Source organism: Lampris incognitus, chromosome 16 (assembly GCF_029633865.1).
Source record: "Lampris incognitus isolate fLamInc1 chromosome 16, fLamInc1.hap2, whole genome shotgun sequence".
Classification (NCBI taxonomy): domain Eukaryota; kingdom Metazoa; phylum Chordata; class Actinopteri; order Lampriformes; family Lampridae; genus Lampris; species Lampris incognitus.
Window position 1 is genome coordinate 40,352,872 of NC_079226.1, and position 72,089 is coordinate 40,424,960.

At 47.1% G+C, this 72,089-nt stretch overlaps 1 protein-coding gene and 1 long non-coding RNA gene across 2 annotated transcripts; both read right to left on the bottom strand.

The window, feature by feature from the left end:
• Positions 1–19,063: 19,063 nt before the first annotated feature.
• On the bottom strand, positions 19,064–58,366 carry LOC130125943 (NLR family CARD domain-containing protein 3-like). The gene is made up of 7 exons (XM_056295307.1): positions 58,325–58,366; positions 57,934–58,138; positions 52,858–54,661; positions 50,835–51,008; positions 25,499–25,672; positions 25,280–25,326; positions 19,064–20,220 (listed from the first exon to the last, which is right to left on the bottom strand). The coding sequence occupies exons 1-7, from the start codon at positions 58,325–58,327 to the stop codon at positions 19,694–19,696; spliced, it is 2,934 nt and encodes a 977-aa protein (XP_056151282.1). The 5' UTR covers positions 58,328–58,366; the 3' UTR covers positions 19,064–19,693.
• A 5,119-nt stretch (positions 58,367–63,485) lies between these two features.
• Positions 63,486–68,890, bottom strand: LOC130125953 (uncharacterized). Its single transcript, XR_008811703.1, has 4 exons — positions 68,748–68,890; positions 64,189–64,253; positions 63,710–63,812; positions 63,486–63,602 (listed from the first exon to the last, which is right to left on the bottom strand). It is a non-coding gene; the product is annotated as an uncharacterized LOC130125953 (long non-coding RNA).
• Positions 68,891–72,089: the final 3,199 nt, after the last annotated feature.

Here is a 72,089-nt window from a genome sequence, read left to right on the forward strand (position 1 = left end):
ATCGATACAATCCAGAACTTAATTCAGGAACACATCTCCACTGACATCCAGAAAGCTGGAATGTTTTCTGTCCAGCTGGGTACTATGCAGGACATAATCACGCAAGAGCAATGCTCAGTCGTTTTGAGGTATGTGACTGACGTTGTCAATCAGAGGCTTGTTGCAGTGGTCCGGTGCAGCGCATCCACTGAACAGTCCTTTGTCCAGTTGCTAACAGGGGTCCTTGAGCATTTGAAACTGGACACAAGCCTGTGCATTGGGAATGCCACAGATGGGGCTTCAAACATGCAGGGGCTGTACAAAGGCTTCTCTGCACTGCTGGCATCGCAGTCCCCCAACCATGTGCATGTATGGTGCTGTGCACATGTCCTCAATTTGGTGCTGTCTGATACCACTCAAATAGTGATTGAGAGTGGATCGCTGTTTGATCTCCTCAGTGACACAGCAGTGTTCATCAGGGAGTCGTATCAGAGAGTTAACCTGTGGGAGAAGGAGAGCCATGACAAGAGGCACAGGCACATCGCTCCAACTGGAGAGACACGTTGGTGGGCCAAGCACGACGCCCTGAAGAAAATATCTGGATCATTTGGACAGCCTCGAGACGGTCTGTACATTGATGTGCTGTCCGCGCTCACAGCCATACAGGAACAGAAGACAGTGAAAGGAAATGTACGCACCAAAGCCAGAGGATACAAAGAGGGCCTACTCACGTATGAGACCATACTGACACTACAGTTATTCCTCAGGATATCTGAGCATACATCTCCACTGTCAAAATACCTGCAGACAGGCGGGATGGACATCCTCTCCGCCCATAGGATGGTCATGTCAACAGAAGATGACCTCAAACGGATGGCGAGAGATTTCCAGGCTCTCAAGGATGCTGCTGATGACTTTGTTAAATGGGCAAATGTAAGAATCGAGAAGCAGGATGAGGAGACAGACATCGAAGTGGAGGCTGCACTACCACAGAAAAGATTAAAGAAGAAGAAAGCCATTCCGGGTGAGATGGCTCAGGATGAGATATTGGTCGATGCAAAGAGAGCCTACGAGGTAGGTAAAGGTCCATAACCAATTTCTTGGGACAGCTATTGAGGCCATCCACCAAAGATTTCTGACACATGGCACTCTTTATGCAGATTTGTAATTTCTGGATCCCAGAAACTTCCCCCTGATCCAACCCAGTGCTCTCCCTAAATCTGCGCTTGCAGACCTCAGCAATTGCCTGGTTAAATTTGACAGCAGGGCAACGGTTGACAACCTGCAGTCGGAACTGAAAAGCTTAGCAGGCCAGTGGGACAAGCTGAAAGAATCACCACTGGATGCATATGTGACAAGGACAGTGGAGGATGGACCCGATGGAAAGGAAGAGGACATGGAAATCGTCAACAAAAGCTGTGCCTCCTGCAAAGAGTGCCCACTGTGCTGCGATCAAATTCTCCAGAGATTCAGCGTGCTCACAGATGCATATCACCGGCTTGGACTTGCGTACAAGTTCTTGCTGTCACTTTCAATAACCCGGGTGGCCTGCGAACGATCATTTTCAACTATAAAATACATAAAAAGCAGACTGAGGAGCAGCCTGTCTGCCAGCAAATTGGAGGTCTTCATGTTGATGGCCACTGAAAAGGACGTCCTCGTGGCTTTGGACACAGACGCTGTAACTGAGGTGCAGAGAAGAGTGAGCTACTGAGGAAACTGCTGTTATCGTTAGGGGCGATGAAATTATTGATATTACAAAATTATTCATAATAATGTAGCAGCTTTTTAGACTGAAGATAATATCATCATGTGACTCATTATACCGCCCTCTCTCCCTCTCTCTTTCCCTCCCAGGATTTCCACACAGATCCATTGCTGTTGAGGGGGTTCAGAGGGCCATGCAGCCTTTTCCACTAAGTAAATATACAATACATGCAACTATCGTTCTACGTTATTCTAGATTAAAGATGCCAGTACTGTGATAATTTAACTCAATGACTTATCATTCTCACCCTTCTCTCTCTGTCTCCCCTTCTTGTTCTATTAAAGGTGGCCTTTTTTGAGGAGATCTTTGCTGTCTGTTGGTGTGGAATTCACAGGCAGCATTTGACTTGTATACTTTATACATACTTGTATACTTAAATTTATTAAATAATTTGAAATGATACCTTGACTTCTAGCAGAGCTTTTTCTTTGACAGTTACTTGTACTTCTAATTGAGTATGGAGATTGTATACTCCACGGCCACCTCTGATCACCAGGGAGTCAGTGAGGAGCGAGTGATTACACCGGTCCACTTGCACTGGTCCACTTGTCCACAGTACATACTACTCAGCTTTGTAGTGGTTTGTGGGAATAATACAGCAGGTACGCGTATTTAAGGGGACCGTAAGGACAGTGTCCTGGTGTGTGGTGTCCGACCGATTGTGGTGGGCCGCTCTGGGCCAGTTATGCCAGGGCCAATTTTTTGTCCCAGTCCAGCCCTGGCCCCATTGCCAATCATTCAATTGTATACCTTCATGCTTGTGCCTAGTTCAGATTAAAAAACATTTTAATTGCACGTCATCTCGGGCTAGAGGTTGTCCTCCAGGGGGAACTTTGAAACAGTAGTGGAAGTTTCTTGGAACAAGTGATTCATATCGTTTGTCCAGGTGGCTATTAGTACTTTTCGATTTTCCGTGTCAACTGGACGTGTTGCGTGATGTTTGCAACACCCTTTATGTGATGAGCACCACACTGAGTCCATCCGCTGGCGGCGGTGCTTGTTGGACTGATGCGACAGTGGAGGCCGTCATTCCACTCACCTATCGCCAATAGGTAATAGGCGAGTGGAATGACGGCCTCCATCGGGGGCGTGTCCAGTATTTTCAGGTGTTATATTACTGTTTACTAGCAATCCTGCAGTTAAAGTCCATACTAACTGCTATTGGGACTCCTCTTGCTTTCATGGTATAGTAAAATCCTGTACTTTCCTGTTTCTATTACCAATACCATCCTTCGACTTAGAAATACAAAGATGAGTATGTCATAGGTTTTTAATTCTGCATAGACTGTGTCTGATTCTGCATTTCACCAATACTTACGGTATTTCAATGAATTTTATTACAAAAATCATGATGGTTTGTTCTACTTAATGATAATTGGTTTTCAAGTATATCATTGATCCAAAACATATTTCAGCTTACCTACAAGTCAGGCTCAAGAGTTGGAGATAGACGAAACACGTGTACGACTACAAGATCACTCATTGAGACTGGTATTAATGTTGGCGAGGTCACAGAAAATAGAATGCGCTTTGACCGCTACAAACACTATATGACCTTCTGACTCTTGACTTGTCACTACATATTTGTACTTTAAATCAAACAGAAATAAACATTAGGTTTTGTAGACACGATTTTATATATGATCTTTACGAATTCATACATTTACATACATACATTAATATTTCTGATTTTGACTTTGAATTTTTGTGCATTCTTGGCTCGATTTAGCTCCATATAAGCCTCATACACGCTAAGTTAAAGTTAAAAATGTGATTTTAAATGACTAGAACACAGTACACACTACTACCAAAAAAAGTGGTATTTTACCAAAAACCCAATGAACTGGTTGGCCCTCTGAATGGGGCAGTCACTATCCTATTTCTCTCTACTGCTTTTGTTTCATGTATGATTAAAACTCTCATCTGTGAAAAAAAAGGCTGATATAAAGTGTAAGACTGGGGCATGCCCCCGTCGCTTGCTGTTGACCTGATCGTGAAAAACCTCATCATAAATTACAGTTTCTCGTTATTCTTCAAGTCTATAGAGTATATGTCTGTGAATGTTCTCATTCATCCAGGTCGTGGTTCTCCAAAGGAGTTGAATCAAGTGCAACTGGACTTGGTATATATCTGTGAAGACGTTTCGCCTCTCATCCAAGAGGCTTCCTCAGTTCGTGCCTTTCTGACTAGACCAAGCCAGTTGCACTTGATCTATAAAGTATAAGTACATTCAAGTCTACAAGTATGTAACCAGGTTAAAATTAATGTTTTTATTTTATTTTGTTTGAGTATGAAATATCACCAAATCCTGTCTGTGTGCTGTTATTTGTGTTTACTACATTTTATTTTATGTCATTATTTACTTTTATGTATGTTTTACAACGACCGTCATATACGTGTACTGTCGCTTTAAGAGAGAGGTCTTGTGGGTACACGGAAGAGGGAACGCGGGAGAGGCCATTTTGTTTTGTGGGAGGAGGCTCAAGCAGTAATCGAGCCGAGCCACGCGTGTTTCTTACCGTAGGACAGTTTTTTTTTTGCTGGTTGAGGAGAACGTAACTTTGAGTATCCCTGTAAGAAGATACTGCAAGCTGTGGGATAAAATACTTGTTTATCCTTTCTTACATCGGAGTCCCGTGGACGGTTTCTCCTTCTAACGCACACGAGTGAAGTCCGGGTAGTGGTTGAACTTCGACCCCCACGTCCGTAAGAAACACCGCTCCCGCTGGAGGACTGGACGTTTGTCGAAGAGTTTGAAACCAAAATAAATGGCAAGGTGGGCCAAATAGAGTCCTGTGTGTCCCCCCCTCCTTCTTTGATCATGATGATGATGATGATGATGAGAAACTGAGGGCCCCCACAACACCTGGGACCCCACCGAAAATAGAACACAACGCAGAGCTAATGATGAGAGTGACGGGCGTGCAGCAGGCTGACCAGCATAGAACAGCATAGGACTGCCCCCGTTACATTGGTGCCGTGACCCTCCTGGATCCTGAGAGCGACATCAGTTGCTCGCCGCGGGAGGCTGCTGTCGTCATCAAGCCCCAGACGTCCTCAGGTATTTCTATAGACTGTACGCTCATGTTACAGTGGACTGGAGTTGAGCTGTGTGGACACTGGACAGTCATAGCTGTGGTTACCATGGATTGGGCTTGTGAACAGGACATTTGTATATATTGAAGGAAGAAAAACACACGAGAAAAAAAAGGAAAAAAAGGTTAATGTTGATGTGATTGAAGGACTCGTGTGAATCTATTGATCTAAACTACTGGATATGTGCATATGTGATTGATCTATTGGTGAATTTGTTGATTGTGTGTGATTGTTTCAATCTCTTAGTGATTTCTAGATTCAATTATTTAAATGAATTGAGCTTTTCACTTTTCTATTTTATTTTTTATTTTATCTGTGTTAGAGGTAGGAACATGGCAGAGGGTGGTTCGTACGTAGGTGGGGGTAACATTGCTGATCAGGATCTTTTGGATCACCAGTGTGCTATGGAGAGGGGGTACCAGTTAGATGTAGGTGGGGGTTTACGGCTAGGTGTAGGTAGGAGTTTCGGGCAGCTCTTAGAGGGCGGGGAACCAGACACCAGAGCACCAGGACCTAGAGACCCGACCACAATTGGCACTCCTCAGTTCACCTCCACACGCTACGTAGAACGGGCCAGGCCAGGTATCAGCGAAGGGGCCGTGCTAGGTAACAGCGAGCAGCCAGTGGGTGAGTTAGCCACGCTCATTACTCAGTTAGCAGAGAAGATAGGAGAGTCAATCACTGCTAAGCTGCAGGAAAAACAAATGCTTAGAAACACACACACAGACAGTGCTAGGTCTGCTGAACAGCGTTTGGAGACAGCTCCTAGTGTTAGAGTAGTAATGCAGACAGACGCTAGGGAGCCTCCTATTTTCAGGGGCGATAGCTCTGATAAGTTTACAGTTCATGAGTGGGAGAGCCTTATGACTTTGTATTTGAGGAAGCGAGCCATTCCAGTTAGTGAGCAGTCACATGAGATTCTAGCTAAGCTTATGGGGAATTCAGGGGGTGTGGTGAGGATAAAGCTGCGCAACACATCTGTCGACCACATAGCGAACCCCCACATTATTTTTGATGTACTGAAGCAACACTTTAGTGACCTCACATACTCGAGCATGCCCCTGGCGGACTTTTACAGTACGCTGCCCAAGCCAGGTGAGGACGCTATGGAGTATTGGATTAGGCTTAATAAAACAGTGGAGGTGGCTGACGAATGCTTGAAGTGGCAGGGCCGTAGTATTGAAGAGCCAAGCCACGAGGTAAGCATGATGTTTATCAAACACTGTCCAGATCAGTCTCTTGCCAATGTTTTTAAGTTCAAGTCCGCAGGGAAATGGTCTGCTAGCGAGATCCAGGAGAGGCTTGATGAGCACATGCTGGAGAGGAAGTCCCGTGTTGCTGCAGGTGGACAACGTGAAGCAGGCGCGGTAGAGCGTAGGTTCCATTCACAGGTTCATGTCCCTGTAGTCAACATGGCTCCCGACTTGAACACGACCGTGCCGGTGGTGCCATCTCCCGTCCCGGCTCATGCGTCATCTCCTATACCATTTTGTGCAGGGTCTCCTACACCGTCTCCCGCACCGTCTCCCGCACCTGTCTCTGGCGGTGATGACTATATGAGGAGTTTGGTGAGCTTGCTAGACCGTTTGGTCACAATGCAGACTCAGGTTCCAGTTAGCGCTGCAGTCCGGACACCGACGCTGACTCAACCGCCAGCTAACGCCGCAGGGCGGGTGCCAGACGCACCACAGAGGTTGTGCAGGGTTTGTAAGTCTCCGGATCACTCCACATTTTCCCACTGCAGCCGGGAGAACCGATGTATAAACTGTTTGTCTCCTGGTCATTGGAAGAGGGACTGTCCTCACCCTCAGCCGCCCAACCAGCTCCGTTCTCAGCCTGGTGGAAGAGCTGGTCATCAGTCTCGTCCGTTAAACTACTAAACCCACACCTAGAGAGGGATGGTGTGGGTAATGTAGATGTATCCCTCACTGATGTCTCCGACCTGGCTCACTTGTATGAAGACAAGTGTGCCAAAGCACCTCAGGGTTCGCGTATGGTCATTCAGGCGACACAGAGGATTCAGGCTTTCAGTGACTTGTTCTATGCTCCTGTTCTTGTCAACCAGAGTGTGCAGCTTAATGGCATGTTGGATACTGGCTCTATGTCATGCAGTATCAGTGAAAATGCAGTAGAGAAGCTCCGCTCTGGGGGTGTTTTACCTGAGAAGCAGCAGCCTGAAGAGAACATTGTGTTGATTGGCTGCGGTGGTCTGGAGACTAGGCCTGATGGTTTTTATGACCTCAACATGCAGCTTTATGGTGTTTCCTTTGTCATACCCACTCTGGTCGTGCCCGGTCAGCATGATGATCTGATAGTCGGCACAAACGTCATTAAACATGTGGCCCATGTACTCAAGAGTGGTACTGAGTACTGGGACATCGCGTCCAGACAGGAACATCCGTCTAGTCCTGACGTTGAACAGTTCTTGTCCATGTTCACGAATGTAGAGCGCTGGAGGGGTGGTGCAGTTCCTGAGAAGATAGGTACTGTTAAGCTCACCCAGGCCGTGACACTCTTACCGAGGCACGAGCACTTAGTCTGGGGCAGACTTCCTGCTAAGGTGCCTATGTCAGCTGGAAGCACTGTTGTTGTGGAGCCGACAGACTCCAAGGCCATGCCACGCAGTGTCCTCGTAGGTCGACTTGTCACACCGCTCTGGGGTGATAGGTGGGTACCCATGACTGTTGTCAATCCATCTGACAAAGCCATCACACTGAAAAGGAACTGCAAGTTGGCTGATGTGTTTCCATGCTTGGCGATTGAGGACTTTAATGTTTTCCGGGGACTGCAATCAGTTGCAGGGAGGCATGAGTCCAACGCCACAGATAGTGCCTGTCCCCCTGTCCAGCCGGCTAGGAGTTTGTCAGAGCTCGGACTCAGTGACATTGACCTCAGCTCCTGTCAGGTTAGTGAGGCATGCAAGTCCCAGCTCACTCAGCTGCTCACCGAGTACCATGACATCTTCTCCAGGGACTCTCTGGACTGTGGCGAGGTCACAGGATACACACATCGCATCCATCTGGTGGATGAGCGCCCCTTTTGCTTGCCCTACAGGAGGGTTCCCCCAGCCCACTATCAGAAGTTGAGACAGGTTCTCACTGATATGGAGGAGAAAGGGATTATCCGGAAGTCCTCGAGCGCATACGCTTCACCGCTGGTTATGGTATGGAAGAAGGATGGCGGGCTTCGGATCTGCACTGATTTCAGATGGCTGAATGCTCGGACCTTGAAAGACGCTCATCCCTTGCCACACCAGTCGGACTGTCTTGCCGCGCTGGGTGGTAACTGCCTCTTTAGTACGATGGACCTCACCTCTGGCTTCTTCAACATCCCAATGCATGAAGATGACAAGAAGTACACTGCTTTCACGACTCCCCTTGGGTTGCATGAATACAATCGCATGCCACAGGGCCTTTGTAATAGCCCTGCAGCCTTCATGAGAATGATGATTGGGATCTTTGGGGATCTGAACTTCACGAAGCTTTTGTGCTATCTTGATGATCTTCTTGTCTTCGCGCCGTCAGAGGTTGAGGCTCTGTCGAGGCTCCGCACTGTGTTTCAGAGGTTGAGGGAGAACAACTTGAAACTGGCTCCGAAGAAGTGTCATCTGCTGCAGAAGCGGGTGCGGTTTTTGGGCCACGTGGTTGATGGCGGAGGTGTGTCTGTCGATCCCTCCAAAGTAGAGGTCATCTCCAACATGACAGTGCAGGATCTCATGGAAGGTGATGGGTGCACGCCTTCTGTTCGTAGGATCAAATCTTTCCTTGGTATGGTATTTTACTACCAGCATTTCCTCCCGAACTGCTCCTCCGTGGCTAAGCCCCTGTTCGCCCTTACAGCTGGACAAAAGAGGAGGGGGAGGTCAGCTAAGGATAAGAAGCCCCATGGCAGCTTCCGTAAGCTTACCTCCGCAGACTGGACGGTGGAATGTGGGGAAGCATTTGATCTGTTGAAGACGATGTTACTGGAGTGTGTGGTGCTTGCCCATCCAGACTTTGAGGTGCCTTTCATTTTGTCGGTCGATGCGTCTTTGGACGGACTCGGCGCGGTGCTGTCTCAAGTGCCCCGAGGAGAGTCCAAGGCCAGACCTGTTGGTTTTGCAAGCAAGTCCCTCAGTGCCTCACAGCAGAAGTATCCAGCTCATAGACTGGAGTTCATGGCACTGAAGTGGAGTGTTTGTGAAAAGTTCAGCCACTGGCTGAAGGGTCAAAGCTTCACCGTTTGGACAGATAATAATCCGCTGACTTATCTCCTAACGAAGCCGAAGCTTGACGCGTGTGAGATCCGCTGGGTGTCTAAGTTGGCGTCTTACACTTTCGATCTCAAACACCTGCCAGGGAAGAAAAACGTGGTGGCGGATGCCTTGAGTCGCGACCCTTTTTCCAAGCCCGTCAGTCAGAGGCTACTTAGGGAGCCCTACCCGGCCCTTGTTCAGGAAGCCGACGGGGTTGAGGGGGACTCTGTGCAGGATGTTTTCAGACTCAGTTGCCAGTCCCAAACAGTGAGTAGTGCGCGATCTGGGTTTGCTTGTGATGCAGCTGAGGTCAGGGCTTTTTGTCAAGCCAAATGTGACTGGCCTGATGCATCAGTATTCACAGCACTCAGTTTGGTCCAGCACGTTCAGCATCTGTCGGGTGGTCAGGATACACTGCCAATGTTATCCACCGAGGAGCTCAGGTTGAGTCAGGAGCAGGACCCCTGCATCTCCAAGGTGTTGCCCTTTGTCGCTGTTCGGAAGCGGCCATCGAGACGTGAGAGGCATGGTGCTGACCAGAAGGTCCTCAGGCTGCTGAAACAGTGGGAGAAGTTGGAAGTCAATGATGGTGTCTTGTACCGGGTGACAAAGGACCCAGTGTCCAAGCAGAGGAGGTCTCAGTATGTTTTACCTCTGAGTCTGAAAGACAAGGCACTGTCTGGCATCCACGATCACGCTGGTCATCAGGGCCAGGACCGTACTCTCTCTCTTGCAAGGCAGCGTTTTTATTGGCCTGACATGGAGAGGGATATCAGAGCATATGTCAGATGCTGTCGGAGATGTGTGTTTGGGAAGACCCCAGAGCCAGCTGCTTGCGCGCCCCTGGAGAGCATTAAAACCTCCGCACCGATGCAGCTTGTGTGTATGGATTTCTGGTCCGCTGAGGACAGTAAGCAGCGGTTGGTCGATGTCCTAGTGGTTACTGACCACTTCACTAAGCTTGCTCACGCGTTCCCCTGCGCCAATCAGACAGCGAAGCAGGTCGCCAAGAAACTCTGGGATCATGTATTCTGTGTTTACGGGTTTCCGGAGAGAATACATTCTGACCAGGGCACAAACTTTGAGAGCAACCTGATTGCAGAGCTTCTCAGGTTGGCGGGTGTAGCGAAGTCCCACACGACGGCCTACCATCCTATGGGTAATGGCGGGACAGAGCGGTTTAATCGCACGATGGGGAATATGCTCCGTTCCCTTCCGCTTCAGCAGAAGCAACAGTGGCCTCAGCAGATCCATTCTCTCACGCTCGCGTACAATGCCACTGTTCACGAGACCACGGGTTACGCGCCTTTCTTCCTGATGTATGGGCGTGTCCCAAGACTGCCGGTGGATGTTATGTTCAGAAGCACTCCACGGCTGAGCAGCAGCATCAGGCGCGACAGTACAACAGACATGCCAAGGGCACTGTCCTGTCTCTCGGGGATCGTGTTTTGGTTGCGAACCAGAGTGAGCGAGGGAAGAGAAAGTTGGCTGACAAATGGGAGAACGGAGTGTACACGGTTGTCGGTGTCAACCCCAATATCCACGTCTACAAGATTCAGGATGCAGAGGGGCACACCAGGGTGGTGCACAGGAACCGTTTGTTGGAGGTCAACTTCTTGCCCCTTCCTGAGTTAGATCAGGGTGAGGAGTCCAGTACAACCAGTCAGTTGTTTGACTGCGCAGAGTCCGATGAGGAGGACAGTGCAGATGTCCTGACGGTCTCAGGGGATGCAGTGGGGCTAGCAGTCTCATCACTTGGAGACTCGCCTAGATCTGAGTGGGCAGAAGCGGAAGAGTTCATTCCGTCTAGTCTGGTAGTCAGTCCTGTGGGGGCCACTGCTCAGTCTCCACCCAACACACACGCACCACACAACACACATGCACCACACATAGAGGCATCACACTCACTCGATGTAGGTGTTATATCTCACACTGATTCGCACACAGAAGCACCACACTCACTCGATACAGATGTTGCAGCTCGCACTGTCTCACGCACACAAGTAGAGAGCGATGGTCGGGTTAGGACACGCACAGGGAGGGTGGTGAGGTCAGTGAACAGGTTAATAGAATCTATGGCTCAGATGCCATTTCTACGGAGTGTGAGGGTTTGAACTTTGATTGAGGTTGGAGTCATTCAAACTAGTTTAATGTGAGTTATTAGGTGTCTATCAGACAGGGTTGTTTTGGGCCAAGTGCATGGTGTGGCGTATCAGGCGTCACATTGATCTAGGGGAATACTGAGACTTGATCAACCTCATTATTTTCTGAACCTCGTAACCGAGGTAGCTCCTAAGTTGACTGGAGGACTAGGTCCTTCTTTTCACTTGTGCCAGTAGTCAGTGATGGGCTTTTCCTTTCCTCTTTCTCTTTTTATCCTGCTGTCAGGATGTTGGTGAATTTCAGGAGGGGTGAATGTAACCAGGTTAAAATTAATGTTTTTATTTTATTTTGTTTGAGTATGAAATATCACCAAATCCTGTCTGTGTGCTGTTATTTGTGTTTACTACATTTTATTTTATGTCATTATTTACTTTTATGTATGTTTTACAACGACCGTCATATACGTGTACTGTCGCTTTAAGAGAGAGGTCTTGTGGGTACACGGAAGAGGGAACGCGGGAGAGGCCATTTTTGTTTTGTGGGAGGAGTCTCAAGCAGCGATCGAGCCGAGCCACGCGTGTTTCTTACCGTAGGACAGTTTTGCTGGTTGAGGAGAACGTAACTTTGAGTATCCCTGTAAGAAGATACTGCAAGCTGTGGGATAAAATACTTGTTTATCCTTTCTTACATCGGAGTCCCGTGGACGGTTTCTCCTTCTAACGCACACGAGTGAAGTCCGGGTAGTGGTTGAACTTCGACCCCCACGTCCGTAAGAAACACCGCTCCCGCTGGAGGACTGGACGTTTGTCGAAGGGTTTGAAACCAAAATAAATGGCAAGGTGGGCCAAATAGAGTCCTGTGTGTCCCCCCCCCCTCCTTCTTTGATCATGATGATGATGATGATGATGAGAAACTGAGGGCCCCCACAACACCTGGGACCCCACCGAAAATAGAACACAACGCAGAGCTAATGATGAGAGTGACGGGCGTGCAGCAGGCTGACCAGCATAGAACAGCATAGGGCTGCCCCCGTTACAAGTACATTAATTCATGCATTTGAAGTTGTTCAATAATTTAGTTAAAATAAAATTCTGGCCGTGACAGACGCCAGCAGCTTCCTGTATCAGTGTCTTATTATAATTTATATGGCATTCATACTTAGTCGTATAATGGCTTAAAGTGTGCCATTCAGCCACCTGCCTAATTTGAAGACATATCACTGCAGCCTTGACACTTTGGTGCAAGGATATGGATATTATGTAATACAAGGCACGTCTGATTGACGACTTCCAGTCAGTAGCTGATTACTATGATGTTGCGATGCACATTACTGTACTACTGTGTGCTGTTCCCGGACCTACACCTTCTGTAGCCTCAGTGTGTGGAATTTACAAGTTGAAACTCCATATAGACAATGCAACCGCTGTCGATCAACACATCGAATTTTATTTTTTCAGATGAACTGCGACTGCAGTGAATCAGCATCCTCACACCATTTGAAATTCGCTAAAGACTCGACGACAACATAAGCTAACACGTGGTTCAAACTTCAGAGTTGGTTCTGAGCAGTCACGCATGACGTCATACGCTTCCGCAGGGCTTCACGAATGGACGTTGACATTTGAGTCTGACGACCCACATGCAGACAGGTTTTCATTCACAATGGGGACTGTCCCGGCTAGGAGACGCTGCTGTTCTTTTTTATTTTTTACTTTGTTTATTATTTTTTACATGAAAATACAAGTGCGCCACCAGTGCATTACAAAATGTTTTTATCCAAACAGGTATAAATATGTATGTATATGTACATATACGATAAACTTCTCTATTATCAAAATAGTGTAAAAAAGTGACAATCAAAAATGTTATACACAAAAACAGCATTACTGCCTCAGAAAATAAACGGAAAATAACAAAAAAAGGAAAAAACAAAATATTAAGACAAAAACAAAAACGCAGACAAAAGAGAGAGGAGGGAGAAAAAGAAGAGAGAAAAAAACAAAACAAAACATCAGTCAGTAAACAGTGGTGTCCCCACTAGACTATACCGTAACGCGCACGGACAAGCAGACACGCCGGCCCCCGACCAACGGGCCGGACCCCCCAGCCGACCGGCCAACGCTGCCGCCCGCGGAGCGGGAGACACGGGCCAGCGCCCTGACTAAAGGGCCCGACCCACCAGCCAAGGACCAACGCGCCCACCCACCCACACACGCCACAATACATTGGTATAACAGCAGTTAAACTGCACGCTGCCCAGCATCAGTAGCACTGTAAACCATAAACACGTTTATCAGTCCGGGATAAACGGGAAACTTATGTGATTAATAAATTGAAAAAATGGACCCCATAATTTCTGGAATTTACCAGCAGAACCACTCAGTGAAGTCGAAGTTTTTCTAATTTAAGAAAATAGAGAACGTCTCGAGCCCAGTGAAAATAAGAAGGTGATGCCTGTGACTTCCATTTAATTACTATTAGTCTCCTTGCCAAAAAAGTGGTAAAAGCGAGGTCTTTTTTAATCGCAGAGAGTTGGTAACATAGGAAAGACTCCAAACAACGCACCAAAAGCGTCAGGCTCAACTTTTTCCCCACTTATTACAGAAATTATATTAAAAACTTCTGTCCAATATTTATGCAAAGATGGGCAAAGCCAGAACATATGTAAAAGATCTGCAGGTGAATGCTGGCATGTGTTACATGCAGGGGACACCCCATCATAGAACTTTGACAAACGGGCATTAGTATAATAGGTGCGATGAACCAATTTACACTGAATAAGGCTGTGCCTCGCGCAAATAGAGGATTTATGAACTCGTTTTAAAATCTCCGCCCAAATTTCCTCTGATATTGCCTCCCCCAAATCCTTCTCCCATAACATCTTAATGGAATTTAAGGAGTCAGGGCGTAAAAGATAAATTTGGTTATAAATATATGAGATCGAGCCTTTTAAGGTCGGGATTGGTGTCAGGAAACTATCTAGAACAGAATCATTAGGTAGGTGGGGAAACATGGGAAACATGTTATGAGCAAAGCTCCGGACCTGCAGATATCTGAAAAAATGTTGCTTAGGAAGTGAAAATTTGTCTGACAATTGCTGAAAAGAGGCAAAAACATTATCAATACACAAGTCTTTAAAGGTGTGGATGCCAAGCCTTTCCCGCCTTAAAAAAACACTATCCATCAGGGAAGGAGGGGAAACATGATTGGCGGCTAGTGGAGCATAGGTAGAAAAAGTCTGTAGGCCAAAGAAGCGCTTAAACTGAACCCAGATTCTAAGAGATGTTTTAACAATTACATTCATAGTATATGGAGATGTGGAGGGATGGCTAGGGGAGTGTAGCAAAGCTTTTAACGACGCAGGTTTAGCCGAATTGGATTCTATGATAAGCCATTCTGGAGGGGGTTGAGAGGCCTCAAGTTGAAGCCAGGATTTAAAAATTCTTATATTGGAAGCCCAATAATAAAATCTATAGTTAGGCAGTGCCATGCCACCGAGCAGTTTAGGCCTTTGTAGATATTGCTTACACATTCTAGGAACTTTCTTATTCCATACAAACTCGAGGATCATGCTGTCCACTTTGTGGAAAAACGTCTGAGGGAGGAAAAGAGGTATATATTGAAATAGATAGGAAAAGCGTGGGAGAATATTCATTTTGACCGTATTGACTCGTGCAACCAAAGAGAGATTAAGAACGGACCAGTGATCCAAATCCCCTTTAATTCGGGTCAGCAAAGGGGCAAAATTTGCTTTATAAAGATCCTCCATTTTTTGCGTGACTTTAACTCCCAAATATGTGAAACTGTTGGGCAATCTTAAAGGGTAGAGTGTATGCAAGGGATAATCGTTAGCGGCGGTATTAATAGGACATATTTCACTTTTGCTCAAATTCAGTTTGTATCCCGATATCAGGCTAAACGATTGAAGAGTGGCGAGTATAGCAGGGACAGAGGTGGGCAAGCCAGAAACGTATAAAAGGAGATCATCAGCGTAAAGCGAGACTTTCAGTTCCATGCCATTTCTTACTATGCCTGTAATATGGGGATTGGATTGAAGCGCTACTGAAAGGGGTTGAATGGCAATAGCCCTGTCTTGTAGAGCGGAAAAGACGAAAGTAGTCAGAGTTAATATTATTCGTCCTGATTGAAGCATGTGGAGAAGAATAGAGTAACCGAATCTATGAAATAAAGTTTTTTCCAAAGCGAAATTTCTCTAAAGTGAATTAAAGATAAATCCTGTTTGATCTTGAGAAATTATAGGAGGGAGAACAGATTCAAGGCGTAGTGCTAGTAATTTGGATAACAATTTAAAGTCAGCATTCAGTAAACTTATTGGGCGATAAGAGCAGCAAGCTAAGGGATCTTTGTCTTTTTTCAAGAGAGAAATAGAGGCTTCATTAAGAGTTTGAGGAAGACGTCCAGCGACAAGTGATTCGTTAAACATATCTAATAGTAAAGGGGCCAGCTTGTGCCAAAACTTCTTATAAAATTCAGACAGAAACCCATCTGGGCCTGGGCACTTCCCATTTTGCAGAGATGTAGCAGTTGCGTGAAGTTCTGAAATAGTAATTGAATTCTCTAATACTTTCACGTCTGATAGACTAATAGAGGGAATATCATAATTAGGAGGAGATGGACCTTGATCAGAAGAGTAAAGGGATACATAAAATTCCTTAAAAATATTATTCATTTCTAAAGGGTCAGTAGTTTTACCTGCATCTGTTTGGATCTGAGAAATGTGACGCGATGTAGCCATTTGCCACAACTGGTGTGATAGTAGCTTGCTGGCCTTATCACCATGTTCATAGAACCGGGATCTCGACTGGAGCAAGAGCTCAGTAGTGCAATGAGTCATGAGGGCATCGTACTCAGCTTGTAAGGAGACGTTCCTTGTAAATATCTGGGGACTGGGAGGAAGCATACAAGTTATCAAGTTGAGAAATACTCTTTGCCAGCCTAGATAATTTTTCCTCTCTAACTTTTCTCTCATGTCTTGAATAAGAAATTATTTCCCCCCTAATATATGCCTTTAATGTCTCCCACAGCAAAGAAGCAGACACATCAGGTGTTTTGTTTACACTCACAAAAAAGTCAATCTGTTGTGAAACAAAGTTAACAACATTCTCATTCGATAGTAAGCGTGTATTAAGACGCCATGGTGAGTGCGTGTTGATTATGTTTTTAAAAAAAATGTTCACTGAGATTGGAGCATGGTCAGATATAACAATAGCATTGTATTTACAGTCTGACACCGATGAAAGTAGTCTATTATCAACCAAGAAAAAGTCAATACGGGTGAAAGTGTGATGCACATGGGAGAAGAAAGAATATTCGCTTTTAGAAGGGTTGAAAAAGCGCCAGGCATCAGAAACTGCAAACTCTTCCATGAAAGACTGGATTACTTTGGCAGATTTCGAAGGTGAGCAAACCTTAGAGAAGGAGCGGTCCAACTGAGGATTGAGCCAGCAATTAAAGTCACCTCCTAAAATCAAACAGTGTGAGGACATATCAGGGAGAGTTGAGAAGAGATGTTTAAAAAAGGCCTCGTCGTCATAATTTGGAGCATATACATTTGCCAAAATCAAGTGAGTGTTATGAATTTGGCCAGTAACAATAACGAATCTACCATCTGGATCAGAAATAACAGATGAATAAATAAATGGAACAGATTTGTGCAGCAGAATGGCAACCCCCCGTGATTTGCCCTGGAATGTAGAATGGTATATCTGACCCACCCATCCCCTTTTCAATCTGGCATGATCAGAAGCTTTAAGATGGGTTTCTTGTAAAAAGATCACCTGAGCACCAAGAGTGTGAAGATGATGCAACACCTTGCTACGTTTTATGGGGTTATTGAGTCCTTTACAGTTAAAACTAACGAATTTAATGCCCCCCCATATGAAGGCACTTTTAAATTAGTATGAGACATGACTAAGCATATACAGTGCTATAAACAAGGGCAGCGTGACAGTAGTAGAGCATAACACTGAAAACAAATGCCTGACTGATGGGGAAAAAAGAAAAAAGAGGACCAAGAACAAAAACGAAAAACAAAACCGAAGCAAAACCAAAAGCCCTTCCACCCACCCACTGGCAGAAGCATCCCCCCAAACGGGATGCGCGCAACTTGACCCTGAAAAACACACAAACTATCACGCCTCCTAGTAGCTCTGATAAAAACCCACCAAACACTACTCGGCGTCCACTAAGAAAATGTGAAATTTTAAGGAAACAATAAAAATATACTATAATAAACAGGCTTATAGCCTAATAATGTAAATATGTATGGTCTAAGCAGCTACATGTAACTAGTCCACCCTAGAAAAAGTAGACAAGCAGCATGAATGTGCAGCATCAAACAAGCTTAACATGAACGTGACTCCTGTTGTTAAAACTTCGAAGTTGAGGTATTCATGCATAATTAAACAGCAACCGTGTATTCAAGTTTTAACTGTAAACAACTTAAGATTTAACGAAAAAAAAGCAGCGAAAAGTGAACAGAAAACAGTGGTAACATCAGTCTCTAGCATGGACTGGTCTCTAACCGTAGGCAATGTAACGTCCCTGAAGCAAGGCACTATGGGAAATGTAGTCTTATCACCTGGCAGTAGCGGCTAACCAACTAGCCAGTTAGCATGTCAGCTAAACTGCATCAGGATCGACAACTTTTTTAATGTTTTTCTCAACAAAATCTGATGCCAAAGCAGGGTCATCAGACCTGTGAGTTTGTCCGCTGGGTAAGGTAATGCCAAGCGTTGCCGGGTAGAGAAGACCAAACTTGATGTTAGGGCAAGAGTGGAGCTCCTTCTTTACTTTGGCAGAGGCGGCCCGTTTCTTGGCCACCGCTGGAGCGAAATCCGGGAAAATCGAGATCCTCCCGCCATTGTAGGAGAGAGGAGAGGCTTCCCCGGCACGTCGCAGAATCTGGTTCCGAACTTGAAACAGGTTAACCCGAATAACAAGCGGACGTGGAGGTTCACTATCTTTGGGCCTTGCAAGGAGGGTACGATGGGCCCGATCCAGTGCAGGTTTGTCATCAAGTCCCAATAGGTCTTGCAAGAGTTGGGCAGTAAACTCGGTGGGTCGCTGGCCTTCCAGACCCTCAGGCAGGCCCACCAGGCGTACATTATTCCATCTTGACCGCCCCTCCAGGTCCTCGCATTTCCTGGAGAGAGAGTCGACCAGGGTGCTAAGCGTGCTAACATTAGCTTGAAGGTCGGCTAGCCTGCTATCGTGGTCGTTAGCCGAGCGCTCGAGGTCAGTTAGTCTCAGTCTGAGAGGCCAGTCTAGCTTCGATTGACTCCAGAGCCGCCGTAATCTCTCTTTTGACAGGACCCGAGACGATGGAGTCAAATTTACTGATGACATCAGAGCGCATTTCGTCCATCATCTGCCTCATATTCATTAGCAGGGCTTCATTAGCATCTAGCTGCTGCTGGAGTTCTGGCTCAGGAGAAAGCCGAGGCTTGTTGCCGCGACCTGATTTGGGAGCGTCGGATTTCCCTCTATTTGCCATCATAGATCGTCCTCAGTCCAAAAAAAAAAATCACTTAAAGCAAGTAGCTGCAAAAGTAAAGCTCGAAAAGCTACAAAAGTGTAAAATAGTGCAAAAAAGTATAAATTAAGTCACATTTCGGCGGAGCACCTGCAAAACACGTTCTACATCAAACCTGCTCAGCAGCGCCCCCGGCTGCTGTTCGTTTTAAGTTGAAACCAAATATGAGTGATCAGGTCAACAGCAAGCGACGGGGGCATGCCCCAGTCTTACACTTTTATATCACTCCTCTTTTCCATAGATGAGAGCTTTAACCATACATGAAACAAAAGCAGTGGAGAGAAATAGGATAGTGTCGGCCCCATTCAGAGGGCCAACCGCTTCATTGGGTTTTTGGTAAAATAACTGACAGTCAGCTGAAAAACACGTGCAACACAGTACAGACATGATGCAACGTGATGTAAAACGTTCAGAAGGACAAATGATGGAGCAGATCGAACACTAGCTGATGACAGGAGAACATCCACACACTGGCCATGAAAGACAAAGACTCGCTCTGAACAAACTGTGTGAAACTCACTAGAACAACATCACCTTCATGTTCTCATCTTCACACCTCCTCCTCTGCACCAGCAGGAATGAAAGTAGATGTTTATGGTGCAGCGGTGAGAGTAATAACATGCCAAATGAAAAGCATTACCAGCTATCTATTATGATGAAGCTCCTTTAGACAAACAACACGACTCTACTCTATTCTACTTTATTCTATTGTAAGAATCATGTAAAAAGCTGCAGGATTAAAAGTGACTTGTATAACTTTAATAACTTGGTTCTACCTGCTGAAAAACTCCCTGATCTCATTTCCCACATAACACAAACACCTCGGACCCAACTACACCTGTGTGTGTGTGTGTGTGTGTGTGTGTGTGTACAGAGTGATCTATCATGTCAGCAGGTGTGTTTGGGCAGGAGTGTGAGTGTTCCTCCAGGACACAGGAGGCGTCTCTACCTCCTCTATCTAACACATACACACTGAGGAGCCAGGTGACCAAAACCCAAACCCAACATGGAGAGGGTCAGTGAATGTGGAGGTGAAGGTGTGGAGGTGTGTCAGAGTGTCAGAGGAGACTCTGTAGAAGGACAGAGTTCCAGCAGACCGGTCCAGATACACTCCTACTCTGCCAGAGGAGGAGGGGGAGATCTTTGTCTCTGTTTCTCTACCATTATGACAGGCAGCATATCTATCACAATTACGGGCCAGACTCCAGGACTTTTCATTATATCCAAGCCAACAGGCTCTACCTCTTCCTCTCCTTGGGATTCCTCTGTAAGTCACTCCTATATGAACAAGTCCTTCCCACTGTACCTCCATGTAACAGCGGTCAGTCAGACTCTCTCTACTTAGAACCTGTGTCCAGAAGTCAAATCTGTCTGGATGATCAGGATACGACTGCTCCTTCTTCACCAGTGTCACCTTTCTGTTGTCCTCAGACAGAAGGAGGCGTCTGTGTGCTGTGTTTGGGTCCAGTGTGAGTTCACAGGCATCTGATGGAGACAACAAGACACAATACTGCAGCGGGTGTTGATCTAATATTCTTCTTCTGTTTGGTTTGTGTTGATTTAGTCACAGGTTGGAGCTCATCTATCAATATGTTCATGAATGTGTAGGTGTCCTCGTGTACTGTATTTGTTTTGCCACATGTTCTGCACGTGCATCTTGTTTAAAACGCAGCTTCTACGTCACGTGATAAGAGCTCTATAAGACAACTGGACATGTCTATTTTAACTGAACAGTTTGACATTAACACATTACTTTAACTGTTTACACAAATAATCAAAGCACTCTTTGTTATTGTATTCCTGCTGAGTGTTTGTGTGTACACGCATCATAATAAATAATGTCACTCATAATAAATAATAAACATAATAAATAATGTGAATCATAATAATAATGATAATAATCAGAATAAATAATGACTCATAATAAATAATAATCATAATAAAAATGTGACTCATAATAAATAATAATCATAATATTGTGACTCATAATAAATAATATGAATCAATAATGTGAATCATAATAAATACTCATAATAAATAATGTGAATCATAATAAATAATGTGAATCATAACAAATAATGTGAAATATAATAAATCATTCATCCATCCATTATCTTGACCGCTTATCCTGCTCTCAGGTTCGCGGGACTCTGGAGGCTATCCCAGCAGCCATTGGGCAGCAGGCAGGGAGACACCCTGGACAGGCCGCCAGGCCATCACAGGGCGGAGACACACACACACACACACACACACACACACACACACACACACACACACACACACACACACACACACACACACACACACACACACACACTCCAAGGGACAGTTTAGTACGGCCAAGTCACCTGACCTACATGCAAACTCCACACAGGACGACCCGGGACCACCCCCAAGGTTGGACTACCCCAGGGCTTGAACCCAGGACCTTCTTGCTGTGAGGTGACCGCGCTAACCACTGCACCACCGTGCCGCCATAATACTAAATACTGTGAATCATAATAAATAATGTGAATTATAATAAATAACATGAATTATAATAATGTGAATCATAATAAATAATGTGAATCATAATAAATATGAATTATAATAATGTGAATCATAATAAATACGAATCATAATAAATAATGTGAATCATAATAATGTGAATCATAATAAATAATATGTATTATAATAAATAATATGAATTATAATAAATAATGTGAATCATAATAAATAATATGAATCATAATAAATAATGTGTTTAGCGAGAGCGTAGATTAAAATATCTTCTCTGACAAATACCCAGACTGGTTATAAAAACATTGTGTACAGTCAGTACAATGTACTGGTTGTGACTGGAAGTGGTGCAGAACATCTTCTCTTGTCTTCAGAGACCAGATTGTCTCAAGTGTACTTGAGTTCCTAAAAGGACAACTTAGGACTTACTCTAACCTCAATATTTGCAAAAGTAATTAAAAAAACAGCATCAACAGCCCTGTGATGACCTGGCGGCCTGTCTAGGATGTCTCCCAGCCTGCCGCCCAATGGCTGCTGGGATAGGCTCCAGAGTCCCGCGACACAGAGCAGGATAAGCGGATCGGATAATGGATGGATGGATGTATTTATTTGTCACATCCCTGCCTGGTCAGCCCCTCCCTCGTCAGGCCGCTCCCACTGCCTTACCTAGCTCATCTGGTCATCGACCTCACCTGGAGCTCTCCAGAGCTCACACCTGACCTGCATCTCCAATCAGGCCAATCAACCCATCTCGGCCAGGATAAGAAGCCGCTCGGCTCTCCAGACGATGCCAGATCGTCCTACCCCTACAAGTGTTTTGACCTTCCTGCCATTGCCTGGACCACGCCTGTACACTTACCACGACCCTGCCAAGACCACCGCCTGTACACTTACCACGACCCTGCCATGCCCACCGCCTGTACAAGAGCCTTGTCCCTACCTAAACCCGGCAGACAATAAACGTGCCTCTTCGCCCCCCACCCCCCTCCATCCTGTGTCTCGTTCTGATTTTGGGTCCTACACCTGGTATCCCTGACAGAACGATCTGGCCAACATGGACCCAGCGGACGTTGAGGCATTACATGCTGCCAAGCCCTCTCTGCCAAGCGTGGGAACCCTCACCACTCGAGCGGCCCTAACAAACCAAGGCCTACAGGGCCTAACCCAGCAATTCATGCAGTTTCATGGCTCAACTAAACCCACTACTACAGCAAAACCCGGCACAGCCCCCTGCCCAGGCCACAGTCCGAGCCCCAGACCCTAGTCATGCCCCTGTACAGCCCAGGCGAGAACCTAGCATCCCCAACCCCAGCGGCCCTCTCGCCACAGCGGTGCTGTCGGCGTTGTCTTTCTGCCCGTCCACCGGAGAGGCCCTGCGTCCTGGTCAGCTCCCGATTGGTCCTAGCCATCGTGCCGCCTGCCTGGGATCCCTGGCCCCATTCGTTTTTCCCGCGGCTGCCACACCGCCTCCGAGGTCTGAATCCCCCACGGCTGCCACACCGCCTTCGAGGTCTGTATCCGAGGTCTGTATCCCCCGCGGCTGCCACACCGCCTTTGAGGTCTGAATCCCCTGCGGCTGCCACACCGCCTTCGAGGTCTGTATCCCCCGCGGCTGCCACGCCACCCCCTAGGTCTGTATCCCCCGCGACGATCCCGCTGCCTCCGAGGTCTGTATCTCCCGCGGCTGCCGCGCCGCCCCCTAGGTCTGTATCCCCCGCGGCCGCCACGCCACCTCCGAGGTCTGTCTCCCCCACGGCCATCCCGCTGCCACCTCCAAAGTATGGTTGCCCCGCGGCCGTCCCACCGCCTGCAAGCTCAGTCCGCCGGAGCAGGACACAGACGAACCGGCACCAATACTCCCTTCTGCATGCCTGGTGGGCACGCTCACCTGGGAGGTTGGATTGGTGAGGGACGCCCAGAGGACTCAACCCAACCCAGGTAACGGGCCTTCTAACCGTCTCTTTGTGCCTGACCAGGTCCGTACCCAGGTTCTCCAGTGGGCTCACACCTCTCAGTTCGCCTGGCACCCTGGAAACAACCGTACCCTGCCTAAGCGCCGGTTCTGGTGGCTCACCTTCTCTTCAGACACCCACAACTACGTCCAGGCCTGCACGGTGTGCGCTCAAAGCAAGTCTTCTCACCTACCCGCCTCTGATCTCCTATGAGCCCTGCCTGTTCCTAGCCGACCTTGGAGCCTCATCCTGGACCCGTCCCTCATCCGGGACTTCCATCACATCCGTTCTGGTCGGTCGCCAGGAAGTGGCCGTAGAGTGGGGTGGGGTGGGGGGGTTCCTGTCACGTCCCTGCCTCGTCAGCCCCTCCCTCATCAGGCCGCTCCCATTGCCTTACCTAGCTCATCTGGTTCATCGATCTCACCTGAATCTCACACCTGACCTGCATCTCCAATCAGGCCGATCAACCCGTCTCGGCCAGGATAAGAAAACGCTCTGCTCTCCAGACGATGCCAGATCGTCACATCACTTCAAGTGTTTTGACCTCCCTGCCGTTGCCTGGCCCACGCCTGTACGAGTACCATGACCCTTACAAGATCACCGCCTGTACGAGAACCACGAAAATGGTGGATTGCTCCCTCCGGGTTGGGGATGAGTTATTGCCTCAAGTGAAGGAGTTCAAGTATCTCGGGGTCTTGTCCACGAATGAGGGTAGGATGGAGCGGGAGATTGACAGGTGGATTGGTGCAGCATCAGCAGTAATGCGGAAGTTGTACCGGACCGTTGTGGTGAAGAAGGAGCTGAGCCGGAAGTCAAAGCTCTCAATTTACCAGTTAGTCTTCGTTCCAACCCTCACCTATGGCCATGAGCTTTGGGTAGTGACTGAAAGGGTGAGATCGCGGATACAAGCGGCTGAAATAAGTTTCGTCCGTAGGGTGTCTGGGCTCAGCCTTAGAGATAGGGTGAAGAGCTCGGACATCCGGAGGGAGCTTAGAGTAGAGCCGCTACTCCTTTGCGTCGAAAGGAGCCAGCTGAGGTGGTTCGGGCATATGATTAGGATGCCTCCTGGGCGCCTTCTTTTGGAGGTTTACCGGGCACGGCCAACTGGGAGGAGACCCTGGGGTAGACCCTGAGCTCGCCGCAGGGACTACATGTCCAATCTGGCCTGGGAACGCCTTGGGATCTCCCAGAAGGATATGGAGGGCGTTGCTGGGGAGAGGGACGTCTGGAGTGCCCTACTTAGCTAGCTGCCACCACCGCGACCCGACCCCGGAGAAGTGGCTGATGATGGATGAATGAATGAATATTAGCCCTAACAGAATTGTACTATTAGTCTTAATAGAGACTCAATAGAGTCTTAATAGACTTTAACAGCGGGGCTCTGGTGAATCAGAATCAACTCAAAAGTCTTTCGTCATTCTCAGGGGAAAAAAATCAAAAATGCGTCCTGTCCCTCAAAAGACGCTCTTGTCAAATCCTCTACAACACAAGGTGGGCCCATTTAACACGGGGACTTTACAGTATTGTGTCCCATTAAATCTTCTTTTCAGTAATTAAATTAATATTACACAGGAAACAATCACAGGAAGCGTTTCCAGTCGTCTGTTAATCATTCTAAACATTTTATCTCACTTCAGTATTGTTTGCTAACATGTTTTCCCAAGTCTTTTGTTCATCTTTCTTCATATGTCCATATAAGAGGACAGAGTCTGTTCAAATAAGACTATTTCATGAATAGAAGTGAAGGTTTCTGCATAAGGGTTGCGCTGTGGAGGCTCCACACATCTTAGGTGTGGTCTCAGGTCTTCATACATTTCTGTCAGATGTGTGAAGAAGGTGATAAATCCACTTGTCATTTAGAACCTCAGCATGAAGGAACCACACACACATTAGTGTTGAAGTTCCTTGATAATGAGACCTAATGACTGTTAATCTCTCAGCTGTGTGATGAAGACCCATCATGTCAACCTTCATCTTCCTCCCCAGCAGGGTGTGAATGAATGGATGTCCCACACTGTTGTGTGGACCCACTCTCCATCTAAACATCTGAATGTGATCTGCTTTGTTCTCATGAAAAACTAAACACAACTTACACTTCCTCAGACCCGGCTCCAACCTGCACCCTCCAGCATGGTCCAGCCTGGGGGTGGAGGAGAGACATAGTCACACCAGCACATCCTCCATCTAATAAACCTCCACCCAGTATCATCCTGTCCTCTGTTACAGAAGAACCAGTCTGATCCAGCATCAGAGTAGGAGGAGACATCCTTGTAGAAGACATGATGAGTGAGGGTCATCCAGCCGGTCCATACCTGAGAGAGTCCAGTCTCCAGTGTGGATCCTCCAGTCCAGCAGAGAGCAGCTCCCCTCCTGAGTCTCCTGGCTGGTTGAAGCTCAGGTCCAGCTCTCTCAGATGGGATGGGTTGAAGCTCAGAGCTGAGATCAGAGAAGAAACACCTTCCTCTGTGACCAGACAGCCCGACAACCTGAACACACACACACACACACACACACACACACACACACACACACACACACACACACACACACACGCGCGCGCGCGCACACACACACACACACACACACACACACACACACACACACACACACACACACACACACACATTAATGATGGATTGCATTTATACAGCACTTTATCTGGACAGCCAAAGCGCTTCACATTGAAGGGGGAAACTCACCTCAACCACCACCAATGTGTAGCACCACCTGGGTGGTGCACGGCAGCCATTTTGCACCAGAACGCTCACCACACATCAGCTTGTGTGTGGTGTTCCCCACCTGGCTCTCTCCATCTCTCCCTCTCAACCAAGATTTGGCGCGGTCTCAATCGCGTCGCCCGACAGGAAGTTGGATAAAGGGATGTTGCCAAGCAACAACTACAACACTACACCCTTGTGGTGGGACTCACCACAGCCCCACCACACCATATTACCACGACACTCTACACTCACCATACAATAGTCATTTGATTTGGCTTTTTCTCCCTTTTTCTCCCCAGTTGCACTTGGCTAATTACCCCACTCTCCCGAGCTGTCCCGGTCTCTGCTCCACCCCCTCTGCTGATCCGGGAGGGCTGCAGACTACCACATGCCTCCTCCCATACACGTGGAGTCACCAGCCGCTTCTTTTCACCTGACAGTGAGGAGTTTCACCAGGGGGGCGTAGCACGTGGGAGGATCACGCTATTCCCCCCCGTTCCCCCTCCCCCCTCAACAGGCGGCCCGACCGACCAGAGGGGGCGCTAGTGCAGCGACCAGGACACATACCCCATACCCACATCCGGCTTCCCACCCGCAGAAACGGCCAATTGTGTCTGTAGGGAAGCCCGACCAAGCCGGAGATAACTCGGGGATTCGAACCGGCGATCCCCGTGTTGGCAGGTAACGGAATAGACCGCTACGCCACCCAGACACCCCTGCATTTTGATTTTAAACACGTTGCGATACGCTGAGTATTGGAATACATATTTTGTGACATAGTGTGTGTGTGTGTGTATGTGTGTGTGTGTGTGTGTGTGTGTGTGTGTGTGTGATTGTGTGTGTGTGTGTGTGTGTGTGTGTGTGATTGTGTGTGTGTGTGTGTGTGTGTGTGCCAGCGGCACAGGGCGTGTGTGATGCGTCAGTGCAGTAATACTGGGGTAGTAGTGCTTGTAGTTAGTGCATGCTACATGCTGCTTCTGCTTGCTACTCTCTGCTCTCAGCTACTGCCGCCGGCTAGCCCTCTTTGCGGGGGTGAAAAGAGGAGCCGAGTGCGTAAGTCTCCCCTGCCAGTACATAGCCTCTCTACCGCCAAGACTCCTGCAGTGCCTCCTCGTGGCCACACACGGTAACTGGGTACCTTGCGGTCCTTGGCTAAACTGTAGGGGATCTCGGAGCTACAGTGGTCCCCAGAGCCCTAATGCGCAGGTCCATGTGAAGTGGATACGCCCTGGCATTGACCAACCACTGTCCCACTGCCTTGTGGGTAAGTCTAGGACGACAAAGGCTAGGGGAGCGCACCCTGAGAGAAAAGCAACGTGCATGGCGGCGCACGATAGGCGGTCCTCTGACAGACTGGAGCTCCGGCAGCCTCCTGCAGCTGTGGAAGAGTGCTGGTCGTCTTGGGCCCCCCTTGCCACCGGATCCCACCCACAGTGAAGAAGTGCTGCTGGGACATGCGCACCCCCAGCGGCACTGTAAATAATCTCTTTGAGCAGGTATCCAGCTCTGCCTCGGTGAGACCAGCAACCGGAATATGGATCAAAGTCTGTCGGCGATGGGGTGTCTGGTGACGGGAGAAGGTATGAATGCACTGGAAGCTCCTAATCAGACCCCTGCACGCCAGCGGCACAGGGCTATTCATGGTCGCCAGCAGCTGGGTTTGAGTGGCAGCTGCTCCCGGCAGACCCCTGTGTGTCTGAGCAGCCCTATTTAGGAGCCACACTGCTCACCCCAACCGGGGAGGGGCCTAGAAAAGGTGGCCTAAACATTGCCCACTCAAAACATCCTGGATAGGCTACCGCACCTGTCGGGACATTCCACTCTGCGGTCGAGATAAAAAAAAGAAAATAATTCCCTTTAAACTGGCAACATGGAACATAAGAACTCTGCTGGACGTTAATGCCGAAAGACCTCAGCGAAGGACTGCACTCACTGCAGCGGGACTCAATCGCTACAATATTGACATTGCTGCACTCAGCCAAACCAGGTTCCTGGGTGAAGAAACTGCTCTGTCTCCCCCCTGAAGTTGATGGTACCACCCTCATAAAGGACCAGAAACTCATCACAAAAAGATGGGCCGAACATTTTGAGACTCTTTTGAACCAGCCCTCCCCAACAGATCCCTCGATCTTGGATGAACTACATGTCCGCCCCACCATCCAAGACCTTGACCTTCCACCAACCTTTGAAGAGGTTCATTTTGCAGTTAGGTCGCTGAAAAATAACAAAACCCCTGGTCCTGACAGTATCCCTGCAGAGATTTTTAAACAGGGAGGCTACCTCTGCACCCGTGCACTTCTCCTGTTCATCTCACACGTATGGAAGAATGAAACTGTCCCTCAGCAGTGGAGGGATGCTAACATCATCTCCATATATAAAGGCAAAGGAGACAAGTCCCTCTGTGACAACAGCTGTGGCATTTCACTACTGGCTGTTGCTGGAAAAGTCCTGGCCAAACTCATGCTACACAGGCTTGTAAAACACATCTCAGAGGAGCTGTTGCCTGAGTCACAGTGTGGGTTCAGGAGGAATGGGAGTACTGTGGACATGGTGTTCACAGCACGGCAACTCCAGGAGAAGTGTAGGGAGCAACATCAGAACCTCTTCATAGCCTTCATCGACCTGTCAAAGGCTTTCGACACAGTCAACAGGGACATCCTATGGAACATCCTCCTGAAGTTTGTCTGTCCACGAAAGTTTGTCAACATCCTTCAAAGATTTCATGTGGGGATGATGGCACGTGTGACCATTGGAGGCCAGGAATCCGAGCCCTTCAGGGTGTGCACCGGGGTACATCAGGGGTGCATCCTTGCTCCAGTTCTCTTCAACATATTCCTCCTGTGTGTGATATGCTGCTCCATAAGGAAATCAGGAAGGACAGTGGGGTTACTGTGGACTTCAGACTAGATGGAAACCTATTTAACATCCGTAGCCTCCAAGCGGTCACAAAAATTACATCTGAGCACATCATCGAGTTACAGTACGCAGATGACTGTGCAGTTGTGGCCCACACATCCGAGGCACTACAAGCTACCCTTGCAGCTGCTGCAAGGGCGTATGGTAGGCTGGGGCTCTCTATAAATGTGGCAAAGACTGAAGTAGTATGCCAGTGGGCATCTACTCCTCCATCTCATTCACCAACCTTCACCATCTCCGACAAACCACTTGCAACAGTGGAATCCTTCAAATACCTGGGCAGCTTCCTCTGACGACTGCAGCATCGACAGGGAGATGCAAAACCGGATTAAACAAGCGTCATCCTCTTTTGGCAGACTTAGGAGAAGGGTCTTTCAAAAAAAGACCTCAACCTCCACACCAAAATATCTGTCTACTTGGCAGTTGTCATCACGACTCTCCTCTACAGCTGTGAGGCGTGGACCCTGTACAGCCACCACCTCAGGATGCTTGAGGCCTTCCACATCAGATGCCTACAACGCATCCTGAGGATAACCTGGCGTGACTGAGTGCCCCGTACTGAAATACTCCGCAAGACCAACTGCATCAGCATGGAGGCTACCATCACCCAGCACCAACTTCGCTGGCTCGGTCACGTCATCAGGATGCCAAAGGAGCGCTTACCGTGTAAAGTGCTGTATGGCCAGCTACATCTTGGCCACCGCTTGGCAGGGGGCCAGAAAAACGGTACAAAGACCAGCTGAAGACCATCATAAAAAAGTGCGGCCTGAACCTGAGCCAGCTGGAAGACACTGCCGCCCAACGCTCCATCTGGCGGCAGCTCTGTCAACAAGGGGGGGCAAAAACTCGAGAAGGACCGTGGTGATCGACGGACCAGGAGACGTCTGAAGAGACGTGAAGCCAGTACCACACCTACACCCCCGTCAGTGGTTTCACCTGTTCTGTCTGTGGCAGACATTGTGGATCGTGGATTGGGCTTTACAGCCATAAGAAGACTCACAAGTGACAGAGACAGTATTGTCATCATCGGACACGACGGACAACCTAAAGCAAGCAAAGCAAGTGTGTTTGTGTGTGTGTTTATGTTTGTGTTTGTGTGTGTGTGTGTTTGTGTGTGTTTGTGTGTGGGGGGGTGTACGTGTTATGATGTGGATCCCTCTGGAGACTGGGGTGACATCCATGGAGACACCTGTGAGTGTGATGAGAGGAGCTGTCTCGTCACGTACGACCGACACACCGACCACTTCTGTTCAGGTCCGCCGGCTTCCACAAACCCCCCATGCATAGACCAGGAGGACTACCGGTGGGCTAGCTGGAGGCGACTCTACTGTACTATTTTTATAGGGGCTTCTGAACGGAAAGAGGAAATACCAGTTAGAGTTTTTATTCATTTACATGTTTAGTATCTCCCACCAAACGTTTGTCAGCTGGACTCTGACCTTTCATGGCGGATGTTGTAAGGGCTGGAAAACAGACTGAATCTCCAGCCTCCGTGAGCTGCTGTCTACTACACATCAGCTGTGTCCCAGGTACCTCCTTTTTCACTCCCTAGTCCGCTATGTCCACCCTCTGCCATGTTGTTTGCATTTCTGAATTTTAACTGGACATTTTATTCACTATTTAGCGCCTTCAGAAATTCCCACAACAGGCCTCCGGGAAGCGGTCTATTCTGTTGCCTACCAACACGAGGACCTCCAAGACCGTGCCAAATCCTGGATGAGATGGAGCGATGGAGAGAGCCAGGTTGGGAATGTTGCCAGGACACCAGGAACCCCCTACTCTTTGCTATAAGTGCCATGTGATCTTTAACAACCACAGTGAGTCAGGACCTCGGTTTAACGTCTCATCCGAAGGACGGCGTCTCCTACAGCACAGTGTCCCCTCACTGCCCTGGGGCATTAGCTTCTTTTTTTTTTGTCTCTCTTGTCATCAGCTGCTTCTCCAGGGTTGGGTCGCGGGGGAAGCAAGCTAAGTAGGGCACTCCTCACATCCCACTCCCCAGCAACGCCCTCCAGCTCCTCCTGGGTGATCCTTAGGCATTCCCAGGCCAGACTGAACATGTAGTCTCTCCAGGAAGTTCTGGGTCTACCCCGGGGTCTCCTCCCAGTTGGACGTGACCGGAAAACCTCCAAAGGAAGGCTCACAGGAAGCATCCTAATCAGGTCCCGAACCACCTCAACTGGCTCCTTTCGACTCCAAGGAGCAGTGGCTTTTGTTGTTGTTGTTTTTATTAGGACCAGAAGGAAGACTGCTCCCTACTGGCCCACCAACACCAAATCCAGCAACAACTCAGTTTTCCCAGGAGGTCTCCCATCCAAGTACTAGCCAAGCCCACACCTGCTTAGCTTGTGTCGTTTGGCAGGGCCAGGGTACATGTTGGTATGGCTGCCGGCAAACCAACCCAATGTGAGTTAACTGGTACCACCACGGTGGTCAACAACTTCCTGTGTCAACTCAGGTCACATGATCAGACTAGGGTACATGATGGCGTGCAAACTGTTCATTGTTATTCTTTACAGCAGCTGCAACCCTAGTTGTATGACGAGATATTGGACACAAATCAGGACTAAATATAAAACATGATCCAAAGTGGTCAGTAGTCCCTGTCCTTATTCTTTCAGTGGTGTGAATGTGTGCTACTGTACAACACATTAACAACTTATATGATTTGCAGCAAACTCAATAAAAATAACAACAACAAAGTCAACTAACAATGACAGCAGAGCATCCATCTCTGCCAGAAGATCCTCCAGTGAAGAAGTTGTCCATCTCTTATAATGAGGGGTGGTCTAACATGGTGGGCGTCCAGAAAGGTGTGTGTTGTGGCCCTGCTGCTGGCAGCTCCCAGCAGACCTCTCTGGCAGCAGATAGTCTATGTAAATGAGAGTTTATGCTTCACAGCTGTGATGTCAGTACCCTCCAAGCGCCCAATGCGGGTAGAGTTTTCATTTGGCGTGTAAGTTTCAGAAGCCACCAGACACTTTGGCGGGTCACTGTTTCTCCAAGGAAATATCAGCACTGATGATTCAGCGCGAGTAAGGTCAGTAGTAAAACATCACACCCGGCGGCTCAAACAGCGCACAAAGGAACCACCCTGTCAGACGGTGGCAGCTTGCGTACTACAGTAGCTAGTGTACTACAGTAGCTAGTGCTAACGCTAGCAGCAATGTTATGTGGCGACACAGAGCCGGCGTAAGCCCACCCGGCCCCACAAAACGAACACATTACGAGCCACCTGATGGGCTCAAACAAGAGAAGAGGACATGTAGTCCTAACTGGAGACTGAAAAGAAGACCGGAGTAGAAAGGAGCTGGCTGTGCTACGATATGACAACAGTGTCCAGGACTCGCACCATCTGTCAGACGTGCGCGAAGGGCAAAGCCCGCAACAACACGTGTTGTCGGTAATAAAACCATGAAACTGGAAGCGATTGTAGGACCAGGACACATCCAGGGTCCACACTGTTACGTCTGCACACATCGACAGTGCTGCATTTGATTTGGCGCTCTTCTATAGTGCTGGGATCGATTGGTGAGGCCTGCGGGCTCTGGGTTGTTTGATCGGGTCTGCCTGTGACGCTGTGTCAGTCTGAATAAACAATGCAACGCAGAGGTTGTGTCGAGCGACAGCGCTGTGTCCTGACGTGATTTCTAAACACAATATTGGTGACGAGGATGGCTGATATCTCTCTCCCACCACCTGCCCCCTTCCTGGTATTACCTGGCGAGCCTCCGGTACCATGGACTCGCTGGCTACATAGTTTCAAAAATTACCTCATAGCCTCAGGGCTCGACGACGTGAGCCAGGCTAGGAAGACGGCTCTGTTGCTACACTGCTTGGGAGCAGAGGGTCGTCGTGTGCTCGGGACTCTGGGGAACTTCACAAACTTTGACAAAGCTGTGGGACTTCTGAACACCCATTTCGGCGATTTATATTCCGTCAGTGACACTAACTGCCTGGTGAGTCTGTGCAGCAGTATGTAGCTAATTTGCGAGGGCTAGCTAGCTCATGCAAGTTTGGTGCGCTTCAGGACGAGATGGTTCGCGACCAGCTAATCGAACACACCAACAACGCAAAGGTGCGTGAGACTCTCCTGCTGGAAAAAGACGACCTGCTGCTGTCCAGAGCAATTACCACCGCACTACAGGTTGAGGGAGCAGCTGAGTGTGCTGCTATGCTAAATACACAGCAAGTGGCCACCTCCAGTCAAGCTGCCAACGACTTCTCCCTGTACTCACGGCTGCCCCCCGGGATGCAACCCAGCCAGAGCGAGGCGGGCGCCGACTCCACTGAGGACGTCCTGCAACTGCAACGACAGCGTTCTCGACCCCGCCCTCAACAGTCCTGTGGTAGCTGTGGATCTCGGTCTCATGCTTCAAGGGCTCAGAACTGTCCTGCCCGTGGCCAGACATGCCATAGCTGCGGTAAGCAAAATCACTTTGCCAACGTCTGTCGATCTTCCCCGGCTGCGTCAGAGGGCCACACCCCCCAGTCTTCAACCGCCGTCATTCACAAGGTGAGCTCTGGGCCGGTGTGATTCAAATCATGCACAGTCAACATTAATGATGTGTGCATCCCCCTGCTGTTGGACACCGGTGCAGGTGTGTCTCTCTTGAATGTTGATACCTACAGTCAATTTTTCAGTTCACTGCCACTGTCCGCACCCTCAGCTGTCCTCTGTGGGTATGGTGACTCCAAAATCGATCTGGTTGGCTCTCTCCAAGTGACTGTCCGCTATGGAACCAAGCTGGTGCCCAATGCAGTTTTTCATGTGGCACGCCGTGGGGCCAACTTGATGGGCCTGGACCTGTTCTTCGCTCTGGGGTTCTCCCTCTTAGACACAAGGGGGGCAGCAATCCTGACTGTTGCCACGCCTTGGCAGCAGAAGTGGCCATCACTGTTTGTGGGGCTGGGCTGCCTCTCCGCCTTTGCCCATCAACCTCTCCTCAACCCTGCTCTGAAACCTGTCATCCAACCACTGCGCCGCATCCCGTTGGCTCTCCATGATGGGGTCTCTGCCGAGCTGCAACAACTGCTGGAAGCTGGCATCATTGAATCGGTGGACGCATCACCCTGGGTCTCAAACCTCGTGGTGGCTAAGAAGAAGTCGGGGGGCCTGCGTGTCTGCGTCGATCTACGTGCAGTAAATAAGGCAGTGGTCCCTGATAAGTATCCACTGCCCACCTCAGAAGAACTCACTGCTCAGTTCTATGGCTCTGAGGTGTTCTCCAAGTTCGACCTCAGACAGGGGTACTTACAGGTGCCCCTCCACCCCAGCACACGAAACCTCACAGCCTTTGTGACACATGCAGGAGTGTTTCGCTACACCAGGATGCCTTTCGGTCTCAGCTCCTCCCCTAGCGGCTTCCAGAAAACCATGGTCTCCGTGCTGGCTGGCATACTGGGCGTGGCCATTTATCTGGATGATATAGTGGTACACGGGCCCACCAGTGAAATCCACGACAAGTGCCTCAACATGGTCTTCGCAGCCCTGTCCAAGCACAAGCTAACTCTCAATGCTGAGAAATTTGTCCTGTCTGTGCCAGCCATCGAGTTTGTGGGGTTCCGGCTGCAGCGCAGCAGCTGACAGCACGGACAACGTGATGAAGACAGCGACACGACAAGGCCGGCCTTCTACCAAAAGTCCAGGGAATAACAAAAGGGAAGAAACAGCGAGCGTCACGTGTTACAGGTGCGGAAGAAAAGGACACAAAGCGAAGGGCTGCAAAGCAAACGTGTGGTGCAATTACTGCAAGAGGGACAACCACGCCGAGTCCATGTGCAGAAGAAAAGGACAAGACGATGCCAGAAAAGTGTTCAACGAGGATGAGGAGGTCGACGACCAGGACCATGTCTTTAAAACAAAGCATCGCAAAGAGGAGAGAAACGACATCCCACAACGGAAGCCCCCGAACAAGGTGAAGATGAAAGGCATCATGGTGGACAGTGGCGCAACGTCGCACATTATTAAAGAGATAAAGAAGTTAATCAGCTTCGACAGCTCATTCAAGCCGGGCAGCCATTCGGGCGAGTTAGCTGATGGAACAAAATGCAAACATGGCATGAGATATTGGGTCATTGTAATCATGACGATGTGCAAAAATTGCAAAGTGTGGTAAAAGGTATGGAGATAAAGGGTGGTACTGCAGGGCCAAAACAGGTGTGTGAAGTGTGCATAAAAGGAAAATTTGTGCAGACAAGAAATTGGGAACCTGACACTAGAGCTAAAAAGCCATTAGAAATGGTTCATACTGACCTAACAGGCCCAATGCAAACACCAAGCATTGAAGGATATGCCCAATCTTTTACTGATGATTATTCTGGTACAATGATGGTGTACTTTCTGAAGTCAAAATGTGACACTGTACAAGCTATAGAACGGTTTCTGGCTGATATAGCACCTTACGGTGAAATTAAATGTATTCGGTCAGACAATGGTACGGAATTTACCATTAAGGAATTCAGAGGGTTAATGACCAAAAATAAGACCAGGCACGAAACATCCGCGCCGTACTCCCCTCACCAGAACGGCACAGCGGAGCGAGGGTGGAGAACCCTAGGGGATATGAGCAGATGCCTACTTATTGAAAGGGGTTTGCCAAATTACTTATGGAATTATGCTATGCAGACGGCAGTATACATAAGAAACAGGTGTTCCAATAGGAGAACTAACAAAACGCTATATGAAATGTTCACAGGAAAAGCACCAAATGTATCAAAGTTACAAAAGTTTGGATCTGTGTGTTTTCCATATAAACAGGAAAAGGGAAAATTTGAGTCCCGATGTGAACAGGGAATTTTCATCGGTTACAACAAAAATAGTCCACACAGACTAGTGAAGTTCTCAAACAAAGCAGATAGAGAGAAGGGAACTCAGACATCAGAGTCACACACAGGAGTTGACTACAGTGTGCTGGTACCAGTAGGGGTACCAGAGGTTACAACTGGTGACCGCGATGTCAATGATGAAAAGGTTGTAAATGAAAATGTAACTGATATGAATTGTGGTGGTACTGAATCGTTACCTGAACAGACTGTTGATGAAACTGTAAACAAAAGGTACCCACCTAGAGACAGGAGGAAACCTGCTTATTTCCAGGAATTGGAAATGGAGGACTCTGAGGAAAGTTTGAACATTTGCATTGACTCTTGTTACAGAGTGGTATGCGATACCCCTCAGTCCTACCAGGATGCCATTGCATCCACAAAATCCAAACAATGGAAAAACGCAGTGAGGGAGGAAATGAAATCACTTGAGGCAAATGAAACGTACAGCCTCACAGCATTGCCCCCAGGTAAAAGTGCAGTGGGGGGGAAATAGGTTTTTGCTTTGAAATGGGACATTGATGGATCTGAAAAATACAAAGCGAGGTACGTAGCTAAAGGCTACAGTCAAAAAGAAGGGACTGATTATGATGAAACATTCTCACCAACTGTTGATATGTCCAGTGTAAGGGTCATTATGCAGAAGGCTGCACAAGAAAGTTTAATTTTGCACCAAATGGATGTAAAAACAGCGTATTTACACGCACCGATTGATTGTGAATTATATATAGAGCAGCCGGAAGGGTTTGTGAAAAAGTCGACCTCAGGTGACACTTGTATGCAAACTTAACAAGTCACTTTATGGTCTTAAGCAATCTGGTAGAAACTGGAATGCACTATTACATGCTTGTCTACGTGACAATGGTTTCAAACAAAATCCCGCAGATCACTGTGTGTATTCAAAAGTGAGCCAAAATGAAAAAGTGATTTTACTGATCTGGGTTGATGACCTCATTATAGCAGCTAGCAATGAGGCCATATTGCAAAACTTGAAGAAAATGCTCACAAAGAGGTTTGAAATGAAGGATCTGGGTAAATTAAAGCATTTCTTAGGCATAGAGTTCACCCAGACAGAAGGGCAAGTCAAAATGTCTCAAATGAGATATGCCAAAAAAATTTTGGAGAGGTTTGGAATGCAGGAGTGTAGAGTCGGAGAAACTCCTTGCGAACCAAAACTTGAATTTTCAGAAAATTCTGAAAAGATGCAAAATCCAAAAGAATACAGAGAAGCAGTGGGTAGTTTGCTTTACTATCCACGTGCACCAGGCCTGACCTGAGCTGTGTTGTCAGGAGCCTATCTAGACATTTCGCAGAACCTACTGAAAAACATTGGAAAACTGTAAGACATGTTTTCAGATATCTTAAAGGTACAACCAATCAGGAACTGACCTTTAAAAGGGATGACAAAAATAGTCTAAGACTAAGAGTGTTCACTGATGCTGACTGGGCATCAGATGCCTCCGACAGACGCAGCACTACAGGGTTTTGTGTCAATCTAAGCGAGGGAAGTGGTTTAATTTCACGGAAAACCAGAAAACAACAAACAGTAGCTCTGTCCACTTGCAAAGCAGAATATACTATGTCTCTAGCAGCTGCAATGCAGGAGTGCCTTTATTTGGAGAAGTTACTAGAGAACCTGGACAACTACAAATATGGTCAGAGCAAAATCTACGAAGACAACCAGGGCACTATAGCAATCGCTAAAAACCCAGTACATCGACAAAGGTGTAAACATATCGATATTAAATACCATGTCATTAGAGAAACTGTGAACAGTGGTAGAGTGATTTTGGGGTACTGCCCCACAGAGCTGATGGTGGCAGATCTGATGACTAAACCAGCAACCAAGCTGAAACTGAGAAAGTTTAGTCAGGACATATTTGGCACTTAGAGTGCGGTTAGTGCACAGAGCACAGTGTTTTTGTTTACATTGTTAAGGTAAAGAAGGGACCTTATTTTTGTTTATTTCCAGGTGAACCCCAGTAAGTCAAATTTGAGTGGGGGTGTTAACATGTATAAAAACTGTGTACTCTGTGGTGCGAATTTCCCTTACAGGTGTTTTGTATATTGTAGTGTTTGTACCTTATGAGCCACCGTAGGTTCAGCGGTGATGTAATCACTCAGTCTGGTGTGTGCACTTGTACAGTGTGTGCATGAGATTAAAAACATGCGCGGAGGTCACATCTAATGTGAGCTCTGTATAAAAGTGAATGCAAATGCATTGAGAAGAAAGAAAATAAATTCACCATCGTTGTTGAAAACAAGTCTGTTTATTTGTTAGAACGCAAAGTATAATCCGCTGAAGAACACCTCAACATACTGTATTGACTACTCATCAGTTAAATATTTAGCATCTTTCATAAGTTTTTGTCAGCATATTTTTTTAAAAACGTCCTTGTGTTGTGTTCTACAAACAAAGGGGAGAATGGTTGACTTAACGTTACAGTTTTCACAGTTGTAACTTCATAAAATAAAACAAATGTGTACAAACCAAACCTGTCCACATACAACCAGGATGTCCATCGGTGTCCTCGCTACCTTCATTTTGCCAACAAATCCCGCCTTGAAGTACGACCAAGCGTCAATACTTTTTTTATACCTTCAGGCTTTTTCCCTGGCATAGAAATCAAGTACATATAAATATCAGGAAACTCGATTTGTGGCCAGATGTTAGTGTCCATGGACCACTAGTTATTTGGTAAACTGTACGGGTCACTGTCAAGTCCAACTTCCTATAATCTTGCGTTATAATCCCGGTTTCACTGTTTCCCCTACCAGAAGCAGCCATGCTTCGGGATGTTTTGCCACTCACTGCGACTGAGGGGGCGTGTCCTAGTGGGAACGTGACGTCAATGCATACCCTCTATAGGGAAGAAGGCGAGACCGCTCTCGGACTTGTGCAAGTATTATTTATCTTCATTAACGTTCAGAACTCTTTGCAGAATAGAGCCAACGTAAGCTGCGTTAACGTTATGCTAGCGTTGACATTATGGATCTAGCTATGAAGCTATCTTGTATGATGCTAACTATGGAGCTAGCTATGAAGCTAACCTAGTTTACATAAGATATGTGTAGACTCCTATACATTATGAAGTAGGCTAACTTCATGATTGGTTTTTGCAGTTTGGATGTGTGGTATACTGACTACCTGTTCATATTGTGGCGAATTCTACTAGAGTGTTTCTGCTCCGGGTTCATTCGCATATTACCCACAATGCAACTGAGGTGTCGGTGTTTTGGTTATGTTGTGGGATATTGAACATGTTAAAAACGGACATATCTGTTTCAGATAGCGGTGATGTGGTGGAAGGTAATGGGGACGTTATGAGAGAAGTTGTATTAGACAACATGCTATTTCCCACCATGAGGGTAGAGAGTTGGGTCGCTTCGGTGGCCAAGAAAAGGGAGGGAGCTAAGACCCATACAAACTTGTGTCTGTTTGGACTTGCTTGATTTGCGGTCATTAAAGCTTACTTGTTAACTCCGAAAGGTTGGCTAAGAAGTCCATTATTTAACCACGTCACATTGGTGTCAGAAGTGGGATGGACTTCTTTAGACAGCAAACGTTGGCTGAAGGGCGTAACCGAAAGTCGTCTGTTGAGCGTATGGAAATTGCTACTCTCGAAAAGGAGATCAGAGGTCTGCTCTGTCTGCCAGATGGGAGTAGCGCAGTGCGGCCTTAGGAAGGGGGAGACCCGTGCCCACCCCTGAGTGCGGTAGACGCGCTGGGTAATGTCCGAGGGGTGGAGTCCCAAGGAAATGGAAAATTTCTTCTCTTTCAGAGCGAGTCCAATGAGGAGTCCCCGCCGCGCCCCGATGAAAAACAGACAGCGCTTCAAGCCATGGGGAAGCCACGAGAAGCAAGTTGGACAAGACCCGTGGAGAGAGAGCCACCAGCGGCAGCCATCAGGAGCAAGTTGGGCACGACTGGGGAGTATGTCACCAGGGGGAAACATCAGCAGCAAGCTGGACACGATCTACAGAGAGGGAACTTCAACCAAAGTTGCTAACTGCCCCATTTGCCACTACTGGAGAGTGGAACACACCTTGCAGATATGGTTGCAGTACAAGACTCACCAACTGTACCGACCCCTGGCCAAGCCCAAACACTCCCTCGGTGAAGTTGAGGCGCTACGACGGGAGCTCCAGCTGGGAAGGATTCCTTGCTCAGTTCAACCTGATTGCTAGGGTGATGAGATGGACAGAAAATCAACAAGTAGTCAACCTAGCAGCAGCCCTGGAGGGAGAAGCAAGGCAGGCACTCCTAGACCTGGCGGCTGGAGAGATATCACTGGGGGCGCTAACCACTGCCCTGGGTCGCCGGTTTGGCAACACCCAATCGCTGATTAGCCTCCGGGATCAACTCCATTCAAGACAGACAAGGCCAGGAGAAGTTGGGTAACCTGGTGGCTGACATTCTACGCCTGGTGAGCCGTGCGTATCCTGATATACCCCAATGTGCCATCCAATGCCTGGCCCTGGATTCTTTCCTACGGGCTTTACAGCCACCTCACCTCAGGCAACAGGTGCGGCTGGCAAAACCACTCACCATTGAAGAGGCGCTGCATAGGGCAGAGGAGGTGGAGGCCATTATGGCGTAAAAACGAGTGGCCCCAACACTGCACCATCATGTGCGGGCACTGCAGCAAAGTGAAGAGGGGCCACGCACATCCATCCAGGCAACATGACGAGCAGAGACATTTCTGTGCTGGGGCTGTGGGAAACCAGGGCACCAAAGAAGGCAGTGTCAGAAGACAAACAGACGCTTTTACCAATGAGTACGGAGGCCTGTCACCCAAGTAGCCGCCTCTTCTAAACCGGGAAACGACCAAGGGTTGGCCCGGAGGGGGACTGGCCGGCCCACACAACCTCCCCCCGGAGAAATAATCCCAGAGTCGTTGGACGGATTGGCGCTGGCTTCAGCCTCCATGTCTCCTGTCAGCTGAATGGCAATACCTGCATTGCCCTGGTCGACACTGGATCCACCATCAGCTTGGTGAGACCAGGGGTCCTAGGAGAAGAAGTACAGTGGATACCGACAGAAGTAAAGATGGAGACAGTTACAGGTCAGTGTGCTAGAATGGAGGGGAGAAGTAAACTGACCCTTACGATGGGAGAAATGGAGGTACAGCAAGACTTTTGGCTAGCAGACATACGAGAGAGCTGTATCTTTGGACTGGATGCCTTGAGAGCCATTGGAGCGATGGTACGGGTGGCCGGTCCACAGCTGGAGGTGGGCAACCAAGTGCTGAATGCCATTACCGTATGCAGCAATCCAGGGGGCAATAAAGGTGGACCACGAATCTTGTGCTTGGCTTCAGGGCCATGGGAAGGTGCATCACCAGAAACGGCCTCTGCACTGTAAGAACTGGCCCAAAAGTGCATGGAGGGTTTGAGCCAAGAAGAGGGGGAGCAGGTACGGAACCTGCTGATAGAGAACAGACACCTCTTCACTTCGAGTAATCTGGAGTGTGGCCGCACCAATCTTGTACAGCACCAAATTGACACTGGTAATGCGGACCCAGTCCGCCAGAGAGCTCGCCATCTCCCTCTGATGAAATTTCAAGAGGCAGAAGCAAAGATCCAGGAGATGGCAGCTGAAGGGATCGTTGAACCCTCCGATAGCCCGTGGGCATCCCCTGCCGTGCTGGTTACCAAGAAGGATGATTCCCTCCGATTTTGTGTGGACTATCGGCGACTAAACAACCTGACCCGGAAAGACTTGTACCCACTCCCCCGCATCGACGAAGCTCTGGACTCTGTGGCGGGTTCCCAATGGTTCAGCTCCCTGGATTTACGAAGTGGGTACTGGCAGGTAGAGATGGCCCAAGAATCCCGGGCAAAGACTGCCTTCACCATTGGCCGAGGACTCTGGCAGTTCACAGTCATGCCATTTGGCTTATGTAATTGCCCGGCCACATTTGAACGCCTCATGCAGCGTCTCCTTGGCCCCATCCCTCGCTCTGCCTGCGTGGTGTACCTGGATGACCTCCTGGTGCATGCAGCTACGTTTACTGAGGCCCTCTCCAACCTCCGACTGGTGCTCGAACGCATCAAGGCAGCCAACCTACGACTCAATCCGAGAAAATGCAATCCACTGCAGCGGGAGACAAGGTTCCTTGGACATGTGGTTGGGCCCGGAGGTGTGTCCACAGACGATGACAAGGTCACTGCAGTCAGGGATTGGCCAACGCCCACCTCAGGAAAGGAGGTGAGGAGTTTTCTGGGACTGGCATCATATTACCGTCGGTTCGTGCATGCCTTTGCAGACAAAGCCCGTCTGCTCCACCAGCTCACCGAGAAGGGACGACAGTTCCACTGGACAGAACCATGTGAGAGCTCCTTTCAGATACTCCGGAAAGCATTGACCCAAGCACCAGTGCTAGCTCTCCCAGACAGGCAGCGGCCATTCATACTTGACACTGACGCCAGTGATGTAGGTGTGGGAGCAGTCTTGTCGCAGCCCAGTGGGGAAGGGGAAAGAGTGGTGACCTATTACAGTAGAGCCTTGAGTAAGGAAGAAAGGAACTACTGTGTGACTCGGAGAGAACTCCTGGCAGTAGTACAGGCCATAAGGCATTTTAAGCCTTACCTGTATGGAAAGGACTTCCTACTGAGGATGGACCATGCATCGCTCCGCTGGCTGCTTAGCTTCAAAGAACCAGAAGGGCAGGTAGCCAGATGGATAGAGGCCTTGCAGGGATTTACCTTCACCATGGAGCACCGAAGAGACAGCCGACATAACAATGCTGATGCTCTCTCCAGACGCCCCTGTTCGGATCAGGCCTGCCGCCATTGTAGCCGGTTGGAGACTCGAGAACAGCAACGGGTGAATCGGGTTACAGTGTGGACAATTGTGGTCCCAAGTGCGCCACTGGAGGAGATGTCACCAACCAAGATAGGGGAACTTCAATGTCGGGATAGCCACCTGGGACCCGTGATACGTTGGCTAGCACATAAAGAGGTCCCAAGTAGAGAGATGGCAGGTCCCCACTCCCCCACCACCAAGGCGTTGCTGGGACAGTGGAATTCACTCATGCTTCATGAGGGCTGCCTCTATCGCATGTGGGAAGAGCCAAGGAGGGGAGGCAGTACCTGACAACTAGTTGTTCCCCACGCACTACATCAACAAGTGTTAAGCACAGCACATGGCTCCCCTGGAGTGGGACACTTCGGCATTACCAAAACTCTGTGGCGGCTGCAGGAAAGATTCTACTGGGGGAGGTGCCGGCGAGACGTGGAGCGATTCTGCCATAACTGCAACTCCTGCAATGCAAAGAAGGGGCCAGCTGGGCAATCCCATGCCCCCCTGTAGCAATACAGGGTGGGGGCGCCCATGGAAAGAATTGGGGTGGATGTGGTTGGGCCATTCCCCATGACAGAAGATGGTAAGCGTTACATTCTCACAGTGATGGATTATTTTACCAAGTGGCCCGAGGCCTATGCCATCCCTGACCAATCTACAGCCACGGTGGCAGACTGCCTCATTGAGGGGATGTTCATCCGGTTTGGGGTGCCAGAGGAGTTGCACAGTGACCAGTGGCGCAATTTTGAATCCCAGGTGTTTGGGGAGATGTGTCGGCACCTTGGGGTATGGAAGACCAGGACCACTCCCCTACACACTCAAAGTGATGGCCTGGTTGAGCGGTTCAATCGGACCTCGGTCACACAACTAGCCATGCTCACGGCGAGACATCAAAAGGATTGGGACCGCCATCTGCCCCTGGTACTCATGGCAAACCGGTCGGCCATTCAGGAGTCCACGGGTTGCCCCCCAGCTGCACTAATGTTCAGTCGGGAGCTACGGACCCCTGTGGGTCTGGTCTTTGGCAAGCCGCCAAACCCACCGGTACAAGGGCCGCCAGGCCAGGACTATGTAGATGCACTATAGGACCGGATGGAGGCTATTCATCAACTGGCTCGAGAGAATATGGCCTCTGCAGGGGAAAGGCAGAAGAGAGTCTATGATGTACATTGCCACCGCAAAAAGTACCAGCAGGGGGACAACGTATGGGTGTATAACCCACGGCGAAAGAAGGGACGGTCCTCAAAGCTGGACAGCAACTGGGAGGGGCCCTGCCTCGTCCTGAAGAGGATCTCAGAGGTTACCTATAGAGTGAAGCTCCACAGCCGCCCTCGGATAGTCATCCTTCACCAAGATCGCCTCGCACCTTACTTAAGCTGGGACAGCGACCCGGCTGGGACTGAAAGTGCAGTGGGAGGAGCTGGGGTGCCAGACTCCTCATCCTCTGTAGAACAGGCTACCGGGGTCCAGGGAGGGGGTAAGGACACTGCTGGATCAGAGCCAACCTCCCTGGATGTCAGCAAAGAGCTACCATTAGAGCACCTTGTTTTGGGCCAGGGAGGGGGCATGGACACTGGGTTTACAGAGCTACCCTCCATGGCCACGAATGGAAACAGCGGTGACGTTGAAGGTGGGGGCTCAGACCCAGCGGATGCAGAGCCGCCCCCGTCATCTATCAGCAGCCCGGGATGGGAGAGGTGCTCGGCAGAAGAAACCCTCATGGTGGATGGACCCATCCACATGGGATTTGGGTTAGGCCAACGGGACGTTGGTCTTTCAAGGAAGGGGGCAGTGTGGCGAATTCTACTAGAGTGTTTCTTCTCCGGGTTCATTCGCATATTTCCCATAATGCAACTGAGGTGTCGATGTTTTGGTTATGTTGTGGGATATTGAACATGTTAAAAACGGACATATCTGTTTCAGATAGCGGTGATGTGGTGGAAGGTAATGGGGACGTTATGAGAGAAGTTGTATTAGACAACATGCTATTTCCCACCATGAGGGTAGAGAGTTGGCAAATAGATAGGGTCGCTTCGGTGGCCAAGAAAAGGGAGGGAGCTAAGACCCATACAAACTTGTGTCTGTTTTGACTTGCTTGACTTGCGGTCATTAAAAGCTTACTTGTTAACTCCGAAAGGTTGACTAAGAAGTCTATTATTTAACCACGTCACATTATTATACTTACCTGCAGTACCACCCCACACCCTAAGGAGGTACAGTTGACCCCTAGGGTTATCAAGTTAATGAGTTGAGATATACACAGATTAAGTAGTGATAACTGAGATGACAACATGTGAATCTGTACGCTGTTCCGTGAGACTGATTAAATCGGTAAACCCGAATCCGGTGAAACTACATCTTTTCATAAAGAACACATTATCACATATTGGCGACGAGGATACTGGATGGTTGGGGAAAGTGCCTGATTGAAGACGGATGCGACTGGATGAGTTCAGGTGGCAGACGGTAGGAAGACGTGCTAAGTACGGAGAACTAGCCAGGGCTAAATTGGACCGGAGGATTAACGAGCAGAAACGTAAAGATGAATGCAATGATAGGTACCTTGTCGGCATTTGATGCAAAGGAGCAGACATGGGAAGAGTACTGCGAGATTCTCGATCAGTTTTTTGAAGCAAATGAAAGTGATGACAGAGAGAAGCAGAGAGCTATCCTCATCAGTGTGGTGGGACCAGCCACATACAAGCTCATAAGAAACCTGGTGAGTACAGCAAAGCCTAGCTCGAAAACATACAATGAGATACCAACTCTAATGAGAGAGCACTTCAACCCTAAACCGAGTGAGATCAATTTGATTCCCGTTTCCGTCAGCCTAACGAGACCGTCAATGCATATGTAACAGAGCTGAGACGATTAGCTCATGATTGTAACTTTGGAACTACACTGGAACAGATGTTAAGAGACCATCTAGTGTGTGGTATTAATGATGATCGGATTTAAAGACGTTTACTATCTGAAACAGACCTCACGTTTGAGAGGGCATTCAAGATTGCTGTAGCTGCAGAGGCCGCTAATAAAAATGCACAAGACCCGCAAGCAAAACCACTGTTAGCATGTCACAGTATGAAAATGGACGGAAAAGAGAGAAAGGGAGGAGATTGGAAAACGAGAGAGAAGGAATGCTACCGATGTCATGGAAAGCAACACAGTGCAGCGGAGCGAAAGTTTAAAGAAGCAAAGTGTCACTCTTGTGGAAAAGTTGGGCATTTTGCCAAGGCTTGTAGAAACAGAGAAGGTGCGCCGCGCCCCACTGAGATATCACACAGGGCATAGCGACGCGCGCGTCCACATCGATCACACAATGTAGGCTGTGAGTGTGGGAGGCAGGATAGTGATAGTTCGGAACAAGAAGAAGAGGCATTTACATTAGCTTGCCTGAAAACAGAAACGTCCATACAGTGAATAAAGCCATTTGAAGTAAATGTGGAAGTGAATAAGAAGAAAGTAAATTTTCAAATTGACACAGGGGGTAGTGTGACCGTCATGAATGAAATGAAGTTTAATGAGATGTGGGAAGAAAAACAATGCCCGTCAATAAAACAAATCAAACTCTCGCTCAAATCATACACAGGAGAGACAAATTAAAGTAGTAGGAGTGGCTGAAGTGGAAGTAAACTACGCGTGACAGGGGAAGACATTGTCCCTAGTGGTGGTGAAAGGTACTGGACCTAGCTTGTTAGGAAGAGGATGGCTAGAGGCCCTGAAGCTGAAGTGGGATGAGATAAAGCATAAGAGGACACAGACACAGAGATTACTGGAAGTGCTCATGAAGCATGAGGATGTTTTCAAGCAAGAACTTGGCATGTTAAAAGGCATGAAAGCCACAATTCATGTGTCTGCTGAAGCCCGTCCCAAGTTTTACAGGCCCCGCTCAGTTCCATATGCCATGAGGGCGAAAGTAGAAGAGGAGATAGAGAGACTACTGAAGGAGGGCATTATAGCGCCTGTTAAGTATGCTGAGTGGGCGGCGCCCATTGTACCTGTCCTGAAGCCGGATGGTTCAGTCAGGATATGTGGCGATTACAAATTAACAGTAAACGGTGCCTCTTCTCTAGAGCAATACCCTATTCCCCGTGTTGAAGACCTGTTCAATACACTAGCAGGAGGGAAACAGTTCTTCAAGCTCGATTTAAGCCACGCCTATCAACAGATCGTCATGGACGACGAGTCCAAGAAATACCTAACAATAAACACACACAGAGGCCTGTTCACCTACAATAGGCTTGCGTTCGGAGTATTGTCAGCACCTGCGATTTTTCAGAGAACGATGGAAAGTCTGTTACAAGGCCTGCCTAGGGTAGCTGTTTATTTAGACGACATATTGTTGATGGGGAGAGATGAATCCGAACACCTGAGCACGTTGGACAAGGTGCTCAGGTGACTCAAAGAAGCCGGTCTGCGACTTCACAGATGCAAGTGTGCATTCTTACAGGCTGAAGTGGAATACTTAGGTCACAGGATCAATGCTGATGGTCTGCACCCAGTACAGAGTAAGGTGAGAGCCATTGAGGAGGCCCCACCGCCAACCACAGTGACTGAGCTTAAGGTATACCTAGGCCTGTTAAATTACTATAACAAATTTCTCTCCAATCTTGCCACACGTTTAGCTCCATTACACCAGCTGTTAAGGAAAGACGCTCCATGAGCCTGGAAAAAGGAACAGGAGGACGCTTTCCGTGTGTCCAAACAGCTGCTGGAATCAGCCAAAGTCCTGGGTCACTACACAGCAGACAAGGACTTGGTGCTGGCATGCGTCACCTCAGCATACGGAGTCGGCGGCGTGCTGTCACATGTCATGGGAGATGGAAGTGAAGGAGGAGGAGCTGGTCTATCTTTGCTACTGAAATGAAGGGAAAATCGAATCAACATTTGTGGGCATCCAGACGGTGGAGAAAGCGGATGCAGCAAATGTCACAACAGCCATCAACAGCATGATGGAGAAGGTGTCCTCAGACTGGGACAGAAAGCTGGTTGCCGTGGCCCCGGATGGGGCAGCGGTAATGACAGGAGCCAAAAATGGTGTCGTCAGTCGCCTTAAGCAGGACCAGTGTCGGTACTTGATCTACTCACCCTACCGGATGTGCGACTACAGATGACATCACTACTTCACGCATTATGATCGGGTAGGGGCTAGTTTAGTTTAGGAACAGCGGGAAAAAGTAGATTGACATTAGATGCTGCTCGGGCCTTCAGCCCTCGTGCGCGTTCGCTCGTCCAGGGGTCCTGAGCCTGCAGCCTCACTCCTTAGACGCTGCTCGTGCGCGTTCGCTCGTCCAGGGGTCCTGAGCCTGCGGCCTCACTCCTTAACTCCTTAACCAACTCCATGTCAATGTGGATTGTAAAAACACAGCTCAATAACTATAAAGCTAGCATTAAACAACGCTAGCTAGCAACGTAATCCGTGACGTCATATGTAGTCGAAGGACCCCGAGTCGATATTGCACCAGAGCAGAAATGGAACCCACACCGGCAGTACATTGTTAGCATACACTGCATGGCACACCATCTTGAATTGGCCTTCGGAGATGCCATCCGCAGCAACAATGTATACCAGAGGGTTGAAGACCTCCTAAGTGGGCTGTACACGTTCTATCATGTCAGCCCACTGAACAGAGCTAACTTGATCAGCAGCTTCCACATTCTCGGCCATACACCACTGGTGCCTACCTGAATCGATGGCACCCGCAGGGTAGGGCACCTGCTTCGTGCGCTGGACCACTTCTTACAGGGTTACAAAGGAATCATTCAGCACCTGGAACAGGTAGTGTCTGTAGTTTGCCTTACTACACTAAAGTAATTTGTCAAAGTGGTTTTTGTCAAAATAATGAAAATATTAATGTAATACAGTAAAAATTTTAATTTAGTATGGACTTGTTGATGGAACTATGAAAATGTGCCATTATAGAATAGGTAATATCATAGTTATTTGAAATGAAAGTAACTGGCTAATTGCATTTGTCTGTGTTTTCTAATGTATTTCAGATTCAATCTCCTGATGCTCAAGGTGGCAGGGCTGTCCAGCAGGCCAAAGCAAGGAGGTTCTTCAGCACCGCCAGGGAGACTGTTGTGGTCCAGTTCTTCGGTTTCCTCCATGATATGCTCACCTATCTGAGCAACCTCTCCGCCTGTCTGCAAAGGTCAACTGTCACCATTGCAGAGGCCCACAAATCTCTGTCCGCTACTCAGGCTGTGATACTGAAGTACAAAACAAGGTATGATTTGTGCAATATCACTTGTCTTAGGTCATGGTAAGATACAGTTTAATATGAGAAATTATTATTTCAACAAGACAGAGGGCGTAAGAATGTTATAGTTAATACTGAAATGAAAAGACGATGCTACTGTTTTAAGATGGTGAAATTCATCTTTTATCCCCAGAGATGGTCCCATGATGAAGGCCACAAAGGGCAACTGTTATCAGGGAGTGGCACTCAGCCGGGGGGACAACAAAGCAGTCGCCACCTCACAGGCAAAACTGACAGGGAGGCTTGTAGAGAGCATGAAGAACAGGTTCTAGGATGCAAGTGTCGGGGTTCTGTGTGCCACGAAGCTCGTCGACTTTAAGAACTGGCCAGAGTCAGGGGAAGCAGCAGCAGGTTTGTTTAGTATTATGTTTTGTATGACAGGTCACTCAGGTCTCTACTACTACAGGGTCATTATTTCATAGACTGCAATAAAAACTGTGTGATGTGTCGTGTATTGTTTCAGATTTTGGTGACACTGAAGTGGATGCCCTGGTGGACCACTTCAGGCCTGTGCTGAATGACTCTGGGGTCGATACTGAGCTGATCCCTGACCAGTGGACCATCCTAAAGACCAACTTCTATCTAGAGCCCCAGACCCTTAAGAAGACCAGCTGGTGTGACATCAACAGCAGTCTTCAGTCCTCATGCCCAGACATTCTGGCTTTGGTAGACCTGGTGCTGTCCCTGCCTTCCCCCACAGCAGAGTGTGAGCGGGGTTTCAATGTAAGGAAGCAGGTGAAGACAGACTGGCGCCCTCTCAGACCTACTCCTGGTTCAGCTGTCTTCTCCAAGCATACAGGACTACAACCCCACCTGTGCTGTGGAGCTATGGCACCAGGAGTCCATAAGGAGCAGAAGACCAGACTTCATGGACAAAAATAAGATGGGGGAAACTGAAAGTGAGGAGTCTAGTGAGGACGACTGACTGGGGGTGGGACCCATACTTTGAACCCATACTTTGAAGTTCAAATTAAATGCATACAGGCATGTTATTTTGTTGCACTGTTTTATTATCAATACAAAATGAAATGAAATTAGTTTTCACTTACAATCTGCTCTGACCACTGCTTTTATTCACCACCATAATGTGTTACCATGCAGATTAACTGTATGTATGACACAAAACACAAAAATCTCATTTTATTTTTTGGCCGGTAAAAAAAGTTTGGTGGGTAGAAATGTTCACCTACCAGACATTTGGCTGGTGAACCAAAAAGTTAATTCTGGACCCTGCATGTGGCTGAGGGTACTGACCATCTGCAGCTTTGAGGGACATTCTGATGTTAATGGAGTCAACACACAGTCATGAAGCCCCACAGAGAGGCATCGAACCCAGCAGTGAACAAGAACCCCCCACCTTTACAGATCATGTGACGACTACACATCAGATAGATGATGTCATTAACACACTGTCATGTTTTGTTCTTAGGGGGGCACAGTGATGAGCACACATTGTGTGCTCAGAGAGCTGCAGAGGTCAACACATCTTTTTGTGTTGTCATAGTAGAGATGTGAGTGTGAACACACTGCTAGAGGAAGTGATGCCTCCTCCACTCCTACAGTATGTCTGTAAGAGGAAGATGAAGTCAATCTTCACCCCCAAACCTGTGGCCTCCACCTCCACATTTAAAAGACAAGACCACTAGACCATGAACCTGTACACAGGGTTACCACCTCACATTCATGTGTTCATACAAGCACATGTGTATTTAAGTTGTGTTTGATACACTACAATATAATCAGAACCAGTGCAGTATTTGTCAGGTGAAAACAGAGTTACACTGCAGACTGAAACAAGAAATATGAATTATAAATATATAGCTGGATATGGTAAGAAGGAAGGCCTTGCTATGCCTGTTAGACTATTTCACTTTTTTCTCTGAAAACAAAACTATATTGATGTGTGATGCACTGACAGGACCTCTTTGCTGGTGGATGTGCTCATGGGAAGTGGTTGACAGGAAGTAGGAAGTAGAAGCAGAGCTTGTTACTACAACTGGTTTGTAATTCCTCCACAAAGAGAAAACACCACCCAGGTTAGGATGTAGTGACTGCCATTAAAGTGGATGTAAATGAGGACCGAAGTGGTGCTGTGTTGAAGAGGTTTAGGAAGACTGACCTGAGAGTTTCCAGTCTACATTGTGGACTCCCCAGTCCAGCAGAGAGCAGCTTGACTCCTGAATCCTGCAGATCATTGTTACTCAGGTCCAGCTCTCTCACACTAGAGGAGGTGGAGCTGAGGACTGAGGACACAACTTCACAGCTTCTGTTTGACAGATTACAGTAACTCAACCTGAATGGAGACACACACACACACACACACACACACACACACACACACACACACACACACACACACACACACACACACACAATAAGTATGTAATACATTTATACAGCACTTTATCTAGACACCCAAAGCGCTTCACATTGAAGGGGGAAACTCACCTCAACCACCACCAATGTGTAGCACCACCTGGGCGATAAATGAGGACTGAAGTGGTGCTGTGTTGAAGAGGTTTAGGAAGACTGACCTGAGAGTTTCCAGTCTACATTGTGGACTCCCCAAACCAGCAGAGAGCAGCTTGACTCCTGAATCCTGCAGATCATTGTTACTCAGGTCCAGCTCTCTCACACTAGAGGAGGAGGAGCTGAGGACTGAGGACAGAACTTCACAGCTCCTCTCTGACAGATTACAGTAACTCAACCTGAATGGAGACACACACACACACACACACACACACACACACACACACACACACAATAATTATGGAATACATTTATATAGCACTTTATCTAGACACCCAAAGCGCTTCACATTGAAGGGGGAAACTCACCTCAACCACCACCAATGTGTAGCACCACCTGGGTGATAAATCAGGACTGAAGTGGTCCTGTGTTGAAGAGGTTTAGGAATACTGACCTGAGAGTTTCCAGTCTACATTGTGGACTCCCCAGTCCAGCAGAGAGCAGCTTGACTCCTGAATCCTGCAGATCATTGTTACTCAGGTCCAGTTCTCTCACACTAGAGGAGGTGGAGCTGAGGACTGAGGACACAACTTCACAGCTCCTCTCTGACAGATTACAGTAACTCAACCTGAATGGAGACACACACACACACACACACACACACACACACACACACACACACACACACACACACACACACACACACACAAACACAATAATTATGGAATACATTTATACAGCACTTTATCTAGACACCCAAAGCGCTTCACATTGAAGGGGGAAACTCACCTCAACCACCACCAATGTGTAGCACCACCTGGGCGATAAATGAGGACTGAAGTGGTGCTGTGTTGAAGAGGTTTAGGAAGACTGACCTGAGAGTTTCCAGTCTACATTGTGGACTCCCCAGTCCAGCAGAGAGCAGCTTGACTCCTGAATCCTGCAGATCATTGGTACTCAGGTCCAGCTCTCTCACACTAGAGGAGGAGGAGCTGAGGACTGAGGACACAACTTCACAGCTCCTCTCTGACACATTACAGGAACTCAACCTGAATGGACACAGACACAGACACAAAGACACAGACACAGAGACACAGACACAGAGACACACACACACACACACACACACACACACACACACACACACACACACACACATATATCACTCTATCATATACTAATGGATCTAATACTTTTGATTTTACTATTTGTTTTCATCATGACAACAGTTTGGATAATAGTACTTTATTATAGTACTCATCTAAACACGGATATAACAAAATATTACTACTACGAGAGTACTATTACTGCTGCTACTTTTACTAGTAGCCCTACAATAACTGCAATGGCTGTTTGTTATAACACAATTTGTACTACTACTGCTACTACTGTGACTACTAATACTATTGCTACTACTAGACTAGTTCTAGTAGTACTACTGCTACTATTACTGCTTTTACTACTGCTGCTGATTCCAATACTACCTGCTTGTTTTATGATTACTGCTACTTAAAACTATTACAACGACTGTTTTGATAGTTGTAATTATTCTATCATTTTAATGTCTTTAATACTTTTGATTTTAGAACCTGTAACCCCAGTAACACTATCAATCATCAGTGTAATGAAACAATATTTTCTCACCAATGGAAAAATATAATCTATACACTTACAGAGCTGTACTGGAGGCTTTGACCACTGGCAGCAGCCTCAGAAGACCCTCCTCTGAAGCAGAGTATTTCTTCAGGTCAAACACCTCCAGCTCCTTTTCTGAAGACAATAAGATGAAGACCAGAGCTGACCACTGAACAGGAGAGAGCTGGTCTGTGGAGAGTCTTCCTGATGTCAGGTACTGTTGGATCTCCTCCACTAGAGAATGGTCATTCAGTTCATTCAGACAGTGGAACAGATTGATGCTTCTCTCTGGAGAGAGATCCTCCCTGATCTTCTCCTGGATGTACAGGACTCTTTTCTTATTGGTCTTTGACAATCTTCCTGTCTTTCCCAGCAGGCCTTGTAGGAGATTCCAACTGCGCTCCAGTGAGAGGCCCAGAAGGAAGCGCAAGAACAAGTCCAGATGTCCGTTTGGACTCTCTAAGGCCTTGTCCACTGCTGTCTGGTAAAGGTCTGGTTTTTTACGTTTATCTCCAAGTGGTTTAGACCTGCAGGAGGTTGACTGTGTTTCTGACAGCAGATTGACTCTAGTTTTGATGAATGAGAGAAAGACATAAAGAGCAGCCAGAAACTCCTGAATGCTCAGATGGACAAAGCAGAAGACCTTGTCCTGGTAGAGCCCACACTCCTCTTTAAAGATCTGCGTGAACACTCCTGAGTACACTGAGGCTGCTCTGATATCAATGCCACACTCTGTCAGGTCTGCTTCATAGAAGATCAGGTTGCCTTTCTCCAGCTGTTCAAAGGCCAGTTTCCCCAGAGACTCAATCATCTTCCTGCTCTCTGTATTCCAGTGTGGCTCTGTCTCAGATCTCCCATGATACTTCACATTCCCCTGGATGGACTGAACCACCAGGAAGTGGATGTACATCTCAGTCAGGGTCTTGGGCATCTCTTCTCTATCCTCTGTTCCCAACACGTGATCCAGAACTGTAGCAGTGATCCAACAGAAGACTGGGATGTGACACATGATGTGGAGGCTTCGTGATGTCTTGATGTGTGAGATGATTCTTCTGGCTTGCGCCTCATCTCTGAATCTCTTCCTGAAGTACTCCTCCTTCTGTGGATCAGTGAACCCTCTCACCTCTGTCACCATGTCAACCCATTCAGGAGGGATCTGATTGGCTGCTGCAGGCCGTGTGGTTATCCAGAGGCGAGCAGATGGAAGCACATTCCCCTTGATGAGGTTTGTCAGCAGCACGTCCACTGAGGTGGACTTTGTGACATCAGTCCAGATCTCATTGTTCTGGAAGTCCAGAGGAAGTCGACACTCATCCAGACCGTCAAAGATGAACACAACTTGGAACTTGTCAAAGCTGCAGATTCCTGCTTTCTTGGTTTCAATAAAGAAGTGATGAAGAAGTCCCACCAAGCTGAACTTTTTATCTTTCAGCACATTCAGCTCTCTGAACGTGAATGGAAATGTGAAGTGTATATTGGGGTTGGTTTTGTCTTCAGCCCAGTCCAGAGTGAACTTCTTTGTTAAGACTGTTTTACCGATGCCAGCCACTCCCTTTGTCATCAATGTTCTGATTGGTTTATCTTGTCCAGGTAAGGGTTTAAAGATGTCCTCACATTTGATCAGTGTTTCTGGTCTCACTGGTTTCCTGGATGCTGTTTCAATCTGCCTGACCTCATGTTCATTATTGACCTCTCCACTGCCTCCCTCTGTGATGTAGAGCTCTGTGTAGATCTGATTGAGAAGTGTTGACTCTCCTGGTTTAGCGATGCCCTCAAACAAACACTGAAACTTCTCCTTCAGAGCTGCTTTGAGGTTACTCCGGCACATGGGAACAAGGTTTTCTGAATAAACAAATAAAGCAGGGAATCAGTGAATGGATGTTACTGTAATGTGAGAAACAGAAACTTTACCAAGCTCCATAGTATTACTTCAGCTCATCACTGGTGGATGGACAAGCAGGTCTGATTTAAGACAAACAATGAAGACATGTATATAATTTATATAAAGGGTAGATTTATCCAAGTGCATTTCCACAAACAACCTGCTTCATTTCTACTGTAATAATATTTTGCTGGTTGCTGTTCCAGCTCTCGTAGTAACCATGTATTAGTTAGGAGCTCTTTATTGGGATTATGGGGACAGTGGTGATGTCTTAAAGAGGTTCTCTCTGGTATTATTGCTCTGATGTGAACCAATGTCATCAGCATTTTACACCCACATCATCCAACCAATAGCTTAACCAGATTATCCATTAGATTTCTTTTATTTACCATCCAAATGGAGATTGTCTGAACCTCCTTTGATAAATCTACATTTTCAGCAGAGTTTTAAAATAGTTTCCTCTCCCACTTTGTCTCTATTGACCCTTTACATTACAGGTTCCCAACCTTGGGGTCGCCACGCCAAGCGGGGTCGCATTGAATTGAAATGGGGTTGCCTAAAATTTCTAGTAATTCATCAATACAAATAATAATTATTATGATAATAAAAACAACACACACGATTTAAAACAACTCACTTCCCCTCATAAAAATCGAGTTCTCGGCATATCTTGATTCACGCCATCACAAGTGACCAATGTGCAGATTCCCAATCTCAACCAAATAGCAAGCGAAGTTTGTAAGCAAATCAGAGTGATGGAAAATGGAAAGATTTCTTCGCCCACCTGTGCCCTCCACATCTTTGAGTGAAACGGAGAAACTGACACCAAAAAGAAAGAGAAAACACGATGAACCCTTCCTTCAGTTTGGATTTACTAGCATAACTGAACACAACGAGGAAAGGTCGCATGTCTGCTGTGTGGTAACGTCCTGTCTATGGACAGCATGAAACCCAACAAGCTCAAGAGACATTTTGAGACAAAGTGTAAAGAATATGTAGGCAAACCAAAACCTTTCTTTGAAAATAAATATGCCGAGCTGAATAAGCAGCGAGTGTACTTCAGAAAGACAACGACTGTCAGTGAGTGAGCCTTGAAAGCATCTTTTGAGGTGGACGAGTGTCTTGTTGCAAAGGCTATGAAGCCACATACCATCGCTGAGACTTTGATATTGCCAGCTGCCACTGAAATGGTAAAAACGATGTGTGGGGAGGGAGAAGTGCAAAAAACTGAAGACAATACCATTGTCTGATAACACAGTGAAAAGAAGGATAGATGCCATCGCTAGTGACCAAGAGAGCACACTAACAGACCGACTACGAAATTCCCCAGCCTATGTTCTACAAACGGATGTCAGCACAGAAGGGAGAAATGCCCATGCTTTGACATTTGTTCATTATATGCAGGAGAATGCTATTCACCAGGGTATTTTGTACCGTCTCCCTCTTCCTGAACAAGAGACTGCCAAGGCAATGTACCATGTCTCCACAACTATATGGAGACAACAACATTCCATGGGAGCGTATGGTAGGGTTTTGTACAGATGGGGCTCCGTCTATGGCGGGGCGGCGAGCAGGCCTACGTACGTTAATCGTGGAACTGGCGCCCTCTGTCGTGTGGAATCACTGCATGATTCATCGTGAGCGACTGGCATCCAAGGAACTGAGTGTGCCCACCACAGACATTCTGCAGCAGGTTGAAGCCATGGTGAACCACATCAAACCACATCCACTGCGTGCAGGTCTACTTGCTAAACTATGCGGCGATGTGGGCTCTGAACACGACAACTTGCTCTTTCACACAGAGGCACGGTGGTTGTGGAGAGGGAGGGTGCTGGAGCCATTTTTAAGTTGAGAAATGAACTGTTGGTGTTTTTCATTGATGTGAAAAAAAACCAAACAGATTTTGTCGACTTTCTGTGTGACCAGCAAAAAATGCTCCTCTTGCGTATGTAACGGATATCTCTGGAAAACTTAATGAACTGAAGATAAGCATGCAGGGAAAAACAAGAATATCGTGCAGATGAGTGACCGTGCTGATGGATTCAGGAGGAAACTCACATTCTGGAGAGAAAGCCTTCCAAAAGCAAACGTCACCCCTTTCCCCCAGCTGAGCAAGTTTCTAACAGACACGGCATCGATGACCAGTGCTCCACAAAGATGATGTGCGAGCCCCTGAAACGCCTACAAGAGCACTTTCCCACTTACTTTCCAGACTTGGATATGTCAAAGTTTGACTGGGTGAGGGACCCATTCCACTGTGCTGCAGGCTCGGTGGACCCACCTGCCACTGCTACTGAACAGCTGATTGAACTGAGCTGTGACAGAACACAACAGGGACCGCATTCACGAGTGGCGATGGAGGAATTCTGGTTTGGAGCAACAGAAGAGTACCCAGAGATCTCACAGTGTGCTTTAAATCTGTTGGCTCCTTTTGGGAACACATATTGCAAAAACAAATACCGGTGTGAGTTCCACTTGGAAAAGGAGAAGGAAAAGCAGAGATTAAGAGGAAAGGAATGGAGATATGGCAGACAAGGTGGGAGGAAGACCAGAAAGGAAGGGGGTATTACAAAAGAAGAAGAAGAAGAAGAAGAAGAAGAAGAAGAAGAAGAAGAAGAAGAAGAAGAAGAAGAAGAAGAAGAAGAAGAAGAAGAAGAAGAAGAAGAAGGAAAGACATACTTGTGTGAAGTGGATTTAGTGCTCTTGTGTGCATGAAGTCAAAGCAGTGTTGGTGAGTGGATGTAGCTGCAGAGATGAGATGCACTCTGTCTACTACACCACCCAACTTTGAAAGGCTGCAGCGAGATGTGCAAGCTCAACTGCCCCATTAAATATCTGAGCGACACCAACCATGGGTCCTGTGGGAGGGGGCTCTGAGCAGTCTGAGTATGTGTGTGTGTGTGTGTAATTTTCGTATGGTTTTTTTTCCCTTGTTTTTATATTGTGTTTGTATTGTGTGTGGGAAAAAGTAGATGACTCAAAAAAACTTAATAACAAAAAAGAGACACCAATCATAAAACATAAAACACCTAATAAATATACAGAGTTGTCAGGGGTAGAGCCTACATGTGGTCTAAAATGAACATTTTCTTGCAGCAAATTAATTCTGGTGTAATTGTAGAGTGTCTGGGGTCAGTGGAGGTTAGTGACTTCAAAGTGGGGTGACGAGCCAGAACAGGTTGGGACCCCTGCTTTACATGGTGTTGAGGCTTTGGAATAAAGAGTCTCTTACTGCTCTCCAGACAGGCAGCCAGCTCCTCCTGCTTCATACTCCTCAGGAAGTGCTGGGTGATCTTCAGAAGTGCCTCTCTGGTACTCCTGCTCTGCTCCTCCTCTTCCCTCTGTCTCCCTAAGCACTCTGGGTAATCTGAACTCAGAACCTTCTGGAACCTCTTCAGCTCCTTCTTCACAAAAGTGACAATGTTCTCCTCAAGCAGCTGGAAATGAATCAGTATGTGAATTAAAGTTTCATGTTAAAGTCATGGAACAAAACATCAAGCCCATCTGTCACTGATTAAAAACCACTGGTGTGAACAGTGGAGCATGAAGACCATCATGACCACAATGATGTTTTTCATTTCATCTGTAGGTGAAGTAAAAGCTGTTGATGTACATTTACACACCATAAATATGGAGTCCAGGTCTGTTTGATGCTCCTGGACAGACTGACCACTGAGAACCTCTGACCTCTCCTGGTGGTCTCTGTGGAGCACACATGACATGTTAGGTCTCTAGACACACACACACACACACACACACACACACACACACACACACACACACACACACACACACACACACACACACACACACAAAGGAGGTTACAGGTGTTGTGTAGTGATGGATGCAGGTAGAAACACAAGGTGAACACCACTGTAAATACTGATGTGGTTATTAGATGAGATGTTGTGAGAGAAGAAACTGAACCAGCAGAAGGTTCAGACCAATTCCATGTGTCATGACTTGTTACTACCTCTGTCTGTTCAGTAGAGTCTGATAACAACCAAACCATCTGTTCATATCAGCTGTTCAATTCTGACCTCTGTTCAGTAGAGGGGTGTCCATCTTTGAAATTAATAAGTCGTCCTTTAGAGTGGTCACTCTTCATGGACACACAGCTGGGTGCAGGGGGGTCTGGTCTCTCCTGATGGGTCCTGCTAGAAACAGAGGAAGACTATTTAATAAGTCTTGTTCTGAAGATGTATTAAGTAGGTATGGGTCAGAACAGTCGACTACTGTGTCAGCTTTTGTATGTTTAGATGTGAGGTTTTTATCTTGTGTCAGTCCATCAAACTTTATTTGAATCCCATCTTTCATACAGGTTAGTGCAGTTCAAAGTGTTTCACACATGACTGACAAGCCCATAACAACACACAACAATCTGACACAACCTGACAATAAGGAACATATATACACTTGAATAAAAGCTAGACAAATAAACCAGATAACATAGATTAAAAGGACAAAACCAAACAAAGACATGTAAAATTGATAAAAACATGATAATATTAATAACAATAAAATAACAACATAAATAAAATCTAATAAGTGAGTAAGATAAAGTAAATCAGTAGATTGTAGATCTTTTATAATGATGTTCCCGATGGATCTGACTAGCTTTTCTTAATCTCTTAAAGTAATTAAATAGATGAGCCAAGTATATGTAGATTAGTGCTACGTCAGTTTGGCAAATTACTTTTCTGAGAGGGAATCGCTGGTTGTTAGTAAGCAGCGTGTTACTGGTAGGGACACATTATGGTTGTTCGAGTGAACGCACTGATCTTGTCCGCCAGGTGAGGAAGGTGCTTGTCTCGGCCTTGAAGCTGAAGATTTAATTCATTCAGCTTTCAAATATATCGCTGAGATAGGACAAGTTCATCAGAAATTGTTCTTCACTGAACTTGTTTGCAACTCCATGCATACCCTCCTCCTCCAGAAACACCCGCATTTCCTCTCTGAGCTGAAAGACTCCCGACAACACTTCACCTCGCGAGAGCCACCTAGCGTCGCTGTGAAACACCACTGCTGAATGTTCAGCTCCCATCTCCCCACAAAGTGCAGAGAACAGCCGCGCTCTCAGGGGTCTTGTTTTGATGACACTGACCACGTAACAACATGGGTCAAAACCTGGTTTAGGTCCGGGCTAATCAGTCTTGATGCTAGCGCTGCTCTGTGTATGACACAGTGCGTCCATTGTGCGTTTGGCGAGACCCTCTTGATTAGTGGCTGCAGTCCCTTCGTTTTCCCTGCCGTGGTCTGTGCACCATCCGTGCAAACGCCCGCACAGTTCTCCCATTTCAGCCCAGGTTCTGTCAGGTACCAGTCCAGAAGCCTGAACAGCTCATCAGCCGTCCTGTACTTGGGACGTACCTGCAGAACAGCAAGTCCTCACACAGTGGCTCTGACGTGACAAAGCCAACAAGAGCAATAAACAAGCAGTCTTTACTGCTGTCAGTAGCCTCGTCCACTAGCAAGGTGAAACGTTTGTCTTTCAGTTTTTCAGTGAGTTGTTCTTCAAGGTCATTTGAAAGGTCGCATATACGTCTTGCAACTGTGCCATTGGACAGAGGGACAGCCTTCAGTTTTGCGGCGCTTGTCTCATCAAACATAGTTGACGCCATATCTAAAGCCACGGGAAGTATGAGCTCCTCTGCTATTGTGTGTGGTTTCTTGCACTGGGCAGTTGTGTATGTGACTTTGTGTGACGCCATTAGTGCTTTGTTGTTCACTGATGCAGGACTTACAAAGCCATGCTCCTGCTGTCGGTATGCACCAAGTCTTCTCTGACAGAACTCCAGTGCCTTGTTGACATGACCGGGGTGTAATGTCTCTAAGTGTCTTCTTCGTGTGTTTGGTCTCACAGTACCAGCTGCCAGAGTTTTCACACATAAAATACACACTGGTCTCTCCTCATCTCCCACCACATTCACTGTGAACCCAGGAGCAAGACAGGCTTCGTCACATTGTCTTAACTTGGTTTTTGGTTGATTACCGTCAGTGAAGCACTTTGTCTTGTTTGTCTCGGAAGCATCTCCTGTCTTTCTTTTCGTCCCTGTCAAATGTCTCTCCATTCTGAGAACCTACAGACTCTGTCTCATGAAAGCAGGTTTTGTTGATTGTTCCACCGTGAAAAAGATTCTGATGTCAAAACAGTAGTTCCAGTCTACATTCCCCACCAGTCACACATGTGACCCCTGTCATACCCATGTGCCCCCCAGGGGGGCGCCACACACTTTGAAAAACGCTGGGTTAAAGGAAGTATTGTAAATGCTCATAGGTATCAGGAAAACACAGATCTTGCCATAAAGAGAGCGTCCTGACTGGATGCATCACCGCCTGGCATGGGAACTGTCCTGCGCACAACCACAAAACCCTGCAGAGGGTTGTGGGACGGCCCAGGACTTCAGAGGATGTGGGTTTCCCTCCATCCAGGACATATATAACGGACGCTGTGTCAGCAAAGCCTGCACAATCATCAAACATCCCAGCCACCCCAACTATGGACTGTTCCAGCTGCTACCGTCAGGCAAGCGGTACCGCAGCCTCAAAGCCCGGACCAGTAGAACCCGGAACAGTTTTTTCCACCAAGCAACCAGGCTTTTGAACAACGAACATTAACGACACTAAGCCTGGTGTCGGACTGACTGGTACTGACCTATGGTCTGCAGCGGATCATCAGTTTACATCAGTTTACCCACACACACACACACACACACACACACACACACACACACACACAATTTTGCATACAAAAATACACAATATGCAAACTACACACACATAGGCACATTTATCAAGGTAGAGCCAACACACACACAGCACCTTACACACCCCACACACTACTTATTATTATTATTACTGCTTTCTGTGTTGTTTTGTTGTTATGTTATTGGTGTTGTTGCTGTAGTGTTGAGGAGCCGAAACATCAGAATTTTACTCTCTTGTACTTACAGAGGCAACAATAAAGGATTTTGAAAGAAGACAATTGAATATTGGAACAAAGACAAAAGTCATTTGAAATATTTTGGATCACCTTGCCTTCACCAATTCACCACATCAGCACAGTAAATATTGTCAATAATCATCACGCTGTGATGAATGGGACACACACCCAAAGAGAACATCTCTGTTGGACATTGTTATTGGACACGTGAAGAGAACAGTACTGCCCCTCCAATGCAAGAGAGGAACAAGAACTTTGGTTTTAACTGATGGTCACTACAGATGTGACCATAGACCTCACCTCTGTTCAGTAGAGGGGCGTCCATATCTGAATTTAAGAGGTGGATCCATAGACTGGTCACTCTTCATGGACACACAGCTGGATACAGGGGAGTCTGCTCTCTCTTTTTCTCTTTTTTCATTTCCCCCCTTTTTTCTCCGAATTGTACTTGGCCCCCCCTCTTCCGAGTCGTCCCGGTTGCTGCTCTGCCCCCTCTTCAGAGCCGGGGAGGGCTGCAGACTAGAGCCTGGTCTCTCCTGATGGGTCCTGCTAGAAACAGAGGAAGACTATTTAATAAGTCTTGTTCTGAAGATGTATTAAGTAGGTATGGGTCAGAACAGTCGACTACTGTGTCAGCTTTTGTATGTTTAGATGTGAGGTTTTTATCTTGTGTCAGTCCATCAAACTTTATTTGAATCCCATCTTTCATACAGGTTAGTGCAGTTCAAAGTGCTTCACACATGACTGACAAGCCCATAACAACACACAACAATCTGACACAACCTGACAATAAGGAACATATATACACTTGAATAAAAGCTAGACAAATAAACCAGATAACATAGTTTAAAAGGACAAAACTAAACAAAGAACAGTAAAAATGATAAAAACATGATAATATTAATACTAATAAAATAACAACATAAATAAAATCAAAAAAGTGAGTAAGATAAAGTAAATCAGTAGATTGTGGATCTTTTATAATGATGTTCCCGATGGATCTGACTAGCTTTTCTTAATCTCTTAAAGTAATTAAATAGATGAGCCAGATATATGTAGATTAGTGCTACGTCAGTTTGGCAAATGACTTTTCTGAGAGGGAATCGCTGGTTGTTAGTAAGCAGCGTGTTACTTGTAGGGACACATTATGGTCCACATGAAGTTATGGTGCAAATAAAACACATGACTGATAGAACAAGGTGTATACATGCAGCATCTCTTTATTGTGAATGTGTGAGGGCCTGAATAACAATCATAGGTCTTCATTGAAGTAAGTGGGTCCAGGAAAAGTAGAGCCTAATTAATAGAGCTTCCTTGAGACCAACTAGTCGACTATTCACTCAGACAACCTCCCGACTAGTCGACTTGGAACAAACTGACTCCACCATATTTCTATTTTGTGTCTGTTATAGGAGCCCTTCACATCATGTGTAAATAAAAGAATGTAAATAGGAAAATATTTATTTTGGCAGTGTGATGGTTGAGGTGATAGGCAGCTGTTTTAAGGAAACAGGTTAAAGGAAGTAGTATTGTAAATGCTCATAGGTATCAGGAAAACCCAGTTCTTACCATAAAGAAGACAATTTAATATTGGAACAAAGACAAAAGTCATTTGAAATATTTTGGATCACCTTGCCTTCACCAATTTACCACATCAGCACAATAAATATTGTCAATAATCATCACACTGTGATGAATGGGACACAAACCCAAAGAGAACATCTCAGTTGGGCATTGTTATTGGATACGTGAAGAGAACAGTACTACCCCTCCAATGCAGGAGAGGAACAAGAACTTTGGTTTTCACTGATGGTCACTATAGATGTGACCTTAGACCTCACCTCTGTTCAGTAGAGGGGTGTCCATCTCTGAATGTATAAGGTAGATCCATAGACCAGTCACTCTTCATGGACACACAGCTGGGTACAGGGGAGTCTGGTCTCTCCTGATGGACTGGACTTCAACACAACACAAACAGACCTTTGACTGATGATGTCATGATGACATCACTGCTGAGCTCTGAGATGGAGACCAGTCATAGACCAGTTAGAGATCCTCATCTTACCTCTTAGCTTTGGTCTGGCTGTCATGTTCCCCAGACAGAGTGGTTTTAGAGGTAGAACCTCCCTCCTCTCTCTCCTCAGACACATTCATAGCAGAGTGTAGACCTTCACACAAACACACACACAACATGCTGTGTTAGCTGGACACATTATTTCCATAAGCTTTTCATCAGAGGATCAGTTATTTGTAGGCTTGTCATCATTAGTAACATGTCACATACACACATTGTATAAAATACTAGAACCCCCTGCTGTCTGCATCTAACAGACTGACCAGAAACATCCAGAAAGAAGGATTTGAAGCCTTGTGGTCCATCGAGACCTGGACTGTTTAACAGGTGGTTGTGTTAAAGGGGGTGGATCTCAGTGTTGGAAGGCGGTAGTGTTTTCTACACTCAGTAGATGAACAGTAGATAAAATGTACTTCAGTCAAACTTATCTGGGCTGTCAGAGCAGTTGTGAGACTTCCTGCTTAACTCACCAGCAGAACGAGGAGAGACAACACACTATAACCTGTTGGCTGCTGTTGGTTCTGTCTGGATACCACTGAAGGGAAAACACAAAACATTCTCATGAAATGTTCATCTCAACACCAAAGTCAGACAGAAATGCTGGAAATCCTCATACAATGAATTCCAATGAATATTCACATCTGAAAGCAACACATAATGTTGGGTATTGGACCCCTGAAACTGGCTGGTTGGATGATTGACCACTAGAGGGCTCAGGTCAGAGAGCACAGAATCATCAGTTTGAGTTAAGTCCTTTACTTGCAGAGTGGTAATAGTTCCAGCAGTACAAACGGTACAGCATAACGGAGCATATCTCTATAGTTTCTGAAATAAACACAAAGAACACAAACGCATGACTGTCTGTGAGTTGTTACTGGTAGCCAGCATAACAAAGCATTTAAGCATCGCACAATGAAATCTGCATCCTCTCAGGAATCAGGAACAATTTATCGTCATTTCTTACATCTACTTGCATACACAAAGAAATGACAATTAATTTTCTCCCAGCCCACAGAAGTGCAACACAAGAAACACACATCCAGAATTTCCCAAAAACAACACCACCAAAAACACACAAAACAGAGAACAAAGCAAAAAAACAACAAACAGTTAACAACACAGTCCACTCAGTGCAACGCAGTCCACAAGATTCCTCTGTCCACAGAACGAATTGCAGCCAGGATTACTGTGGTATGCACGTGTAGCGCCTCTCTAGCGGGTTTGGCTATAGTGAGAGGTGGCTATCCTGTGTTCTTTAAAACCTCTAATCAAATAAGTGGGGTGTCACTAATAAAAATATCAGTGTTTAACTTGTGTGTGTGTGTAATCACTACTTAGTAGGCTATATGCAATACTCTTTTTCTTAATTACCTTAAAATATCAAAAGTAATCATTCAACACCACTGTGTTATAAGAAGTTTAAAATATTTACTTAGAAAATATTGTTCAATATGTAAATGCTTCGTTTTCAAATATCTTTTGAAATCTCCCAGTCAAATGCATACACATACACATTGAAACATAAGTTCCCAAGAAAAAGAAAATAGCTGGCAATAACCTAGCCTACTTTCAAATACCCAGTTCAAATGATGCAGGCCTGAGTGTAGCTTGTGAACGTTGTAGCCTTAAACCAAATGGCTGCTTCCCCACGCAGGCAAAAACAAAATGGCTGCTTCACCACGCAGGCAAAAACAAAATGGCTGCTTCCCCACGCAGGCAAAAACAAAAGAACGGTACCTTTCCTCAATGGAATGTAGCCTCCAATACACAAGGTCCAAGGCGGCGGCAGCAGGAGCAGATATGACAAGAAGATTCACGATGGTGACGATCTCGGCAAAGTCCACCACTCGGCAACGCTATCCGGCTCCGTCGGGGTCTTTGTTCGTCGTCCGCGTCGCAGTTCCACACAGGCTTTGCTAGTCGAGGTCGCTGGTCGCTAGCTTGTTAGCAAAGTCCATGCAAAAGCACTAGCCACTAAGTCAGCGGCTAACTTAACTTCTTTCGGTCTTCTTGTGCTGAGTAGTTCACTCAAAACGGACAGAAGTATCACCATTAAAGTTTAGTATAAGAGTCCTGGTTGAACACTTTCACTAAAAATGGTGCACACCTTAACATAACATTTCGTGTTTTTCTTTTCAGCAGACAACACGCTACTTCCCTCGTACTCCTTCGTCGCTCACTCTCAACCCACTCCCTCGCCCTTTGACCTCCAATGTGATTGGCTCATTCACCAGAGTTTGAAAAAAAAAACTAACTTCACAAAACATTTGTGTACCTCTTTCTTCCTATTCTTACGGGCATTTTTAAAGCATTTTCACATATATTATTACACAACAAATATTTAACATTTTTAGATGCTGTATTCAGTAAAACATGAACATTACCCAACATGCATTTCTCTGTGAGCAAAATCATACCTTCCTTGTTGGTCAATGAATCTTAACAATTTAACCGTAAATTCTATTTATTAAACTATGAAATTATTTATTCAAAATGATATCTTATAATAATGAATACATTTCAACAGGGTTACACATGGGCTAGCAGTTAGCTTAGCATGCCCCGCTTCCGCGTCCTGTCCGACCGCTCTCGGTGTTTCCTCCCCGGGCGCAGCTCCAGGCAGGGGCCGTGGTCCCTGGATCCATCGTACGAAGCAGACCAGGCTCCCTCAGCCGATCCAAAGCTAGCTCTCCCAGGCAGACACCTGCGACACACCTGGTGAACTCAGGTCCTGTCACAGCCTCTCGCCCTTGACATCAAAGCGATCGCCCCTGACACCTACTACACCAGCTGACACCTGCTGACCCCTCCTTCACCCCGGCACGCCAGCTGGCCATCAAGCAATAGCCCTCACCCTTAAAAGGCCTCCACTGTGGACCAGTCTGCGCTGGAACGTCGCCTTTCATGGACTTCTGCCTGCTTGTCTACCTGCCACTGAGCCAACTCCTGCTCTACCCCTGAGATCGGTCACTTCAATAAAGACTTGATTCTTCCCTTACCTGGTTGTCCCGTCTGCTTTTGGGTTCTTTCCTGATACGTGACAGGTCCACATCAAGTCAAACAGACCTTCTTGTTGTGGTTTCACCGCCCCGAGCTGCCTCCCCGGCACGTTCCCGCCACTCCTCCAGCTCGGACGCGCCGGGAACATCCGGGCGCTCGGTTCGCGCTCTGAGGGGACGAGCACTGCGCTGCACCAGGTGTTGGCCACCATCCATCAGGCGCACCTGCGGCAGTCAGGCAGCCTCTACCAGAAGCCTCCCGGACCGCCTCTCTGGACTTGGACGTCCTGAGCCCTGCGGTGAAGCTCTGACAAGCCTGTTCCAGTGGCTCCTGGGCACCCTCTTCTGTGTCTGTTCCCACGCTGCTGTTTTGTTTCTCAGTGTTTAACTCCCGTGTTCCGGTTTTTCCTCTCGCTGTTTTTGTTTCCCTCCGCAACTTCCACGCTCCCCGCGTCTCCCTCGCTCATCGTCCCCAGCAACCATCACGTCTCCCCGGACCCCCTCCAGCGATCTCCCTCCGCGTCTCTCCCCCTGGACTCCTCTCTCCGCGTCTCTCTCTCTGGACCCCTAACTCCGCGTCTCTCTCGATGGACCCCTCCCTCCGCGTCTCTCCCCCTGGACCCCTCCCTCCACATCTCTCTCTCTGGACCCCTAACTCCGCGTCTCTCTCCCTGGACCCCTCCCTCCGCGTCTCTCTTCCTGGACCCCTGCCTTCGGATTTGACTTCCTGGATCACGGACTCGGACTTCCTCGGACAACCCCTCGCTCAACGGATTTGGGCTTTGGTAGCCAGGCGCGCGCACATCGTCTCAACACCCCGCCAAACATCTCTCCATTATTACACGTAGGACAGATGTTGCAAGTTAGACACCAGCTTTCATTACACACACGTAGTATAGCACACATCTCACAAACAGACCCGCTATCCGCACCATGCAGCCCCCCACCTCAGATCCACTCCCCTGTTATTATTTTGGGCAGTTTGTTTGTTTTATCCTGCATTAAAATCGCCTTCGGGTTTCTCAGGACTCTGTGTCCGTCTGCCTTTGGGTTTCGCTGCGCTGGCCTCTGGTCTCCATTTGAGATCCATAAGACTTCTATTTTCATCCGTAGAGGAAACACAGAGAGAAGATGCTTCTTGTTCTCTTTGGTCGGTCCTGGATGTCTGTGGACATTTGACCACATCTTCCTAACTTCAGTATCAACGTCTAGAAACGTCAGAATGACATCAGACCAGTCCAACCAGTCTAACCAGTGGTCGGGTCTCGTCTGTGCCAGACAAACCACATATCAGGTAGTTTAGTTTATCTGCGGCCACTAGACAGAAGATAAGGATCGCATCTTGGGCAGTGGACTGAAGAAAAGCCTCAAAACTCAGAAATGACACTGAGGTGGAGAAACTTTTATCAATTCAAAACTCAGCAGCTGAGGTAGAAAGTCAATGTTGTGAAAATCTGTCTGACATGACACAAAATCACAGCTCCAGAACATCATAAATAATAAAATATTACTGAGGGGAAACCAGAGAAATGGTAAACGCTCATGTTTCTGTATTGACACATCCGGTTTGGTAAATGGTTTCCTGTGGTTTCATCAATTATTACATGTGTTTGGAGTCAGTGGCGTGCTCAGTCCTCTCTGTAGTTAAGTAATATATTTTTGTTGGGTGCTCTTTGGTCCAAGGTTAGCAGTTTCAGATGACAAAAAGAGAACAAATCTCTGACCAAGGCACTCCGTGTAATTAAAATGTATGGAGCCTCAGAAACGTTCAAAGTGCTGCTTCCTGGTTTAGAGGTCTAGAGTGTTCTTCACCAACAGGCCTCGTCTCTGGTCCGTCTTTTCTTGATGACAAATGTCTTGAACGGGTTTCAGTCAAATCCCCCATTAAACAAGCGGCTTAGTCGTCTTTAACGTGGTCCCAGACACGGCTGTGTTAACAGTTGTTCACTCTGACAATGTGTTGAACAGAAACATCAGATATTAAGAGTCGAGTCAAACAGCAGAGTGTGGAAAAGTCCAGTCACACTTACATTATTCTTATTGTCCCCTACATGAAGCAGGAAGGCGTCGCCAGCAGCAACAGGGACCCACTGAAACCACGTCACGCAAGAATGTTCCACTATGACGCTGTTGTGTTGCTGTGAAATACATCCACTTTTACTGCTCCTGCTGCTAAATCACTTCTACCGCAAGACCTGAAAGCGAAAGTAAATCTCACAAAGACAGAAAGAGAGAGAGAGAAAGAGGAGGGGACAGAGAGTGAGAGAGCGAGGAAGAGGAGGGGACAGAGAGAGTTGAGAGAGAGAGAGAGAGAGAGAGAGAGAGAGAGAGAGAGAGAGAGAGAGAGAGAGAGAGAGAGAGAGAGAGAGAGGAGGGGACAGAGAGAGAGGAGAGAGAGGGGAAAGAGAGAGAGAGAGAGAGAGAGAGAGAGACAGGGGAGAGAGAGAGAGAGAGAAAGAGGAGGGGACAGAGAGAGGGGAGAGGGAGAGGGAGAGAGAGAGAGAGAGAGAGAGAGAGAGAGAGAGAGAGAGAGAGAGAGAGAGCGAGAGAAAGGGGGGAGAGAGAGAGAGACAGGGGAGATAGAGACAGGGGAGAGAGAGGGGGGGAGAGAGAGAAGAGACAGGGGAGAGAGAGAGGGGGGGGAGAGAGAGAGAAGAGACAGGGGAGAGAGAGAGGGGGGGGAGAGAGAGAGAAGAGACAGGGGAGAGAGAGGGGGGGGGGAGAGAGAGAGAAGAGACAGGGGAGAGAGAGGGGGGGGGGGGAGAGAGAGAGAGATGTTTTATTTTAAAAAGGAACATTTATACAGAACACATTACAGTCAAACACAATCATCTCTTTATAATCCAGCTCATACAACAAAAACAGTTTCAGGAAAAGAGAAAAGACCATCGAGTAGTCTATAAACAATCTAAACAAGTAATTTTAAAAACAGACCTTCAAAATAAAACAGCCCAACATAACAAACACACATTCTGCTCAGGGGTTCGCAGCAACACAACATCTAGTTGCGGCTCTTTTAAATCCTACTTTAAAAAATAAAACTTTAAAAAAAAAAGCGGTCAGCAGAATTCATCAACGTTTTATTCTCTTTCATTCGCAAGTCACATCAATCTATTACGCTCCGCCCCCAACCGCCCGAACAACCAATCACAATGTAGCCCGTGGAATTAGATACCACGCAGGACACAGTTACTTCCGGGGTTCTTGTAGCTTTAATTTTATTGTTTGAACCTTCGAATGCAGATCGTTTTACTGAGTGCATAAATTCCCGTGTCTTTCGAGCAAACAGCTCATAAATGTTCACAGATGTGGCAAGTTTAACAGAAAAGATTTTAAAAGGAAAATAATAAATACAAAATACAACATACGGTGCAAAATACGGCAGTGGACTATGTATGTTAAACAGGGTTTAACAAAGACACGTGGAACTTCCTGAAGATCGCGCAACTTCTCACTCTGTCAGTTACCTTTAAACAGAATTAAAATGCATATAAAACCTTTACATTTCCCTTACTGCCCAAATACAATGGCATGGTGTGGCTTTATGCACGCCAACATTACCTTGTCATGCCTGCAAGGGCGAACAGTGGTCGACGGCTCGCGCCCAAAATCACCGAACATCCACTCCAGTAGCGTCTAAATCAAACCATCGTGTCAAATTACCGACATACAATATTGTTTGGAATAATGTTACAGGTATATTTCACAAGATATTTACCCCTACTACTTACTACGGAGTCAGAGCACTGTCACACCGCAATCTCCAGGCGCTTCACACAAGAAAAAAAAGAAAGAATACCCAAGATGCACTTGGATAACTTGCAGAAAGAGTACCCAAGATGCACTTGGATAACTTGCAGAAAGAGTACCCAAGATGCACTTGGATAACTTGCAGAAAGAGTACCCAAGATGCACTTGGATAACTTGCAGAAAGAGTACCCAAGATGCACTTGGATAACTTGCAGAAAGAGTACCCAAGATGCACTTGGATAACTTGCACGGAGTTACAATAAAAGTCCGCAACACTGCCACTTACTGGTCAAAACATGCAATGACAACCAAAACTATAAAAATACACTCACAACCTGCTTCACAATTTAAATACATCAAATGACATTTTACATGGCTTGACAGTGTAAAGATTACATATATTAACAGTTAAACTATACTAAATTTAAGTGGAAACTCATTTAACATATTTAACAGATTTACCACCCCGGCTACAACAATTTCTCTCGGGTCTCGCACTCCGCAGGCGCGCGAGACAAGCGCAAACGCAGTCCCGGCGGGAAACCCGGCGCAGCAGGAAGTACAAAACAAACCAAACAGAAGGACAGACAGCACTGGCATAGCGCACTGAGTGATCGTATAGTTTTAACATAGAAATCCTTGACTCTTGCAATATTCATAACCAAGTTCTTGCACATTTACATTATACATAAACCACGTACCTGCATTCACAAATAAAACAACAATCCATGAGGTTTCTGCTGCAACGCGACTGCATACAAGTCTAAAATAGCATAAAACCACAATAAGAACAATGCTCTCCATAACGCACAGCGCAGCGGGGTTGCCGCCAAAATTATACTTTAACTCGGTTAAAACACTTACAAATCCCTTTCTATCGTTACTTTTCGAGAGCATCAGTTAGTACAACTTATATACATTTATATCCAACCCATAGTTTGGAAAGAAAAACATGTTCATTTATTAAAATATCAAATTATTCACGGAGCGCTCCCAAAGCCTGCTTACCTCCAGCGGAGATGGTCTATAGCTCTCAGGTACGGGTCGCGCAAAGGCCCAAAATGTGTCAAAGCGAAAGTACATAGACAAACAGTCGCGCAGCCTCATATTTAACCTTAGTGAATGCGGTACAACATCTGGGGTTCACACAAACCATCAAAAAGCATTGGATTACAATAACATGTTAAAATATAAATGTTGGGAGAATTCACTTTATCTGAGTGAGGTCATTTTCAACCCTGTTACACCGGTCTAGTCAGAAAGGCACGAACTGAGGAAGCCTCTTGGATGAGAGGCGAAACGTCTTCACGGATACATACCAAGCCCAGCTGCACCTGATTCAACCCCTTTGGATAACCACGACCTGGATGAACGAGAACGTTCACAGACAGCTGGTGAACGCATGCGGTACGGGTGTAACTGCCCCTGGTTCTCGAAAGCAGACGCGGAGAGTCTCGACTGGTGCTCGATAGGGTGTTTATTTTTACACAAAATGGCATCAATATACCGTCCTATCTAGCGTCACATCACAAGAAACATAGAGGGAACATAAATTTCACTGTACAAAACAGTTACACTGAAATAAATTGTACCTGAACACGTTTCCATATTACAGCAGCAGA

Excerpts from the sequence above, each read along its gene's own strand:
- LOC130125943 (XM_056295307.1), bottom strand. Across the intron at positions 54,662-57,933 it reads GGCTGCCTGTCTGGAGAGCA|AAAACCTTGTTCCCATGTGC; the intron begins GTAAGAGACTCT and ends TTGTTTATTCAG. Across the intron at positions 25,327-25,498 it reads TGGAGACTGGACTCTCTCAG|GCTGGACCATGCTGGAGGGT; the intron begins GTATGGACCGGC and ends CTCCACCCCCAG.